General features: G+C 45.3%; 1 protein-coding gene across 2 annotated transcripts; it reads right to left on the bottom strand.

The window, feature by feature from the left end:
• Window positions 1-26,385: 26,385 nt before the first annotated feature.
• Window positions 26,386-70,212, bottom strand: RALB (RAS like proto-oncogene B). 2 transcript variants are annotated; one of them, XM_032412158.1, is made up of 6 exons: window positions 70,030-70,212; window positions 69,261-69,406; window positions 45,738-45,903; window positions 37,802-38,010; window positions 33,909-34,086; window positions 26,386-27,957 (listed from the first exon to the last, which is right to left on the bottom strand). In XM_032412158.1, exons 3-6 carry the CDS (start codon window positions 45,849-45,851, stop codon window positions 27,838-27,840), a joined length of 621 nt encoding a protein of 206 aa, XP_032268049.1. In that variant the 5' UTR covers window positions 45,852-45,903; window positions 69,261-69,406; window positions 70,030-70,212; the 3' UTR covers window positions 26,386-27,837. The 2 variants fall into 2 exon arrangements, with proteins under 2 accessions (XP_032268049.1, XP_032268047.1); XM_032412156.1 differs by lacking the exon at window positions 69,261-69,406.
• Between the last annotated feature and the right edge of the window lie 1,877 nt (window positions 70,213-72,089).

Raw genomic sequence — 72,089 nt, 5'->3', positions numbered from 1 at the left:
TGGTGCCAAAGCTGAGTGGAGCCCAGAGAACCACCTGCAGAGCCCTGCCCTTGTCCACCCGGCACACTGCCCCTGGGGTGACATTCCACCCCCACCCCCACCCCCGTCAGTGCCCCGCCCAGGCCTGGTTCGCGGGTCCCTCACGGGTCCTCTTAGCTGAACAAATGCATGGCTTGCCTCTTGCCCTCTGCCCAAGAAACCAAGCTCCGCGGGGGCTGGGTAGCCAGCTACATACCTGAAGCCCAGAGGCTCCCACAACAGTGTCAGAACACCCCCGGGCCTCAGGAGACCCTCAAATGGGGAGCCCATTACACACGGGTCCCCCAGCCCCCTCACAACCCTCGAGTGGCCCTGTGGCTGGCACCCTCAGGAATCCAAAGAAGGAAAGAGTTGTCAGGAGTTCCCATGACGACACCAACCTGACCAACTCATTTCCAGGTGATTTAACATGAGTCCCTTACTTCATTTTGTCCTCACATAAAAATGAAAAGCAAGACCCAAAAACCATGACAGAGGTCTGTGTTCAGACTTGTCCCTGATGTAACACTAACCACACCCACTACTCTAATATACCTGTTTATAAAATGTTTTTCAAAGGAGCTCATGTAAAAAAAGAAGTATTAAGGTATAATTTCTCCTCCGTGCTGCCGCCGAATGTTCCAGAGGCTACAGCTGAGGGCAACGACCAGGAGGGAGGCTTCTCCCCAACAAGCACCAGCCTGTCCCCACAGCTGTGGCTCCCTGCCTTCACAAAAATGGTGGTTGTCAATGGAGTGGCACCAACTTAGCTACAGGGGACACCAAACTTAGACGGTTTTTTAAGTCAGTAATTAACAAGGTGTAGATGACGTTGGGTACTTGGTCATGGCAAGTGAATTTCTCTCTCCTGCTGCCTGTATGGAGCCTTTTCCCCCTGAAACAAGTGGTTTCTAAAGCTTCTGTGCTTTCAGGGGCACCTGGGTGGCTCAGTCGTTAAGCATCTGCCTTTGGCTCAGGTCATGGTCTCAGGGTCCTGGGATCGAGCCCCGCATCGGGCTCCCTGCTCAGCGGGGAGCCTGCTTCTCCCTCTCCCACTCCCCCTGCTTGTGTTCCCTCTCTCGCTGTGTCTCTCTCTCTCAAATAAATAAATAAAATCTTAAGAAAAAGAAAGAAGAAAGAAAGAAAGAAAGAAAGAAGAGCTTCCGTGCTTTCATTTCGGCAAGGCTTCCTTTCCTTGCCCTTGTCCCTGGCCATCGGGATGCTCGGGCGTCTATTACTTTCAACAGGTCCTGAGTTTGGGTCCACAAGGAAGCATGTCTTCATAACCCAGGGTCTCTAAGATGTTGAGTTTAGCTGTGAAAGACATTTGGTCTGTGTGAAGAAAGGATGAAAGCCCAGCGAAGAGCAAACATTTCGCCTGAGCAATGGGCCCTCCACTTTCTGTCATCCATGGGTTTGGGTGTTCTTTTTTTTTTTATTTTTCAAGAGTTTTTCATAGAAATCCAAAGCTGGGAGGAACAAGGGGTGTTCCTGGCAGACAGGGCTGCGTCCTCTCCGCCCAGTAACACAGGGATTAATATCAATTATATCGTCAAGCCTCACCCACCCTCGGAAAGATGGGGAGGAGTAGGGCAGCCCAGGCATTCGGCACGAGGGGCCTGCCCAAGTTGGCATGGCCTGCCCGTGGGCTCCTCCCCGGCCTCAGTTTGCTCATCTGCATGCTGAGGGTCGAACTAGCCCTTGCGCCTGTACGAGACTGTTGGGAGGCCTGGATGGTGAGGCATGCCACACAGCCCACCAGCAGGAGCGGCAATAATCTACTGAAGAATCTGGGCTTCGGTGGTGTGATTGCCCAGCAGCAGAGGGCCATAGCCAGAGTGCACTCCAGTGGTTATCACTCTACAGGCCAGACCGGCCTTGACAGCTGGTCAGTGGAAGGCCCTCGGATAGGGATAGGACTTCCTGCAGAAGCTGGCTCTCTTCCTCGGGAGGCACCTGGATGATTTCTTACGTTTGTTATTTTATCTTTTCAGTGGACCTGGCCCCAGAGCGTAAGGCGTTCATTAAGCACTGGAAATGCATTAAAAATGAATGACCCACTGACCTCCCCCCACACTGGGGGCAGAGGGACGAGGGGGCCAGCATTGGCCTGCTAGTGTCACTTGAGGGCTCACCCTTCAGACCAGGCTAGCTGGGGCAAATTTGGTTTAGTTGCAGAAGATCTAAAAGCTGCGTGGGATTTCCCCCTTTCACGTCCTTGGTCTGGACACCGCTCTGGGCGACCATCCTTCCTCAGGCACCAGCACCCCACCACGGCCCCTGGCGGTGTCCCTGGCCCCAACAGCATTCCTGGAGATGTTCCTCCTGCCCATCAAGGCCCCCACAGGGGGCCTTGCAGCAGATGAAATGAGTTTCCAGTGGCCTAATTTTCTCCCAGGGAGTAAGACAAGTGTTGGAGGAAGAGTTTGCTGTTTGTAAGAAAGCTTAAAAATGAGGCATGACAAAAATGGCTTTAATGCCTTGAGATTCTTCATCAGATCAGCAAGGCCCTGGAGTAGAAACTGTAGCTGACCTGAGGACTGATAGAGTCATGGTGGCTTTCTGCATTCCGAGTGTCCACAGGCCCTGGACGCACAGACACACGCCCAGGCCGACTTTCCCCCAGCAGTCCCCAGGAGTGCTCCTAAGGAGCAGGGGAGCAGGGAGGTCACTGGACCCCTGCTGTGTGCCCCAAGGGTTTCATGTACCTCCCGTATTTAATCTTTACAGCAACCCTGTTAAAGTAGGTGTCATCACCATTTTACACGCAAAAACTGAGCCTCACAAAGATTAAGTAATTGCCAAAATCAACAGCAACTAGGTGGCAGGGCCAGGACAGGAATCCAGATCTGCCCAAGCCCAGGGCCCACGCTCTTCCCACTCTGGACGCTGCGTCGGAGAGCACCACACGCAGGCACGGCTCCCCACCCCAGCCAGCTGGCTCTGACTGCCAGGATCCAGGAATGAGAAATGGGGTGGACGGGTAAACATAGGAGGGTGCATTCGGAACCATCATGACGTAGACCTGTCATCCCTGGCAACCCCCGAAAATGGCAGGCTGGGGAGACAGGGGTGCAGTGAGGAGAGCTGGAGGTGAGGGAGAGGCGGGGGTAGCTATGGGGGGTGCAAGGCGGTAGCATCCAGCCGGGGTCTACCATTTGTGTGTTCAATGGGAGTTGCTGAGAGAAGCCCACCATCGGAGCAGGGGATTGTGGCGTCCTGAAGGAGGGTCGGGACCGGGGTGTCATCGTGTGGGAAGCTGGCGGCTGAAGCTAAGGGAGTCAAGAATACAGATTACAAAAGGCAAGATCACGGGGAAGGAGACGAGGCGCAGGCCAGAACCCCGGCAATACCTTTCCCTTCCATCCCCGCGTAGACACCAGGCAGGGGTGGAGAGGGATGAGCTGTCAGAGAACCAGCAAAGCACAGTGACAAAGGCCAGCCGGCTCAGGAGGGAGGGCCTGGCAAAAGGCACCACAGAGATGACAGTGGAGACACCGCAAATGTAGCCACCAAGGGGGCCTCGGAGCTGGTCACCAACCAGAGGCCGTGGGAGCAGAAGTCAGACTGCACAGCTGAGCGAGGAAGAGGAGGAGGAGGAGGGGAATGAAAGCGGGGGGCCAAGGGAAGAGGACTTCTCACAGATTCTGGCAGTGACGAGAAATAGGTGCACGAGGAACAAGATGGGGGGTGTGGTTAAAGGTAGGGACTATTTGAACAAAACCTCAGACAAGAAGGAATGGAGCCTGTGAGAGAGAAAGACTGGAGCACACAAGGAGGAGAAAGTACTCACAGGGCAAAGCAGAGGAGGGACTCTGGGTGGGGTCAGAATGGAGGGCACTTGGACGGACCAGGCTAGATACCAAAGCAAAAAGGCGCTTTATCCTCTAAGATGGGAGAGGAGGCACGGAAGGGAGCCGGGGATGCAGGAATGCCAAGGGGAAGGGGCTGACACTCACCCGGACGCCATGCAACCATCTGGAAAGCAAGAAACACGGGCGCCGGCCGAGAGCCAGGGAAAGCGGATTTCTCACTCACACGAAGCCCCATGCCCTGGGTGGGTGGGGGCGGCCCTCCGCACAGTCATTCAGCAGCCCGGAAGGGTGCCCCCTGGCGTGTGCCCCATCCTGCGGAGAGGAGCCAGCACATGGGGCGCTGTGTGGGAAGCTTCCCCGGCGGGCCTGGAAGCGGCCCACACCACTTCCGCCTACACTGCGCCAGTCAGGCCTAATCGCCCAGCCACACCCAACAGCAGCCTAGCCAAAGTCGTCTATCTGGGTGCCCGGGACGGGAAGGAAACAGGTTTTGATGGAAACATGGCTGTGTCTGCCATCGGGTGAGAAAGAGAACATTCCAGTGGTCTGGGTTCTTGAGTGGGAGCCGTAGGTGATGGGAAATGAACGGCCCTCACCCTTGGGCAAAACTCTGAAGATACGCAGTGTATCATCCTCCCTGGCCCATCCCACACTTCCAACATACGGACACAGAGCCTTTTCTATACATCTCTGCCGTAAGACGGCCTCCTGGCTCTTGCTGGTTGTCGACCGCCAGCCCCCCAAAGGTGTAGTATCTGCAGCCAGACATCTCTCAAGTGATTCCGAGGAACGAAGCGTTCACAATGGCACCTCAGAGAGTCCCTTTGGGCCCAGAGTTCCACAGCTGGGCATCACCCCCATTCTCGCCCCCTCAGACTGTCCCGTTCCAGCCAACACAGCCAGGAAAGATACAGGAGTCAAGAAGGCCTTCCAAAGATCAGTATAACTCAGGGAAATCTCAGTGTTTTCCCTTTGATTCTAACACTAGGAATTGGCTTTCTCCACAGGCACCTTAAGTACGCCCCCCCCCCCCCCCGCCCCGCATACCTTCTCTCCAACACAGCCAAAGATATTGTCCTCCATTTAGAAGGAAAACCACCACCTTCCCAGGCCTGCTCTGGGAAGCCTGCGAGGCTCCTACCCCATTCTGGGAAGCCAGAGGTGCTTACTTGCCCACAGGGGCAGCCGTGCAAGAGCTGTTAATAACCTGTTCCTTAAATCCACCAGCTTTGTGAGACACAGCTGTTGAAACGCATCGGCATGAAAGAAAGCAAAAGAAACACTGGACTGATGGAGCTAAACGGCCTAGGAGAGATGGATTCACGGACACGTGTTGAATGGATCTTGCAAAATCTGTAGCTATGGGAAGGGAGGAAGAAAACGATCAACACCCAGAGGCATCTGGAAATGAATGGGAGACTGTGTCTGGGTGTTGCTCAACGGCAAGCTGCCTTCCCAGGGGCCTTGCCAGGCTCCGCTGAAGGCTCATTTCATCCCCGCTGGAAGGAACACAGGGAGCTGGTTCAAGGTTGCAGTGTCCTTTGAGCAGCAAAGAGCCAGCGATGCCAGGGCATGAGAAGGTCATCTCTCCCATGCGAGAGGTGAGCCGACAAGCGTCTACCTGCACAAGGTGTGTTTACAGGAGCAGAGTGAGGTGTCTATTTGCCTCCAACACATGTGGTCAGAGAACAGAAGCGCATTCATTCCCGATCTGCCCCAAAGCCTAACCCTTCCCCCTGGACGGCGCTGACCTCCGTGGGTCTGTCAGAAGCGGGCCAACGATGTGGAACCCGGATGCCTCTTCTTCACTGTGATAGACACAAATGGCGGGAGGTGGTTCTGGTCCTGCCGACCTTGCCACAGCTGGTGACGTTCACTCAGCCCCCAGCGGGAGCTGGACACCACGCCAGGCCAAGCTCCTGTCCCCCAGGCGGCCACCTGCTGGAGGAGACAGGGCCAGCTGGCTGTGCGGTCACCATGTCTGTAACTCTAGGAGACTTACCTGTCTGTGGTTCGGTGTCCTTGTCTATCACTTGGAATCAGTGACTAGGGGCCCAGCGAGATGACAGTGCATGTGAAGTGCTTCAAGTGTCAGGGCTCCCGGGCATCCCCATGGTGGCTTTGGAGACCCAAACCAAGTCCCAGGCATTGCTCTTATCTGTCTGAACCCCGCTCCGTCCCTCCTGCCAACTCTAACCCACCCACACGCCCCGCTATGCCCTGTCACCAGCACGCAGACAAGAGGGGACGATTCCCCAGCTTCAAGGGGCACAAAGGGAGCGGCCATGAGAGGGCGGGGAGCCTCCCCACAGGGCTGGGCAGGGGCGGGAGGGGCCGCACAGCCAGGGGTCACACTCAAATTGGCTCCTGCCACTTGGGGAAACCAGTGCTCCCCCCTCCCCCACCCGTGTGCCCTGCCTACCTGCTGACATCCCGTCTCTGCACTTCCACGAGAAATAAAACTCAATCAGCCCTTGTTTGGCCAGTCCACACACCCCTCTCATTATATGTGAAAACAAAGTGTCCCATCTTTGCACTGATTTCTCAGCCTACTTTTAAGCACAATAAGAACAAGCTCCTCCAGGGCGGAGTGGAGGGCAGGTGCCAAGACTGGGGCTTGGCACCGAGCCCGCCCCTCTCTCAGGCCAGGGACATGGGCTGAAAGCTGGGGAGATAGCAGAGGAGAGACAATGGACCCAGGACCCAGATGCCATGGCCGCAGGGCCTCTGCCATCCGACCACCCCCTCAGGACCCCATGGTCCCCGCACCTCCAGCAAACCTGCTGAGCCCACAGCCTCCCCGCACCACCCACCCCAGGCGGGACGAGTCTCCCGTTCCCCTGTCCTGGTGAGGGAACCATCCACCCAGTCCCCCAAGTAGAAGCCTCCACACCCCCTTCTCCTCCCTCACCTCACGTCAGTCCCCCTCCAAGCCCCTCCAAGCCCCCACGAGACGTTCCTCCCCCCGCTCCAGCCACAATCCCCTAAACTGACAGCAGCTCCCCCTGCCCCTCCCGACAGGCCCAGCTCCCCAACCTTGGAGGTTAGGCCACCCCTCCCTCACCTCTTCCATTTTGTCCACTTTCTGCAGAATGTTCCAGAGAAGGCGTGGGGCAGAGGGGGCCAGGCCCGGCTCCACCACGTGACAGCTTCGTGAACTCAAGCAAATTGTCCCATCTCTCAGGGTCTCAGTTGCCCCATGTCTGAAATGGTGACAGTACAGCCAGTGTCATGAGGATTGAAGGGCGCGCGGGGCCTCCAGCACTGGAAAGTTCCCATCGCTCTCCCCTCACATCCCTGCGCTCACTCGGGTTCCCTTCTGTTAAGTCACACTGAGCAAGCAGGCGAGCCCGACAGGGACTCTGGTGGAGAATGAACTTGAGCTAACTAATGGTCGCCTTACACGGTGATAAGGCCACGGCGGGGCATTTGGGGTCTTGTTCCCTCTGGGGAAAAGAGAAGCGGCGTTGGGGTGAAGTATACGGCAGGCGAGGAGGAGCACGCTTTGGCTGAAGGCCGGCTCCGTGGAGCGCAGCGCCCACACCCCCACGGAAGGGCACCTGCTCATGCAACGGACCACGGCGAGGCTGGGCGCTGAAGCTAGCCCACTTTTCCTGCCAGGGACTCCGAGAATGATGCCACGTGGGTGATGCCCGGGACACAGACCACGCACCTACCTCCTGCTGCTGGAGAAGGGGCCACGGACTCTGCCCAGCCCTGGGCTGCAGGCTGGGGGGCTGTGCACACATGGGTGCTCGTCCATCTTTGAAGATCACCAACCGGAGGAGTGGCCTGCCCGGGCCTGCGCTTGAGGGAGCCTCAGTGCAAAGGCCAAGTGGCAGTGACCAGGGGTAAAGCCGTGTAAGCCAGGACCAGGGGGCAGTGGAGGCCACCCGACAGGGACACACTTGAGAGACGACAAGGAAACCCAGCGTGGGGGCGCCTGGGTGGCTCAGTCGTTAAGCATCTGCCTTCAGCTCAGGTCATGATCCCAGGGTCCTGGGATGGAGCCCCGCATAGGGCTCCCTGCTCAGTGGGGAGCCTGCTTCTCCCTCTCCCACTCCCCCTGCTTGTGTTCCCTCTCTCGCTGTGTCTCTCTCTGTCAAATAAACAAATAAAATCTTAAAAAAAAAAAAAAAAAAAAAAAAGAAGCCCAGCATGATTCGGGACTGGTCAGCAGGGCCAGGGCAGGGGAAGAGTGAGGATGCCCTCGCCGTCCATCCTGAGGGCCAGCCCTGATCCCACGGCTCTCAGGCCAGAGTCTGCTCTAAGCTAGCAGGAGAGAGGGAATGGGGGAGACAGACAGACAGACAGACAGGGAGTGAGGGCCCATTCCAGAAGCCGGGCTGGAGGACCGGAAGGAAAAGATTATGGTTCAAAAGAAATGACTTCACGATGGAGAAACGAGCTGTGTTACGACGTGTGCCTTTGCGGGGGGTATGGGGACAGACAGTGGGTACCAACGACGAGGGATACCAAGAAGTAAGAATTATCATGAAGCATGAGGAGCGAAGAGCGTTCAAGACAGAGCTGGAAAAGGCTTGAGGATAAGGAAAGGCGCAGACTCGGGTCAGTTGTTTAAGGACAGAAAAAGTTAGGAAAACACTGCCCTGGGTTATTTGCCTCCTACACAACCGAGGTATTCTCCAAGGTTAGTGAGGGCTGGCACGAAGCCCCAGGATCCTTCATTACGTTGGCCACACCAGCTTGCTCTGTTTTATTACCTTTACGTTGCCTCAGAAGAGCTCGCTCCATCTGGTCGTGGCTGTTAAAAATGTGCTTGGCTTTCTTCTTAAAAATAAAACCCCAATCAAGGGATGAAAGAAAGTGCTTTGGAGCCCGTCCAGGGAACCACTGCATATAGGTGGGGATAGAGGAGGGCCGGGGATGATTGAGGGGAGGAGGGCGGGGTGGGGGGGGGAGACCAAAGGCTGGGGCAGGCGATCCGGCTGACATAAACACCTCTATTAATGAATGGGGGAAGCCAAAGGATGTCTTTCAATGCTCAGACCCAGCGAGGATCTGTAATTTAGGGCGCACAGAAGGAGTGGTCGGGGAGCAAGGGAGAAGAGGTGTGAAAGTATAAGGCAAGAAGCGTACAGCTACTTTTAGCTAGGTAACAAGACAGCTATTAAAAGTCTGCTTTGAAATTTAAAACAGCATATGGTCACAGCGTTGCTGTGTGCAAGCGGGTTTCCTCTGCCTGCTAGCTGCTGAACTTCCCGAGGCCAGGCTGGGCGGGGGGGCCTGGAAGGTGGACCCACTGCCCAGCCGTCACGGTCAGGGGCGGCCACGCGTATCCTCAAGCAGGCACGCCCACGTGGCTCTACTATGGTACAAGGACAAAATGCACTTATTGCAAGATGGTTTCCCGTGACCTCCCACCCACTGAGCAGAAGGTACGAAAACAACCGTTGGGTCTAGCTCATAGGTCATGGTCAAGTGCCTGCACGCAGGGGTAATGTGTCCGCCGCCCCAGACCTCTGAGGTCAGCTTGTTTGGGCCAGGAGAAGCCATCCTTGAAGGAAAGGCCATCCTATGTCAGCACGGCCACCGGGGCACGCCGCAGCAGCTACCGAAGCAGGGCTGGGGTGTTTCTTAAACTCAAGGTCTGGGTGCCCTCTGGGGACAGGCGGGAGGGCACACATTCCTGCCCATCGGGCCCCCTTACAGCACTCCTGCCATTTCCCTGAGGAGGAAGACTCCGCTGAGGGGTGAGGGCTTCCCTTTCCATTCCAAATCCTTTCTCAGTCAACAAAACTCAGTGTGGGAAGAGTATTGCTATAAATTACAATACAAATTGATTAATGCCATAAAAATGTGACTGAAACCACCGGCCCTTGCAAACAGTGGGGCTTATGTTGTCTGCTCAGCTCTCTGAAGGAACATTGCCCTTAAGAGTTTGTGTATTGTTCACCCTTTTTCTTGGCACACACACAAAATCCAAAGCCTATAATAATGCAGGTCATTAAACCAAACAACTGCATTTGGACCTTTTTCAAGGGAGTGATTCAGGCAAGCGCTCTCCTCACGGAATCAGTTTACATTCGGGGTGTTATCAGATGCTACCCTCCACGGAAAAGCGGGCAAAGAGCAGCCCCGAGGTGTTTTCTTGGTAAAATGGACTTTTCTGTGGCCACTAGGCGGCGCTAACTGCTAACCAAAGCGGGCGGCTTGGGCCTTGGCGCGGCTCAGGACGCAGGGAAGGGTCCGTCTTCTGTGCACAAAAATACACACGGGAGGGAGAGGGCCCTCCTATGAGAAGCAGCCGAAAGTTTTATTCCGGAGGAAGACCCCCCGATGTGGTCGGAAAGGACTCCATCCCTCACTGTATTTGAGGAACCAAGGAGGGGATGTAGAGGAGCCCCTTCAGACCTGCCCCTGCCGGCTGGTCCCTGCGCTCTGGGAGTCTCAGGAAGCGTCCCAGCCCCGACTCTGCCACTAAAGTGCTGTCTGGCTCCCCCCGGGGTCACGGTGGCCATGATCCAAGTACCAAGAAACGCGGCTGACGACGGCCTGGCCCGCGAGTAGGGCTGCTGGGAGGACCCAACAACCCAACGATTGTGAAAGCACCCTGAAAAGATAAAACATGCCTCCAACATATACTATTATTTTGTTACTTACTATCAGAAAACAGACTGATAAGCTGAAAAGGGGGGCATAAGGCAGTGGCTGGTGCAAGACGTCTTGCAAACTTAGGTTATTTGATGCTTTTTAACATACCATCTCTTTGATCAAACTCGTTTTTTTTTTTTTTAATTTATTTATTTGACAGAGAGCGAGAGAGCACAAGCAGGGGGAGCGGGAGACGGAGAAGCAGCCTCCCCGGCGGGGCTCGATCCCAGGACCCTGGGATCATGACCTGAGCTGAAAGCAGACGCTTAACGACTGAGCCACCCAGGCGCCCCAGTCAAATTTATTTCTTAGGTAACCTTTAAAAAATGAATCATGGCGAGGGGCATACGTCTGTAGCGGCCAAGTCCACAAGGTAAGCAGCACTGAGAACACCCCACGGCCCAGGACCGGGGCAGGGTACACGGGCCAGGAGGCGGCGAGGTACTCCAGTGGGGCCATCGCAGAACAGCCGTGGGGCTTCTGTCCGCAGCTGTCGGCAGGAACGGCTAGCTGACCTCAAAACAGCCTCCAGTTTGGGAATCCCTGACTCCGTGTATGGCAAATCAATCACAAACCAGGAAAGCTGGTTGTTAAGTTCCACACAAACCATGGAAGTGTGAGGACTGAGAAGTTTATTAAAAGGAGCATATATATTTTTTTAAAGCAGTGGAATTTTAAAGGCATCAGATTACTGGACCTGGGCGGGAGCATTTAGCTCCAGGCTGTTCCGGAGCTAAGGTAAAGCCTGCAAGAGAAAGCATTTCTGGGCACATGGATAGCATTTGCCAAACTACAGATCTGATCTCTTGGATAGTAATGAAAGTGTTTTGTTTTAGCTTTTTTAATTAAAAAACAACAACAACAACAACAACAACAGTGCCTCCCATCTAAATAAATCGAGAAAGTGCTGGATTAAAAAAGAAATGTACTCATAAGGACTTGGAACCTCCAAAAGGTGGAAGCTAATGGGCGGTGCTTTGTGAACATATTTGGTTACAGAACCCTTCTTTGCTAAAAAGCCAGTTAGCCCTTGTGAGAACTAGTATTTCATGCAAGATTTCTTGAGGTCCAGCATCCCAAATGAATGCTGACTGGAAGTCAGGTTGGTACCAACTTCCTTCCCAGCACTTGTGTAAAAATACCCAGTACAGTTTGGTCAAAAGAGTAGCAACAAGTCAAAGACACGCAGGAGGAGAGAAAAGGGACACAGATGCTCAACTCAAAAAGTGTGCATTCGGGAACGCAAAGCCCCCAAATTTGCGATGATACATTTTAATGCTCTAGTTAGACTTCTGTGCTGGGTTTATGAAATTGTTTGGACCTCACTTTATGGACTAAGCTTCTGAGAAGTCATACAAACTGAAGCATTATAAACAAATAAGTCCAGGATACCAGAGAAGAAACTATTTAAAGTAGCTGCAGCAACACAATGAAGCTCTTTGTGGTGTGATTGCTGCCGGGGTTTGTTTGAGCGGCCAGCGCCTTCTCAGGCTCTGGTCCTTTGATCCTGACCACAAGCCTGGGAGAGGGGCAGTCCTCGGGTTCAGAGCCTTACAAACAGGCTGACTGCCTCCCCCAGTTTCCAGATGAGGAAATTGAAGAACAAAAAATGAAGGACTTTTTCCCTTTAAATTAGAGAGACAAAGTTCTCATATGCGACATGTTCATTATTCTTTTTTTTTAAGATTTTATTTATTTATTTAAGAGAGAGAGCATGAGCAGGGGGAGGGGCAAAGGAAGAAAGCAGACTTCCACAAAAGCAGGGAGCCTGATGCAGGGCTCAATCCCAGGACCCTGGGATCATGATCTGAGCCCAAGGCAGACGTTTAACCGACTGAGCCACCCAGGCATCCCAGAATGTTCACTATTCTTATCAAACTATTATTACCTATATGTGTCGAAACTGTAGCTTCAGAAAACGGAATGCTGGCTATTTAAGAGCAAGCTACTGAAAATGGATTTAATATAAGTGTTAAAACCAGTATAGAAAAGTCATTGAAGTGTGCTATTTCCAATTCTGAGGAGATGGAACATGAGAAAAGCTTAAAGAGCATCCAAAGAATGTCAATTTAAATCATGAAATGGGGGCTTCTGGTGGCTCAGTTGGTTAAGCGTCTGCCTTCAGCTCAGATCATGATCCCGGAGTCCTGGGATCGAGTCCCACATCGGGCTCCCTGCTCAGCGGGGAGTCTGCTTCTCCCTCTGCCCCTCCCCCTGCTCATACTCTCTCTCTCTCAAATAAAAAAAAAATCTTAAAAAAAAATATATAAAATAAATCATGAAACAAATGATCCAAAGTACCTACTTAACTAGAGGAAGTGAATATTATGAGTAGTTTACAGATTTCACTATTACGATTTTTGCTGCTATGTGAGCTAAGCGAGTTCCTGCCCTTCTCTGGGTCTCAGGCTACAGCTCTGATGCCGAAGTCTGCAATGTCAGTGAGGCTCTGGAGCAAGACCAGAGGCGGTTAGCATGTAGAAGATACCAGGCTCTAAGCTGGGTAAGCTTGCCCACTTCTGGCCACAGCAGGTGGGTGGAGAACTGGCCCAGAGGAAGCCCGGCTGGCCTGTGAGGTCTGCTCTGCACTGAGGGTGACTAGCCCACTGTGGTTGTGAAGCCTGAGGTGGCCCCCAGGATCCCCACCTCCTGCTGCTCACACCTGCCCTCAAGTGTGGACAGGTGCTGTGACTTTCTTCTACCCAACACAGTATGGCCACTGGGATGGGCTGTCACCCCTGTGATGACCTGACATTGTGATTCTAGGCTTGCTGGCCTTGAAGAAGCTAGCTGTCAGGTTTGTGAACTCCGATGGAGGGGGCCACATGGCAGGGAACCACAGGAGGCCCGAGGAACCGAGGGCAGCCCCTGGCCAACAGCCAACGAGGAAATGAAACTCACTTCTACAGCCTCAAGAAAACGAGTTCCGCCAACGACCTTCGGGAGATCAGAGGTGAAGTCTTCCGCTGTTGAGCCTCCAGATGAAAACGCAGCCCAGCTGGCCCCTGGACCACAGCCTGTGACATCCTGAGCAGAGGCCCCAGCTAAGCTGCACCCATGCCCTAACCCACAGGATTGGTGAGATCATAAATGAATGTTTTCCAAGCCACTCTGTGCAGCAACAGACAACTCATAGACCCACCCATCAAGGGTGTCCAGCATTAGAGGCTCAAGCTGAGCTACACAAAGAACCAGTCGGCGCTGACAGGACAGAGCTGATGCCGCAGATGTAGGCACAGAGTGGCTGAGTCACAGGGAAGGGATGCTGGCAGGGACTGGAGCACCGGGGTCCGTCACGACAGCCCGTTGCCCAGAGTGAGGACTCCAGTTCCACACAGGGCTGGCCCTCCACGCACACCCCTCCCTCTGACATCCTCCCATTTTTCCCCAAAACCTGCTCATCAACCTGTGGTTTGTGTCTCAGCTGGTGCCCCCGCAGCCTTGTGGTACCCCCACCAGTGGAAAGCCGGAAGTCATCGTGAATTCCGCTCTCGGCCCCCCAACCCATCCCCAAGTCGTTCTGATTTTACCTCTGAGAATTATCTCAACTCCAAACCCTTCTCTGTTTCTCCTTGGCCACTCCCCTGTTCACACTCTCAACTTCAAATATCTCAACCAGTCAACAGCAAGAGGCTAATCGACCTCACTTTCTCCACTGTTATACTCCTTAGAAAATAAAAAGGCTCATTTTATTTACATTGAAGCCCTACCATCACCCACTTTAGCACCCACCTGGCCCAGGACTTTGCACAAATAGCTACTGGACAAATACCTGTCGCATAACGGACTCTCCCTAGCCTACCCCCAAGCTTGCTGGGCTCACGCCCTCCTTCCAGGGAGGAGAGTCCACAATCACCCCCATCCACATGGACCGGTGGGCTGTACCTCCTAGAGGACATCTGGAAGCCTCTGGATACAAACAAGTGTGTCTGGGAGCATTTGGAGTACACCAGACAGAGGCAGAAGAATGACCCCTAGTGGTCCTCTCTGGCTTTGTTAATCTGTGAAGCACTGGGACACAGGAGAATGTGTTCAGTGGGGAAAGATGTCTGCATTTAAAGACTCTACCATTTAGAAAGAGCACTGAATGACATATGAGGATTCTGACGATCACAACAGAATATATAGCCACAGAACTGCATAGTGAGTATTAATAAACCTCTTTATTATTGTTAAATAGTCCCTGTTACATCTAATGTAGCAGGGACTAGAACACATTTCATCAATGTTTTAAAGTCTATGAAATTTTCAATTTAAAAAATGCCTTTAAGGGGCTCAGTCGGTTAATCGTCTGCCTTCGGCTCAGGTCATGATCCCAGGGTCCTGGGATCGAGCCCCGCTTCAGGCTCCCTGCTTCACGGGGAGTCTGCTTCTCCCTCTGCCTCTGCCCCTCCTCCCACTTGTGTGCTCTTTCTCTCACGCTCTCTCAAATAAATAAACAAAATCTTTAAAAGAAATAAAAATAAAAAATGCTTTAAGAAGCTCTGATGAACATTCCAAACAATGTATACAGACAGCGGGTATATCACAGTATATATTTCTTAAAAAACATGTTTTTAAATGACTCTTATCTTTTAAAAATAAAGTCCTTCTTAAGAATCACTATTATTTTGCAATAAGAGAATTTGAAAGACATGTCTGTTCAAACCAGGGCTCCAGCTCTACAAAACTCATCCAGCAGGTCTGCATATACCAGCATATGCCCTCTCTAGATACACATTTTTAACTTCCTCCATTGTGCCATCTTCCCCATGGCCATTTGTTACAGTGGAAGTTCAGAATTGACCAACCGGGTCTTATAATGTTTGTTTTCTTTCCACCAGAATTTTCTCCCTGATTTAGCACAGAAAGAAAGTCCATAGCCATCTTGCGTGGTAACAGTAACATGTAAGTCTGTCTTCTTCTTGTGTTTGCAGAACTGTGTGCTTATAAACCCAAGGCCTCCGAAATAGGCTGAAATATTCTCTTCCCCAAGACCTAGACACTCACGTTCAGGTGCTCACATGCGTGGGGCCACCCTGACCTAGCTGTTCCGCTGCACGCTCAGCCCGCAATTAAACCCCAGAGCCACCAAACGTAAAACCTCAGGGAAGGTGCTCTGAGCCTTCTGCAGAGCAAACCCTCCCTCCCTCTGGATTGGGTACTTACGAAGTCTACACCATCAGTGTGGAAAGCAACAAGGCCTGCCCAGCTCCAGGAAGAACTCTCGTAAGTGTCAGGCTTACATGCTAGGTGAGTTTCACCTACTCAGCAGGGCCTCCTTGCACACCTTTTAGTGCAGGCCCTCCGCTGGTTACTCTTACAGTTAGCCACGGACATTACACACGTAATGTTCAAGAAAGGACTTGAAGGAAATGTCAGTGTTTAAAATGGCTTTCGAGTCTCTCACCTCTTTGATATTTGTTTCTTCATCCCACAAGATAGAAAGATTTCTAGAAAATTCTTTATAAAAAGCAGCCAGGTGATGGAAGCCATGGCTCTCTGTCATAATTTTCCTCAATTTCCTATGAGACAACCTGTGGCATTGGTGTCCCCTTCCAAAGACAAAGGCTGGTGGCGCTGCTCTGTGGAAGGCGCGGAGCCGGGTGCCACAAGGAAGCCAGGGGAGACCCTAGCCCTGCCAGAGAGGGTGGTCGGTGGGAAAGAGGAGCACAGACAGTGAAGGCAGGGGGCAAGGAGGATCCGGCAGGATGCTAAGGAAAGGGAGACGATATCCAGAGCAGGGGCACATGAGAGGCCTTGTGAGGTGAGCACACGGGAGGCTGTGAAGGGGTCAGGGGTGCTGCATCCAGTCTGAGGGGAGGAGCACGTTTCCAGGGTGGCGGGCCTGCAAGGATGGCTAGAACTTTATGAGCTGTGAGGAGAGAGAAGATTCCAGGCAGGATGGGTTGCATGATAAAAGGCATAGCGTGATGGGGGGAAGCACTTTGCAAAGTATTGACCTTCACAAATCCCCTGACAAGGCCACTGCAACCACCTCTGTTTTACAGATGCGCCCCAGTCACAAAACTGACATGGGCAGAGCCAAAATTCAAATGGAGGGACACCTGGGTGGCTCAGTCGGTTAAGCGTCTGCCTTCAGCTCAGGTCATGATCCCAGGGTCCTGGGATCGAGCCCCGCATCGGGCTCCCTGCTCAGCGGAGAGCCTGCTTCTCCCTCTGCCTCTGCCCCTCCCCCCAGGTTGTGCACGCTCTCTCTCTCTCTCTCTCTCTCTCATGCTCTCTTTCAAATAAATAAATAAAATCTTAAAAAGAATTTTTTTAATAAAATTAAATTAAAAAATTCAAATGGAGGCCTGTCTGGCTCCAGGGTGGGGGCAATGTCCCTGACACTAAGCGTGAGACATGCTCAGCAAGAAAGAGTGCCCCACTGCAAGGGTGCAGGGTGAGCGGGTGTCAGAGGGCAAGGAGGCAGGAGGCCCCGGGGGCTTTGACAGGAGCAGCTCCAGAATCCCTCCAGAGAAGAGGTTTGCACTTCCGGGAGGGGGGCTGTAGACCAGCTGCCGATCACAGCGCTCCGCGTCCGGAGCACTGGGGCACCACCATGCCTACTTTGGTTGTGAGCTTAGTTGAGGCAGTCCCGTTGATTGCCTTGAATGCTGCCAAATCATTCATACTTCTGTAGATGGTGGGGCAGGGCAAAGTCTGGGGGTGCTTGAGGCCAGCTGCTAAGGCGGGGTGCACCCCGTGGACGGAAGTGGGGAGAGACCTGAGTGGGAAGACCATGTGACCGCCAGACCAGGCCACTGATGACTGGTTATCCCCAAAGCACATGCAGTTAGGGGAAAGAAATGGAAGAGAAGAAGGGGAGAGTTAAACAGTTGAAAACTTCAACTCTTCGGAGGCCCCTGGGGAGGAGGAAGGAGGGCCAGCAAACATTGCTAAGAAGAACAGGGCAGAAAGGGATGGGAAGGCTAGCTCAACACAGAAGCTGTGGTCGGGGGCGTCAGGGCAGACAGCAGATACCTACTTCCAGCATGGCAGGAAGCTCCCACAAGGCAGCCTGACAAACAAGTCCGCCTTCAGACCCGGGCTTGCAGACGTATATCCTTGCCAGACTTTCCAAGGCAACAGCTCTAGCTCTTACTTCGCTTTGCCTCTTGGTAGTGGTCCTTAAGAGAGCCACCGCTTAATAAAGAAACTTTAATTAAGGGGCGCCTGGGTGGCTCAGTCGTTAGGCGTCTGCCTTCGGCTCAGGTCATGATCCCGGGGTCCTGGGATCGAGCCCCGCATCGGGCTCCCTGCTCCGCGGGAAGCCTGTTTCTCCCTCTCCCACTCCCCCTGCTTGTGTTCCCTCTCTCTCTGTGTCTCTCTCTGTCAAATAAATAATCAAAATCTTTAAAAAAAAAAAAAAAAGAAACTTTAATTAAGTGCTTCATCGTGGCGACATGACTTTTTATTTGCGCTATTTAACTCAGTTTAGCCAACACTCAAGAAGTGGGGCCGAAAACAGTAGGAGGCCCGGAGACTGAGTTGAAGAGCCCAGGGTCTGTGTGCTCCCAGGGCTCGCTGTGCCTTCCGAAGAGCACGCAGAAAAGCAGCAAGTACCTGTGTGAGTGGCTGATAAGGAACATCCAGCAAAGACAGCAAAAAATGGATCCCTTGGCATGTTCTGGGACTCGTGGGCAGTTGGGAGGCATGCAGGGGAGAAAGACAGGGGACGACAGGGGGAGTCTGAAGGAAGCCAGCATGCTGGGTCCAGGCTGTATCCTGCAGCTTCAGGACATGTGGGGTGAAGTGATGATAAGATCTGGACTTTAGAAAGATAATATATTGTTTGTATAGTATTCTTCAATAAACCTGAATTTAAAAAAAAAAAAAAAAAGGAATGGACAAGAGTGAAGGCAGTAAAGGAATAAGACCCAGAACAGCCCAAGGCGCAGGGAGAACCAGGAGAAAGTGCAGACAGGAAAGCATGAGCAAAAATTGAAAAACGCCTCTGATTTTGCAGGAAATCAGGAATTCCTAGTTTTGATAGGAAGTCATTGGTGACTTTGCCCCAGACAGCCTGGAGAAATGGAGGTGAAAATAGGGCATTGGTTCACGTTCCTGGAACATGAGGCTCCCTCTCCTGGGCATGTGGTAAATAATAAATTTTACCATTGAAGACGAAAAGAAAAAAAATGGGTAACATTTTCCTACACCTACACAAGTCAAGCATCTCTGCGGAAAACAAAACAAAACCTATCCACACACCAAACGCAATTTATCTCCAGTAAAGAGCACAATCCGTAGGGCGCCTGGGTGGCTCAGTCGGTTAATCATCTGCCTTCGGCTCAGGTCATGGTCCCAGGGTCCTGGGATCGAGCCCCACATCGGGCTCCCCGCTCAGCAGGAAGCCTGCTTCTCCCTCTCCCACTCCCCCTGCTTGTGTTCCCTCTCTCGCGGTCTCTCTCTGTCAAATAAATAAAATATTAAAAAAAAAAAATAACGACACCATACATTGGTTTTCACCGGGTCAATCAGATTTTAGGAAAGCTTTTCCAGTTGTACCTACTGAAAACACACAGGGATTATTTGGTGACTTAGCCCTTTAGAAGTTAATCAGGTTACCCTTTTGATTGCTATGGCACACTCACCTTGAGATGCATCCGGTTTAACTACTCGAAATAATTAAGCTTGTTTTATTATTTTTTTTAAGATTTTATTTATTCATCTGAGAGAGAGCACACAAGAGAGCACAAGCAGGGGGTAGGGAGAGGGAGAAGCAGACTCCCCAATGAGCAGGGAGCCCGACGCGGGACTCCATCCCAGGACCCCGGGACCATGACCTGAGCCGAAGGTAGTCGCTCGCTTACCCGACTGAGCCACCCAGGCGTCCCCTTAAGCTTGTTGACAGGGTGATGGGCATTAAGGAGGGCACGTGTTGTGATGTGCGCTGGGTGTGATACGTAACTAATGAATCATGGAACGCTACATCAAAAACGAATGATGGACTATACAGTGGCCACCTGAACATAATAAAAAAATAATTCATTCTCTCTCTCTCAAATAAATAAAATCTTTAAAAAAAAAAAAAAAAAAAAGGGCGCCTGGGTGGCTCAGTTGGTTAAGCGACTGCCTTCGGCTCAGGTCATGATCCTGGAGTCCCAGGATCGAGTCCCGCATCGGGCTCTCTGCTCAGCAGGGAGTCTGCTTCTCCCTCTGGCCCTCCCCCCTCTCGTGCTCTCTCTCTCTTTCATTCTCTCTCTCTCAAATAAATAAAATCTTTAAAAAAATAAAAAAATAAAAAAATAAAAAAATAAAATACAAAGTTGACAGAAGCCAACTTTCCTAAGGATTTTGGAACTCCAAAATCATTCAGGTGCCTGGCCCTTCTTCCATGCATCAGGAGAAGATGTTCCAGTGAGAGAGTGAGGGACGGGACGCTGCACAAAAGCAGCTCTGCCCTCACAGCAGCTGGGGCTTCATTGTCGCTCAGGCCTGACCACGCAGACGCTTTTTAGCCTAGGTGGGGGCTTCTCCTCAGCTTGGCCATGCTGCCGAGTTCCTCAGACACCAGCGAAGGCTACGCACAACCGCAGTGAGCACACATGGGAATCCGGCTAGCGGTACTTCGGACACTACTACAGGTATAACAGAATATCGAGCTTGGTGGCACGCGTGAGTGGGTAGAAATGAATAGTTAGCTACACCACGTCAGAACACGCGCTAGCACTTAGATTAGACAAAGACAGGAGGAGGGCAAGTGGGATCAGAGGAAGTATCTTTCTCCATAGAGAAGATTCACCATAAACCCAAGGACCCAAATTAGTTTTAAACTTTTTACATTCTTGGGGGCGCCTGGGTGGCTCAGTCAGTTAAGCGTCTGCCTTCGGCTCAGGTCCTGATCCCAGAGTCCTCGGATCGAGCCCTGAATCCGGTTCCCTGCTCAGCGGAGAGTCTGCTTCTCCCTCTGCCCCTCCCCCTGCTTGTGCTCTCTCTCTCTCTCTCAAAAAAATAAAATCTTCAAGAAAAATTTTTTACATTCTTTCCAGAATCCTCAAAAAGTGAAACTTCTGTAGTAACTCGTAAAAAAGAAGTCGGGAAGTCGGTATCAGCAATACGCATTTTTAAAAGCAGCATTACCTGGGAGCAAGAGAGCACACTGACTATAAATTGGCAAACAGGATACACCTAAGCCTGATAACAAAACAGATTTACAGGATCACTAATAGCACGGGTAAGTTCACTCAGATTTCTTGACCCGATTAACATAAGAGAACAAAGTCAACCACATTTTTAAAAAGATTGGACAAACAAGAAATCACTACTTCATCTAGCAGTTTTATCTGTTCACACCTAAGAGATAAAAGACAGAAAGTATGAACAGTATCAGGACAGGCTTAGGGAAAATCCATGATTCCCTCACTTTAAAGTTGATGGCTTCCTTGGTGTGTTCCTGATCTTAAGGGAAAGGCTCTCAGCTTTTCCCCATTGAGGATGATATTCGCTGTGGGTTTTTCATAGATGGATTTTATAAACTTGAGGAATGTTCCCTCTATCCCTATACTCTGAAGAGTTTTAATCAGGAAAGGATGCTGTATTTTGTCAAATGCTTTTTCTGCATCAATTGAGAGGACCATATGGTTCTTCTCTCTCCTCTTATTAATGTGTTCTATCACATTGATTTATTTGCGAATGTTGAACCACCCTTGCATCCCGGGGATAAATCCCACTTGGTCGCGGTGGATGATCCTTTTAATCTATTGTTGGATCCTATTAGCTAGGATTTTGTTGAGAATTTTGGAAACCATATTCATCAGGTCAGAAATTCTCCTTTTTGATGGGGTCTTTGCCTGGTTTGGGGATTAAAGTAATGCTGGCCTCATAGAATGAGTCTGGAAGCTTTCCTTCTGGTTCTATTTTTTGAAACAACTTCAGAATAGGTATTATTTCTTCTTTGAATGTTTGGTAGAATTCCCTAGGGAATCCATCAGGACCTGGACTCTTGTTTTTTGGGAGGCTTTCAATCACTGCTTCAATCTCGTTACTGGTTATTGGCCTATTCATGTTGTCAATTTCTTCTTGTTTCAGTCTTGGCAATTTATAGGTTTCCAGGAAGGCATCCATTTCTTCTATATGCCATTCTCCATTAATTTATTGGCATATAGTTGTTGATAATAATTTCTAATAATTGTTTCTATTTCCTTGGTGTTAGTCGTGATCTCTCCCCTTTCATTCATAATTTTATTAATTTGGGTCCTTTCTCTTTTCTTTTGGATAAGTCTGGCCAGTGGTTTATTGATCTTATTCTTTCAAAGAACCAGCTTAAAGTTGATGGCAAAAAAGTAAATAAATATAAGATAAAAATAAAACAAAATAAAGTTGCTGGCAGAAGACGACCGGCCAGACCCAGGTCTGACCCCAAATGATGAAGTCTACCCTGTAGAACAGGGATTGCTACAGACAGCCTCGTTGAAGATGAGCCCTACAGAAGCTCAGATCAATGGTTTCACTCTACCCCTTGTTCAACGCTGATCTACAAAAAAAGGAAATAGTAAATACTTGTGAAAATGAAAACAGGTCAAAATGGAAGAGTGAGCTCAAATGTCAGTCCCTCCTGTTTCCTGACACCTGCCTTCAAGTCCTAGTCAAGAAAGACTCCAATGGCCAAGAGAATGAGAGAGGGCCACGAGTCGATGCAGAAGTTTGACAGAGTTATGGAAGCTGCACTCCAGAAGGGCATTGATAGATGGAAAATAAGAAAAGAAGGGGCTGTGGAGAGGAGGGGTTGACTGCCCAGCTGGAGCCCCGAATATGCAGACTGAGAAGCAGGCGTATGGAGCATGGCTGGGAGCAGCGAGGTTAGTCAGAGGTGTGCTGGGAAGCGGTCCACCCCACTCCCGCAGGCAACATGGCCTCTGTCACCAGGGCTCTGCTCTCCAAAGAGAAAGAGTGTCTGGGGAGAAGCAAGGAAGGCCAGCCTGGCAGCTGGCCCCCCAGAGTACGCTTCCCTGGTGGAGATGTTAGGGGTCTGCAGCACCGTGACTGGTTTTCCACATTCACCCCAAACTCAAGCCTGCTGCTTCACAAGCCCCGCTCACGTATCCTGAGCACCTGGCCCATCTCTGTAGTCCCTCATCAGGGCTGGACGACCAGGTCACTGGATGCTGGAGGAAAATTGCAGCTTCAAGAAAATAAAGAAACCACAGAGAGAAAAACCAGATAAAAATTAAACAAAGGTAACTCTGGGAATAGAACTTTCCAAAGATCTAATATCCTCAGAAAGTCATACTAGAGGGGCGCCTGGGTGGCTCAGTCAGTTGAGCATCTGTCTCTCGGTTTCAGCTCAGGGTGTGATCTCGGGGTTGTGAAACCAGGCCCCATCCAGTGTGGAGCCTGCTTAAGACCCTTTCTCTCTCTCTCTCTCCCCCTCTTGAATAAAGAAATAAAATAAATATATATATATTAATTAATTAATTAAAAAGTCATGCTATTGCATCCATGAGGCCAAGAACAGTTGCTATGAAAAAGGAACAATTAGAGACAAAGAAAGCTTTTGTTCACACACACAAATACATAAATAATAAGTTAGGAAAGAAAAGCTGATTGCACTAGTGTAAGCTTCAGGAGGGCAAAGGATTTCATGTTTGCTCACTGCTGAATCTTGAGAACCTCCAACAGAGCTTGGCAAATCACAGGTGATGAAAAGAGAGGGAGAGAGAGGGAGGGAGGAAAACAGAGGGAGGGAGGGCGGCTCTGGGAGAAAATAAACCTGGAACATACAGGAAGAGATGGTGCAGATATGCATCTAGGTGGTCCAAAAGCAGAGAACGGGAGTTCTGGAAAGACAGCACAGAAAAGAGAGGGGCGCCTGGGTGGCTCAGTTAGTTAAGTGTCTGCCTTTGTCTTGGGTCCTGATCCCAGGGTCCTGGGTTCAAGTCCCACATCGGGCTCCCTGTTCAGCAGGGAGCATGCTTCTCCCTCTGCCCTTCACCCCGCTCGTGCTCTCTTCCTCTCTCCCTCTCTCTCAAATAAAATCTTAAAAAAAAAAAAAAGGAAGCACAGAAAACAGAAAAGAAGGATTATTCAAAGAAATTTCAGAAATGCATTTCTAGAGCTGAAGAGAGGTGAGTGTTCACTGAACGATGCTACTGAGCGCCATGCAGGATGAACAGGAAAGACCCACGTTCAGCTCCATCACTGTGCCATTTGGACACTACAGATAAAGAGAGGATCCTCTACGATTCCAGAGGAGGAGGAGGGAAGCAGAGCACCCATTACAAAGGGATGACAAGCAGGATAAGACCAATTTTAACAGCAACCATAGGTTCTCAAAGACAATGAAGCAAAGCCTCCAAGTTCCAAGGGAAAATTATTTTGAACTTAGAATTCCATGCCAAGCCAAACTAGCAATTAAAAAAAGGGCAAAGGTAACAAGACTTTCATATGTAGTGAGAGACTCTGAAACCTTACCTCTAATGCACCCTTTCTGAAAATGTACTCCCGCAAAATGAGGTTAAAAACTGATAAAGGAAACTATGGGAGACTCAGGAACCTGGAATTGACCCAAGTGTCGATGAAAACCAACCTCCATGCAGCAGTTGTGTAGAAGACCTAGAAAGTCATGAGTCCACATTAGATTGGGCAATCCGCATGCTCTACATGGAAGGTCTTCCGAAGAACAATGGAAGCAGATCCCAAGCAACAAAAGAAAGTGGCATTAGGGGAGAGAATATATCATTATCCTCTCCACCAGGAAAAAGCAAACTTAAGGAAAAATGGGAGGAAGTTGGGGGGACATTGCAGAGGAAACCATCCAAAGGCAAAGCGAGCTAAAATGTGGAGTGACTCAGGCAACTGATGGGGGAGACCACATGACTGGACACTAGGGCCGCTCTCCTCTGTGTGGCATCACCAGAGCTATGTAGCCTGAAGGACAGGCAATCACCACGTGGTGCTTGGCCCAGCGATGAGTCATATTTACGTAAGTCACCATAATCAAATTGTTGTTGACTGGTATTCAACTTTTAAAATTAATCTACAGGTAAAGCATGGAAGCTTGAGTTATGGTCACAGAGTGGAATGTTCAAGTCATCAACCTTGATAATATAAAAGCAAAAGGTGTCACAGAGAAGGAAGAGGTAGGAGAGGGTCAAGAGATAAAGGGCAGGTGTGTTAATATCCTCACCTTTCAGAGTGGGGAGCCAAGAAATGCTGTCAAGAGTTACGTGAATAATAAACAAGATGTTTTAATAGTTTTAAAAGGTGTAACTGTCACCAAGAGAGGAATTAAAAGAATCCTATTACTGTCAAAAATGGGGTAGGGGTAAGGGACACAAGGGGCCACACCCTCATCTACCACAGGGAATGGCTGAGGTCGAAAATCAAGAAATCATGGCGTTAAGAACAGTATTGAGAAACTCAGGAGTACCTACTGAATGATCTGAGAATAGAAATGGTTGAATCTGACTTTTGGGGAACAGGGCTGGGACTAAAGAGCTTCCATTACAAACACTTCTAGAACATTAGAATTTTAAAGCACATGCAGTTACAATTTTGATTAAATAATTTTAACGTATTTTTAAAATAGAAATATCCAAGTCACGTTTACTACTGCAACATTAACCATATATATGTATATTTTCCCCACTGTTAATATTTACCCACTGTTAAGCTTCTATTGTACTGAAAGCTTCTAGACCAACAGAGGTGCATTCTGTATTTCAACTGCCATTTAAGTTTATATATTGTAATTCACCTCATCTAAAACATGCACAGCTTTTCCCACACTTTTATGTCACTGGAGTCAGGATGGGTTCACTTAATTGGCAGGTTTTTTCTTAGTGGTATATAAATTATGGTGACATCTTACAATTAACGGTGTCTTGGATTTGATGAAACAGGATACTTGTAGCAAATTATACGTCTAGGTATTTTTCCCCTACGTCACGTTATGAAACCATAAACTGCTACATCTTTTTCTACTACTTGGCTCCTCCCTCATTCTACTCCAGCCATATGATCTTTGGGGTCTTTTCCTCAACACTGTCGGGCCTTTGCACCGGCTGTTCCCCAGCCTGGGAAGCTCCCCGCACCCACCCAAGCAGCTGGGCATATGGCTGCTCCTTCAGGGCATGCACTCTCAGCTTAAATGTCACTCCCCCGAGAAGCCTGTTGACCACACAATCGAAATCAGCTCTACTGCCCAGAAATGCTTCCTATCGTATTACCCAGTTTTATTTTCATCAAAACACTTACCCCGATTATTTTCATTTATTTGTCTCCTACATCACTGGAGCATAAGCTCTAGGAGAACAAAGCTCTTGCCTACCTTGTTCAACATCACATCCCAGCACCTAGAACCGAGCCTGACACCAAATAGGTGCTCAAATATTTCTAGAATGAACACTTTAGGAAAATAATGATAGGCTCTTGGACACAGTAGATGATCATTTAGCAAGTAACCGTGTTTCAAATGTATAAATAACATTGCGTCCTTATTTTTCTATGTAAAACCACCTCATATGTATAAATTATTTTGTTAGGAAGATGCATTTCTGATTGCTATCCAGTTAAATATAATTTTAGAGATATACTAATAGTACATGCCAAGAATAATTTCCAGCGCATGAAGCAATTCATACTATCTTTAATATATTTGTACATCTTCCAAATCTACCTACTATTGACCGCAACTGGTATCAAACTGTATTGAAAAGAAAAAGGTTGTTTCAAAAACTTCGAGAGTGTGATTAACTTCAAGATTTTAAACTTTACGAAGAAAGAGTAGTCCTCTCTCCCAAAGGAAAGATGGTGAAGTTAAAATTACTGTTTATACTTAAATTTTATCTTCCACAGCCCAGTTCAAAGAATTGAAATAAAGTTCGTCTGATATAGTAGAACATCTAACAAGATCAATAATGAGTAAGTTACTGTCAGTTTCTCTAATACTTGCATTTTACATGTACAACAAGAGAGGAAAATAAAAAGGCTGAAACCTTGAAAAAGTGTATTTGTCTGATTTTTTTTTTTATTAAAAAAGACCACGATTCTTTAGGAGGTGATACAAGATTGCTTTCCAGCCAGATCATAATTTCCACAATTTCTGTAGTAACTATAAATTTGAAAGGTTCCCACTCTCCCCACCCCAATTCACTTTTGGCACCTATATGTGAAATGTCACTTCCGAAAAATGGGGGAAAATGTGAACACTGGGTTTAAATCACAGTACTGCTTTCCTGAGGAAAATTTTCTGGTTGCTAAATTGAGAATATCGATAAAAGAAAGCTTAACAATATCTCATCAATAAAAGCCTTTTTCTAACCAACTCTATGACTGTCTCAGAAGAAAATTATATTAGAAGTAGCAGCCAATTCTCAGAGGTAAAAGGGCAATGGCTTATCTTATCCTTTCCCGCTTCTCCTAATTTTAAATTTAGAATTACAGAGCAATTCTATGAGAGGTAGCAGACTGTCTGGCACAGGCTCTGGCTTCATGATTTGAGAATACAATTTCAACTCATCACATTCTTCAGAAGAACTCATTATACTGAAAAGAATTAAAAGAAGAGGCTCTCTTGACTTCTACATGCAGAGAGGTTGGCCAGAAGGATAGATATTGGTTACCAGCAGAGGAGGAAGGACCTAACCATGTCTGGAAATTAGGAGAGGATGTATCCAAAGTTATATTCTTAATCTGATTAGAAAAGTGTGTCATTTATAAAGTATACTACTCTTGAGTCTTCACTTAATCTGCTAAAAGAAGCTTCTACACAAAAATCAGGATGCTACAGGAAAGAAATAGCCAACACAGGCTATAATTGGCTAATATTTAAATATGAAGAATTCAACTTTCATTGTTCATATCTGTGAAGGGTTTATGAGCTTGTTACTGACCTATTCAGCCCAATTCATATTTATTTTTATTTTTTTTGCTGTGCTTCAGATCCACAGGGTATTGCCAAGAAACTTATCCCAAAAAATCTCTGAATTTTTATTAGAGCTTAATGGATTTTTTTGAGTACTTCTGTTAAGCTGATAAGAGAGAGAGTCTTATCCTACCCCCTCCCCAAAACCTAATAAAATAAGACATTTTTATTTCAAAACGAAAGATAGTGATGTTATAAAACTAGGGAGAGAAATAAGATGCTATGACAGTACATTTCTTTTTAATTAACACTTATTTCTTACCTATACACTACATATGTGATTAAACTTTTGGGAGGGAGAAGGGGAGGAAGAAGGAAACTCCAAAACTTCCTGACAAAGTAGCTGTTCCAATGCATGGACAAGGGCTTATTTCTTCTGCCAGTCACTGATTCACAAACATTTTCCCCATTTAAAGAAGTATGCGTGAATGAGATTGGGGAGAGCAGGGAACACACCAAGGAGTCGACTATACTCTTCTCTTAATGAGCCCGCCCTATGTCCTTAGCGGCGATTAACTTCATCCGCTATCTTGGCTTTCACAGTAAGCAACATCTTTCTTTAAAACTTTTCTTGTTCTTGCTGCTTTTCTTGCCGTTCTTGTCTTTGTTCTCTGACATCTTTTTGGCTCTGATTTCTCTCATTAGGTCAAAGAACACCTGGGGCGGGGAGGAAGGAGTGTAAAGAATAGAGAGGAAAAAGCCATTTAATGATTTCATGAAGCAATTCCACTAAGCAGGCTATCTAGTTACATTTTAAAGCATAAAGCAAACTTATTTTTATCAACCCTGTGCCAAAATTTGCATCAGACTTTCTAGCATTTCCAACCACCAGGCAAGGTTAAGAATAGGAGTGCCTGCTACTGGGTACTTTCTCAGATACTACTATGTAATCCTTATCATGACCTTAAAAAGGTAGGAACGTCATTATGCCCGACAGCTTCCCCAGCAGAACTAGCAGACTTGGAACACGGTGGGGTGGGGAGATGGGGGATAAAGGATAAACAAACTCAGGCTCCTGCACCAGGAAACTAGGGAAACGGGGAGGAGAGATGTGCTGTCCCACACCCTCCCAGGCCCATGCCCCTGCCCTCATTCTCAGGAATAGCCACTGTTCGTTCCTTGTGATGTTTGCTGAAAGGAACTTTATCAAGAACTGATATAAGGCTTGTCCTTTGAATGCCAGTGTGTTATTCAGATACAAATTATCATTTGCCACAATAGTTTGGGTTTTGCCCTCTGCTACCAGCAATTGTGCCAAAGTGCCAATGATACCCAAGCAGACAAAATATGCCTCCTACAAAGAAACATTTCAGATTCCTCAGAGGGAATGACGTGAGACCGAGTGTGGGCTTTAATTTTTGGATGTTCACACAAAACTACAAGCTCCTTCTATTTTCATAGACATATCTTCTTGGTGAAAAGTAAGACCAAGCTTTCTGAGTGGGGGGACTCCCTGTGCATCTACCACCAGCTCTGGGCACAGAAAAAGACCTTCTTCCCCACTAAGTGACCTAAGCACCCCACCTACAAGAGCAGCAGTGAACAGCTTCAGATGTTATAGCTTTTCCTTTTTGTTCTAACAGCAAAGGCAGGAGGCGAATGGAATGTGTCCAGTTTAAAATGATGACGAAGTTGTCCATGGGCTGATCTTATCAACAACCTCCCGTCCTTTCGTGTAAATTGTTTACAAGTGAATACAATGCTGCCAGTCATAAGTTTCTGCTGGGTCCTGTTTGGCAGGTCAAGCTGGTCCAGTGGAGGAAGGGGAGATGCAAGGTGCCCTGCAACAGCCCCAACCACTACCATACTATCAAAAAACTACATATCCATGGTTCCATGCCAAGAAAGCCTTCCTGATTTTTTTTTAAATAAAATACATGTCTGGATTTCCTGTGTGTTCCTACATCTAGGAAACAATTTGATAGAAAGAAAGAGATCTGGAATAGCACAGGAATCAACATAAGAGCTGAGAAATAATATGAAGGAAAAATAGCTAACAAGTGAACATACTTCACATCACAGACAGATTTATATTGTAGATGCTGCCAAAGTGCTTCTAAAGTGAACCCTTTCTGAGGAGAAATAACGACTGACACCAGAGAATACAAAGAATTATAAGAGAATATTAAAAAACGATATGCCACCAAATTAGACAACCTGGGAGAAATGAATAAATTCCTAGAAACATACAATATTCCAAAACAGAATCAGGAAGAAAAAGAAAATTTGAACAGACTGATTACTAGTAACAAAATTGAACTGGTAATCCAAAAGCTCCCAACAAACAAAGTCAAGGACCAGATGGCTTCACAGGTGAATTGCACCAAACATTAAAGAAGAGTTAATACTTACTCTTCTCAAACTATTCCCCCAAAAAGAAGAAAATGAAGGAAAACTTCCAAATTCATTCTATGAGGCCAACATTACCCTAATACCAAAACCAAACAAAGACACCACAAAAAAAGAAAACTACAGGAGCACCTAGATGGCTCAGTCAGTTAAGCGTCCAACTCTTGATTTAGGCTCAAGTCATCATCTCAGGGTTGTGACATCGAGCCCACATCAGGCTCCATGGCACTGGGCTCCATCAGGCTCTGTGCTCAGTGGGGAGCTTGAGATGCTCTCTCTCTCCCTCTGCCCCTCTCCCCATGCTCTCTCTCTCTCAAATTAATAAATAAATCTTAAAAAGAAAACTACATACCAATATCTCTGAAAAACAGGTGCAAAAATACTCAACAAAAATATCAGCAAACTGAATTCAACAATACATTAAAGAATCATTCACCACGATCAAGTGGGATTTATTCCAGAGATGTACGAGTGGTTCAATATTTGCAAATCAATCACTGTGATACATCCCACATAAAAAAGAGAAAGGATAAAAACCACATGATCATCTCAAAAGACCCAGAAAAAGTATGTGACAAAATACAACATCTGTTCATGATAAAAACTCCCAACAAGGTGGATTTAGAGGGAACATACCTCAACATAATAAAGGCCATATCTGAAAAACCCACAGCTAACATCATACTCAATGGTGAAAAACTGAGAGCTTTTCCTTTATGATCAGGAACAAGAATGTCCACTCTTACCACTTTTATTCACAATAGTACTGGAAATCCTAGCCACAGCAATCAGACAAGAAAAAGAAATAAAAGGCATACAAATTTAAAAAGAAGTAAAACTGTCACTATTTGCAGAGGACATGATACTATATATAGAAAACCCTAAAGATACCACAAAAAAAAAAAAAAAGGATCTGTCTCCTCAGGCAAGGGAAACAAAAGCAAAAATAAATGGGACTACACCAAAAGAAAAAGCTTCTGCACAGGGAAGGAAACCATCAACAAAAGAAAAAGACAACCACTGAATGGGAGAAGGTATTTGTAAATCATATATTCGATAAGGGGTACGCACACACACACACACACACACCTACTAGAATGGATAAATCAGTAAAGTTATAGGATACAAAATTAATACACAGAAATCTGTTGTGTTTCTATAAACTAAAATTGAAGTAGCAGAAAGAAGAATTAAGGAAACAATCCCATTTACAGTTATACCAAAAAGAATACCTGAGAATAAATTTTACCAAAGAGGAAAAAGACCTATACTCTGAAAACTATAAGACATTGATAAAAGAAATTGAAGATGACACAAAGAGAGTGGTATTTCATGCTCATAGACTAGAAGAATTAATATTATTAAAATGTCCATACTTCCCAAAGCAATCTACAGATTCAGTACAATCCCTATCAAAATACCAATAGTATTTTTCACAGAACTAGAACAAATAATCATAAAATCTGTATGGAACCATGAAAGACTTTGAATAGCCAAATCAATCTTGAGAAAGAAGAATAAAGCTGGAGGTATCACAATCCCAGATTTCAAGATATACTTCCAAAGCTTTAGTAATCCAAACAGTATGGTCCTGGCTCAAAAACAGACCCATAGATCAATGGAACAGGATAGAGGGCACAGAACTGAACCCATGGTTATATGGTCAATTAATCTAAGACAAAGGAGGCAAGAATATATAACAGGGAAAAAACAGTCTTTTCAATAAATGGTGTTGGGAAAACTGGACAGCCACATGCAAAAGAATGAAACTGGACCACTTTCTTATACCATACAGAAAAATAAACTTGAAATAGACTAAAGACCTAAATTTGAGACCTGAAACCATAAAACTCATAAAAGAAAGAACATAGGCACAAGCACCAGGTGTTGTATGGAAGTGCTCAGTCACTATACTGTACACCTGAAACTAATATTACACGTATGTTAACTATACTGGAATTTAAACAAAAACTTGAGGGGAAAAAAAAAGGAAAACATAGGAAGTAATTTCTTGGACATCAGCCTTAGCAACATATTTATGGATCTGTCTCCTCAGGCAAGGGAAACAAAAGCAAAAATAAATGGGACTACACCAAAAGAAAAAGCTTCTGCACAGGGAAGGAAACCATCAACAAAAGAAAAAGACAACCACTGAATGGGAGAAGGTATTTGTAAATCATATATTCGATAAGGGGTTAATGTCCAAACTATATAAAGAACTTCTACAACTCAACACCTAAAAACTAAATAATCTCATTAAAAATCCACAAAGGACCCAAATAAACATTTTTCCAAAGAAGACGTATAGACAACCAACAGGCACATGAAAAGACACATCACTCAGCCTCAGGAAAATGCAGATCAAAACCACAATGAGAGATCACCTCTCACACCTGTCAGGCTGGTAACAAAAAGACAAGAAAATAAGTGTTGGTGAGGATGTGGAGAAAAGGGAACACTTGTGCACTGTGGGTGGAAGTGTAAAATGGTGTAGCCACTGTGGAAAACAGTATGGAGTTCCCTTAAAAAATTAAAAATAGAACTACTGTATGATCCAGTAACTACTGGGTATTTATCCAAAGAAAATGAAACCACTAATTCAAAAAGACATGTGCACCCGATGTTTATAGCAACATGATTTACAATAGCCAAATTATGGAAGCAACACAGGTGTCCATCTACAGATGAATGGATAAGGAAGATGTGGTACACACACACACACACACACACACACACACACACACACACACACACAATGGAATATTACCCAGCCATGAGAAAAGAATGGGATCTTGCCATTTGTAACAACATGGATGGACCTAGAGGGTACTATGCTAAGTGAAATAAGACAGAAAAAGACAAATACCATATGATTTCACTTACATGTGGGATCTAAAAAACAAAAGAAAGAAACAAAAACAGACTCATAAATACAGAGAACAAACTGGTGGTTGCTGAAGGGGAGGAGGGTGGCAGGATGGGTGAATTAGGTGATGGGGATTATGAGGTACAAACTGTCAGTTATGAAATAAATAAGTCACAGTAATGAAAAGTACAGCATAGGGAATATAGTCAATACTATTGTCATAACACTGTATGGTGACAGATGGTGACCACACTTATCGTAGTAAGCACTGAGTAATATATAGAATTGTTAAATCAATTTGTTGTACACCTGAAATGAATATAACATTGTATGTCAATTATTCTTGAATAGATTTTTTTTTTAAATAAAGTTGAGTCCTTTCTAATACTAACATTCTAAATACCAATGTTCTTCTAGCATCACTTCAAGTTAAAGTAAGCTTGATTACAAATCTGTCCCTCTTCAGGTAAGAAGGAGAATTATTTCCCCCTAAGAAAGAGCAACATATGAAGCACTTTGGGGAATTCAGATGCTGTTGCTGCATAAGACAAAGCAGATACAGCCGCTGCTGGGCTGCCAAAGTGAAATGAGTTTAGATGTTACAGGAACATGGATCATGAAGTAAGAGCTAACAAACAAGGTGAAGGTAGAAGGAAAAGCCACATCTCTAAGTCTGTCTACTTGAACTGTGTGGCAACCACTCTGAACCTTAATTCTTAAAAACAAAAAACAAACCCCAAAACCTAACAATAGCAATCACTGGTAGGTGGATTTTCAAAAATTGTCAACGTTCATCATTGTCAAGGTCACCCTTTCGCTGGCTTCAGAGATCTGAATGAGAAAGTACGCAGTGGATGTATAAGAGAAGAGAGATCCCTGGAGAGTTGATTCTTGAGAACAAATACTATTTAGAGGCTAAGTTATATAAAGACAGAACACCTTGGTTCTGCCAGTGGCCAGCAAGGTGAAAAGAATCTAACCAATCAATGACAGCAAAATCAAGATATGCTGTGTGTCTTTGGGGTCCCTTCTGAGAACCTGCAAAAGAACTTGCTCCTGAAAAACAAGAGGCCATAGCAGATGAGAGCACAGGGAAGCTACTTATGTCCATCCTACCCACACGGTCTGCACAAAGCCAGCGCCTCATCTTGCCATATTTCCAAGGGCCATGCCAACATTAAGCATACCCAACAAAGGCTCATGACAAAGTGAGAGGACTCTAGGTTGTTTGAACTCCAGGGTCAAACCCTCCCAGGGTTTCTCACTACACTGGCTGAGACATCTGGAAAAATCAGTCCTCCCGTACTTTCCATAAACGGTTCCCTCAAAACCAAACAGACGAGATGTCTACGTTCTGCTGTTTCTAAGAAACCCGCGCAGAGCGCACACCTACCTTGTCCACGTTGGCCCGGGTTTTAGCCGATGTCTCCACATACTGCACACCCCACTCCTCTGCTTTACTCCTAGCCTCTTCAATGGGCACCTGCCTCCGCTCCTCTAGGTCAGACTTGTTTCCCACGACAAGCAATGGAATTTTATCTTCTTCAGCCTTAACACGGAGGATCTGTTCCCTAAGGCATAGCATCAAAACAAACAAAACCAAACAACACAGCTAAGAAAGCTAGAATAAGAACTCAAATACACTGATGCTTCTAAAATGAAAGGCTGTCCTAGGGCAGAAAGACTTGTTACACTCAGGGCATGTTCCAAGGACACACTCCCTAGATTCAAAGCCTGGTTCTCAGTTGCCTATATCAGAAAGATGTGGGGTGCTCATCACAAACACAGATTTCTGGGCCCAACAGGAGTCCCACAGAAGTGATGTCTAAATAGGAGCCCAGGATTCTGCATTTCAACAGGGTCCCCAATTTATGCTTAGGCACCAAAACTTTTTAACAAAAAGAACAACTTGGGAACCTCTGGGATAAAAACAAGTTAAGAGAAGTATCTTCATACATAAAGTGCTTAATAATTCCCCTGCAAAAATGGTATGATTTCTTTGTGAGAATAACAGCTATGAAATCAGTGTTTCTCATAACGAAGGCGGTGGTCTATTAGATCATGAAAGCAGTTTAATGAGTCACAACCAGTAATTACTGTCCTCAATGAAACAGAATATTATAGAATAGAACAGAAACATCAGAAGGAATCTTGAGTATTACATAAAGTGTAGTTTTGTGAAACTTTTGTTTAATTATATCTAGATCTGTGTATGTACCTGCTTCCCCACAGTTTGCATTTAGATACAGTAAATGTTACAGCCAACAGAATGGGGTCAGCTATGTTAAGGAGTAATCATATTTTAGTGCATATTATTTTTCTACTACAAAGTACAAAAAAAAAGGAAGGAAGGAAGGAAGGAAATAATCCACATTAAATTTCACCTTTACTAAAACTATCAGCTACCTAAAATTATTAATCAAAAACCAAGTATTACAAAAATTAAATATTCCACTTCCATTATTTTGGTCCAATAAAGACATTTCTACTTCTATATTCTAAAATATTCCAGAAAGAGACACCTTCAAAAGTGCATTTTGTGGAGATCTGCATTGATTTTTATATGATATAGGATAACATTTCATAATAATAAAAATATTTTAAAAATTTTCCATTAGAGTCAATATAAGTATCAGATAGCAAATATTTTAAGAAAAACAAAAAAGAAGAAAAGTAGATGCTTAAAAATTGCTTTTAAGTAGCTTTGCTATAGGCTACACTTCTTTTTTTTTTTTAAGATTTTATTTATTTATTTGCTAGAGAGAGAGCAAGAGCACAAGCAGGGGGAGTGGCAGGCAGAGGGAGAAGCAAGCTCCCCGCTGAGCAAGGAACCTGATGCAGGACTCAATCCCAGGACCCTGGGATCATGACCTGAGCCGAAGGCAGCCGCTTAACCAACAGAGGTCAAAGAACATTTAGAAGTTATATGATCAATACAACTATGAATGAGAAAAACTGATAGCTCTCTGGCTCATTAGTCATGCAGAGGTTTGTAAAATTACCTCATTAATAAATATATTAAATCAAAACTGGGAGTACCAAGTCTGGTCTCTTATTACAAACCTATTTTTCTAGCTTATTGAATATTGTCCAGGGAAAGTTTTAAGGAAGATAAAGCATATGAACGTTTTATGTTGGGACCTTCCCATAAATACAGCAATGCTACGTTTGAAAACTGTTAAGAGGCATAACGTGAGTTTAACCACAAAGGCTCAGATACTCTACTCCATTCTTCTGTTTCCAATGCCATAAGAAACCTGGACAGCCCTGTGACTTTTATCTGAATGTCCAGAGTCCAAGTCAGAAGAACTCACTTGCCCTTTCTTTTTCTCTTAGGTAGTCACCTGTCCTTTTTCTTCTAAGGATCCCTGTTCTCACATAATGCCCGAAACCCATCTCCCAAGATGAGATGAGACCCTGCTCCAAATCTCTGGAAACACACGAATGTTATCTGTGTGTGTGTGGTGGCGTGGGGAGACAGGACGTCTGTTCTCTGGACAGGACTCTTCCACTGCTCACCATTTCCTTTCTCAGTGAGTCATGGGGTGATGGGACATAAAAAGGCTCAGGACATGCAGGAAAATGAGGAAGTGTGTGCATCTGTCCTGTTTTATCCTCAAGGACAGATAAAAACAGGATTATGTAGCTGCAAACACAATTATGAATACCGGGGCTATTCCCACATAGAGAAAACTTCTAGGTGTGTTGGGAAAGTCTGAAAATTAATAGGACCGCTCATAAGAGTCCTGGTCATTTAACTGATCACAACACCCACACTATAGTACCAGAGAATTTAGATGTTCTACCTTTGAAGACTTAACACTATGCAGCACAGCAACGGAGAGCTACTCTGTTTACCTTCCACTCACTCTGCTGGTTTAGCTGGGATCACCCCTTGAGGGTTCCCTGGCTCACTGATGCCTCCTCCCAAATCTTGGAGGGATATTTAGTTTCCTCAATTTTTATTTTTGGTTGATCCCTCGATTTCTGACCATAACTTGCTAAAGAATGAAAAAAAATACTGGTTTTTTTCCCCCTTTTTAGTTCCTTGTTAGACTCTAGATCTGGTTCTTAAAATCAAAAGTCATCTGGACAGACATGTTTATAAGGAGAGTAGATGAAAAAAAATACAATTGTGCAAGAGAAACGAAAAGCATATGGGGTAAAGAGAAAGAAGCCCTTCCCATTAGAATCCTCTAAGGATGATGCCTAACAGCTCACTATTTCTTGATAAAAAAATGAACCTCAGGTATCTTTAACTACTGCGTTTAAAATGAATTATAGCAGTTAATATTTTACACACTACGTAAGCACCACACGCACACCCTGTGAGAAAGCCTGGGGACATCATATGGTGCAGGTGGCCATGGCGTCGGCCCTGAAGAATTTACAGCCTAAAGCATCATTTCATTTCATTTCATCAACTAACAAGTGCATTTTCAGATAGAGAAACAGAATCTCCAGTGCTGAGTAAATTTGCCCAGGGTCACAAAACTGCTAAGGGGCAGGGCAAGGATTCAAACCCAGATCTGTCAGATTCTAAAGCTGGGCTCTTTCCACTCGCCTAGGCTAAACAGTCCTTAAAGTGGCAGCAAATGGTCACTCGGACCCACATCTTTCACTCTCCTGACAATGTTTCATCAACCTCAAAATAGATCAAAATTATTACCTTTCTGGCAAAATTATAAAAAAGTTAAAAATAGTTGGGGCACGTGGGTGGCTCAGTTGGTTAAGCGTCTGACTCTTGATTTCAGCTCAGATCATGGTCTCAGGGCCCTGAGATCAAGCCCCACCTTGGTCTGTGCTCAGAGGGGAGTCTGCTTGAGATTCTCTCTCCCTCTCCCCCTGCTCATGCTCTTGCTAGCTTGCTCGCTCTGTCTCACTTGCTTTCTCTCTCAAATACATAAATAAAATCTTAAAAAAAAAAAAAAAAGATAAAAATAGTGAACTCATCAATCACTGTCCCTTAGGATTTATACAAAAACAAAATTACAGGTTCTTGAGAATACGGAATGGCTTCGTCCTCTCTAGGGACAACAGATTCTTCAGATAATTTATATTCAGGAATTATAAAAACAGGGAAACCCAAAGCGACTATAACAAATGGTGGACTATAATGTGCCAAGATTCAAAAAGCCGCAGAAAATTCTTTAGTGGAATTCTTCCTAATAACAAGCTCAACCCTCTACTACTGTGCTCAGCCCAAAAGTCCTGCCAAGCCAAACCCGTGAGAAAGAAAGGCAAAAAGCCTCCCGGAGTCCGGAGGCTATTTCACTTGAAACATACCTGAATTCGGCAGTTGCTGTAAATGATTCGTGTTCTGTGATTGAGAACACGAGGAGGAAACCTTCCCCGCTGCGGAAGTAGTTGTCTCGAATGGCTGCATAATCCTCTTGTCCAGCCGTGTCCAGAATATCTATCTGGACTTCTTCTCCATCAAGAACCACTTTCTTTCTGTAACTGTCAGCTTTGGTAGGTTCATAGTCTTCTACAAACTGAGGAAATAAACAGCATTATCAGTAATGAACAAAGTTTTAAGGGAAAGAAAATCTGCCCAAAAAAATACATTTCAATATATGGACACTTTGCCTACAATCAACTATTTACTGAGTGCCTAGCATTATCACACTATGTACAAAGCACTATGAAATAAAAATAACTCCTCATATAACACTTCTGTTCTTTATTGTTCTCAGCTCTACCACTTTTTATTTTGTTTTTAAACAAGAGCAGAAATTCCCATTTTGTAGATGAGGAGTCCAAGTACAGGGCAGAAAGAACACTGGCAATATTATTCTCAGTATAAAATTATAATACAAACATGGGCAAGGGTGAGAAACAGAAGCTCTTATACATAATCAACAGAAGTATAAAACTCATCTGAAAAGTAATTAGCAAGATGGACTAAGAGGATTAAATATACACATAATGAAATATAGAAATAAACCCATCAAGCACCAGAAGAAAACATGGGTGAAATCCTTTTATTACCTTGAAGTAGGGAAGGCCTTTTTAACTATGACTCAAAATCCAGAAGCCATGTAAGAAAAAATTGATAAATTAGACTACATAAAAAATTTTAAAAACTTCCGTATGGCACAACACACTATAAAAAAAGACAAATGACAAACAGGGGAAAGTATTTGAACCCACATCACAAAGAGCTATATTTAAACAGTTCCTAGAAACAGGGAGGAAAAAAGATCAACAACCCAATGGGGAAAATGTGGCAACAGACATAAACAATTCACAGAAAAATAAATACATATGACGTTAAACATAAGAAAAGATGTTCATCCGCACTTAATATAGAGAATGGAAGTTGTTAACTACATGGAGATAGCATTTTTCACCTACCAGACTGGCAAAACCCCACCCCCGGATAACACACTCTGGGGAAAAGGCCCTTTGTACATGGCTGGTGGGAGGAGAATAGTGCAGTCTTTACAGGGATGAATACGGCAAGATCTAACAACACTGGAGAAGCATTCATCCTGGGTCCCAGCCACCCTGCTTCCAGGAATCTAATCTACAACAACATACAAGGTGATCCCTGTGGCACTGTGTGTGACAGCAAATGATTAAGGTGCCCACTGATGGAATACTATGCAGCTATAAAAAATGACAAAGAGAACTATGTACAGATACATAAAGATCTCCAGATTATAACAGTCTACCTTTTGCACAAGTAAAGTATATGAGAATAAAGGGAGAATAAAGAAATGTGTGTGTGTGTCTGTGTGTGTGTGTATCTTAATAGGTATGTATATGCATATGTATGTGTGTAGGTATTTGCCAAAAAGATACCCTGAAAGGACAAATAAAACAAAACAAATATAAAAGCTGTGAAACAGAAAAACTGTTAGTGCTAAAAAAAAAAAAAATGAATTAGTGCTGGTTTAGGCGGATATCCACATGCAGAAGAATGAAGTTAGACCTGTATTTCACATCACATACAAAAATTAACTCAAAATGGATCAAGACTGAAAAGTAAGAGCTAAAACCCATAAACTCTAAGAAGAAAACATAGGTGTAAATCTTTATGACCTTGGATTTGGCAATTTGTTCTTAGATAAGACATCAAAAGCACAACTAGGCTTCATCAAGATTTAAAACTTTCATGCTTCAAAGGACACCATCAAGAAAGTGAAAAGATAACCCATAAAATGAGAGAAAATAATTATAAATCATATATCTAATAAGGGACTTGTATTCCAAATATATAAACACTCTTAAAACTCAACAATAAAAAGACAAATAACCCAATTTAAAAATACACAAAGGACCTGAATAAACATTTCTCCAAAGAAGATACACAAATGGCCAATAAGCATATCAAACAAGGCCAAACATCTTTAGTCATTGAGGAAATGCAAATCCGAACCACAATGTGATACCACTTCAATGGCAATGACAATGACAAGTGTCGGCAAGGATAGGGAGAAATTGAAACCTTCATACATTGCTTATAGGATTATAAAATGGTGCAGATGCTATGGAAAACAGTTTTGCAGTTCCCAAAAAGTTATACATACAGTTACCATAAGACCAGCAAGTTTCGTGCCTCAATATATTTATGCAAGAGAACTTAAGACATAGGTCTACACAAAAATTTATACACAAATGATCATAGTGACATTATTCAAAATAGCCAAAGAAGTAGAAACAATCCAAATGTCCATCAATTGATGAATGGATAAACAAAACCTAGCATATCCAGACAATGGAATATTATTCCATGATAAAAAAGAACGAAGTACTGGGGCACCTGGGTGGTTCCGTCAGTTAAGTGTCCAACCCTTGATTTCGGCTCAGGTGATGATCTCAGCATCATGAGATGGAGCCTCACACTGGGCTCCGTGCTGGGTGTGGAGCCTGCTTAAGATTCTCTCTCTCCCTCTCCCCCTCCCCCCACTCGAGCACATGCGTGAGCGTGTGCTAATAAATAAGAATAAAAAAAAAAAAAAAGAAAGGGTGCCTGGGTGGCTCAATCGGTTAAACATCTGCCTTCAACTCAGATCATGATCTCAGGGTCCTGGGATCGAGCTCCACATCGGGCTCCCTGCTCAGTGGGGAGTCTACTTCTCCCTCTCCCTGTCCTGTCATGCCCCCCCTCATGCTCATTCACTCTCTCTGTCACAAATAAATAAAAATCTTAAAAAAAAAAAAAAAGGAACAAAGTACTGATACAAGTTACAACATGGTGAGCTTTCAAGACATTATGCTAAGTTAAAGAAGCCAGATATAAAGACCATATATTATATGATTCAATTTATATGAAATGTCTAGATGGGCAAATCCATAAGAACAGAAAGTGGTTATCAAGGACCAGGAGTGGAAGCAAGGGAGGCAGCAATGGAGAAAGAAAGACTACTAATATGTAGGGTGTTTTCTTTTCTTTTTTTTTTTTTTTTTTTTTGAGAAAATTGTTCTAAAATTATATAATGGTGATGGTTGCATGTCTGTGTGAATATATTAAAAAGTCATTGAATTGACTTCTGAATTCACACTTGAAAAGGATGAATATCATGGTATGTGAATTATATCTTAATAATCTGCAATTTAAATTTTTTAAAATTTAGAAATTGAACTGAGATTATCAATTTGAACTTACGGGCCCTTTGAAGAATACCCTTAAAAAGAGCCTCATGCTGGGGTGCCTGGGTGGCTCAGTCAGTTAAGCATCCAACTCTTGATTTGGGCTCAGGTCATGATCTCAGGGTTGTGATGGAGGTCTGTGTGGGGTTCTGCCCTCAGCAGGGAGTCTGCTTCTCTCTCTCTCTCTCTCCCCCCAGCCCCGCCCCTCTCCCCACTCCCACACACCCTCTCCCTCTTTAAAATAAATTAAAAAAAAAAAAAAAAGAGCCTCATGCTGCCGATTAAAAGCTACTGGTTCTTCAAATGATTTTAAATTTCAAAACAAAAAAGGAAAAAATGTTTAATGTTAGGTTCTTACATTTGTACTAATAGTTATCTTAAAATATACAATATGTGAAAATTGACCTATGCTTCACACAGTGTCCTTTTAACTCCTTTCCAAAGAGACAAATTCATGACCCCCAAAACCCCCACTACCCAGTGCAAATCTCTGAATAACACCATAAAGCATCTCAGTTGCTCATTTCTGAGCTTTCAAGGTTAAAACCAGCAGTAGTTCCAGGGACTCCCTGGACGCAGGAAGTCAGAATGTCCTGATATGACTGCATACCTCTGTGCCAGTGAAAAGTGTGCAGATTATTAGAACGCAGATTACTATCTTGATGTTTCCTTTTTTCCACTAGAAACAGGAAATCCCTAAAGTCTTGGTATCTGTTAAGACGATCCAGGCTCCTGACCTTGCAGGGATGTGTGTGATTCGGTTTCAGATGCCCAAGACACACAAAACTAAGACGAACTTCACGGAGACCCCTTCTTGAGGAGCATGTCTAAGCTGCCTTAGCCAGCCGCTGAGCCAGCTGCTAACAGTCTAAAGAGTATGAGGTCAAAGATAAAATGGTTAAGATCTCCCTCCAATTTTTCTCAGAGTCAGGACTTAGGCAAAAATAAACACTTCTGGGACCATTGCTCCTCACATAATCCAAGTTTCATAGCAATTTTGCCATATAAGCTAATTTTTTTTTAAGATTTTATTTATTTGACAGAGAGGAAACATGAGCAGGGGGAGAGGGAGAAGCAGGCTTCCCGCCAAGCAGGGGGCCCGATGTGGGACTCAATCCCAGGACCCCGGGATCATGACCTGAGCCGAAGGCAGACGCTTAACGACTGAGCCACCCAGGTGCCCCTAAGCTAATTTTTTTTAACTTGGGGTAAAGCACTGGCTCAGACTCAGTTTCCTCTTCTGTGAAATCAGGCTTGACTAGCTGATGTCTCAGGCAGGAGTCACCACACTTGGCCATATGTCGGAAGCGCCAGGAGAGCTTCATAAAAAGAAAGATTCCCGTCTTCAACTCTAGAAACGTCATCCGGAAGGTGTTTTTTACAAAGGTCCGCCAGGAGATTGTGCGATCATCTAAATTTGGGAATCACTGCTAAGGTTTCTTCAAGCTCCATAATTATGATCGTGGAGCTCTACTGTCCAATACAGTAGCCACTAGCCACGTGTCATGGAGCTCAGCAGCCACACGTGTGGACAGGATAGATACAGAACATTTTCACCAAGGCAGAAGGTTCTATTAGCCAGCACTGTTTTTAGAAAATCAATTAAGGACTTTTCCAAATATACATCGCTTCATCTCTATGCTTTCCTTGCTCTGATTTTATGTTACCATTTCTTCAACAACTGCTGTGCCCCAGTCCTCAAATATGTTAGCACATGAAAAAATAGACTAAGATCAAGCCCAGCTTTCCCTAGTTTCTCTGAAGATACTGGGAAAAAGGGACAAATTCTTCTGCGTGCATCTTTTCCCCTCCCTCTTACCATACACACACACAAACATACGTAATAAAAATGCAAATCCCAATTAGACTCTCCACTTTCGTCTCGTACAGCATCAGCAGCCCTGCTATTGACAAGACTATCTGCACTGGATAATTCTTTGCCGTGGGATCTCTCCTGTGTGCTGCAGGATGCTTAGCACCATCCCTGGCCTCTACCCACTAGGTGCTAGGAGCACCTGTCCTCTAGTTGGGACACCCAAAAATATCTCCAGACATTGTCAATGATTCCCTGGGGGAACAAAAATCCCCTTCTTCATCTTGATTAACAAGCTACTCCTCTAATCCTGTCTCCATCTTAACTCTGCTCCTCACCCTCTCCTCTTCCCAGACTCCACAGAAGAAAAATAAGGAATTTTTAGTAAGCAAAACATGTTATCAAACAAAAACAAGACTTCCAAAGCCATCTTCAAGACTTGCCTCTCCTCTTTTATGCAAAATGTTTTGAGTAAATCTAGCAGGTTCCACTAGATTTCCCCACTTTGGCCCCTAGAACAAGATAAAGAGAAGCAAACATCAAAGACAAAGGTTTTTCATTGTAAGATATATGGAGGGAATGACCCAGGAGGAAATCAAGGTTTTGGTCTGAAGCTTATTCATCCTTTTTAAGGAAAGAATATAAAATTACACATTTAATACTGGATACAAAAGTGAATATCTAGAGTGAGAAAAGAAATCATAATGCATTATAAATTTTTTTTTAACAGACTACTATGGCAAATACACCCGACCCTCAGTGAGTCATGCCCTAGTATGATGCTCTCCCCTCAAATACAGAGGAATCTGTGACTGGCTGCTAACCAACAGAATATCAGCCCATGATTACATTTCCTTATGTAAAAATCTGTCTTAGCGAACCAGAGAGACATTCCTACTGGCCCTGAAGAAGCAGCTGCCATCGTATGAACTACCTATGGAAAGGGCCTGGTAGCAAGGACCTATGGGCCTCCATCCCACATCTGCAAGAAACTGCCAGCACCCAGAGCTTGGAAGAGGACCCAAGCCACAGCTGAGCTCACAGCCAGAGCCGACACTGCTGCAGCCTTGTGCGACCCCGAACAGAGCACCAAGCTAAGCCATGCCAGATCCCTAGAAACTGTAGATAACAAACGTGTTTTGTTTCAGCCTGCTAAATTTGTAAGAATTTGTTACATGGCAATAGAAAACCAATACAAGGGGCGCCTGGGTGGCTCAGTCAGTTAAGGATCTGCCTTCGGCTCAGGTCATGATCTCAGGGTCTGGGATCGAGCCCCGTGTCAGGCTCCCTGCTCAGCGGGAAGTCTGTTTCTCCCTCTCCCTCTGCCTGCCGCTCCCTGTGCTTGTGCTCTCTCTGTCAAATAAATGAAATCTTTAAAAAAAAAAAAAAAAGAAAAAGAAAGAAAAACAATACAAATACCATTTATATCACAAAATCTAACAAAATAACATATTTTTATTAATTAACTGCCTGGCATCCCTCTAGCATACCTTCCTACTGGTTTGTTTGCCATATACTCTGATTATCTCCCCACTCATGCCGATGATTCTGTAATACTTCCTATAGCGAATAAAAAACAATTTAGTCTTGTCCTCTAGCATAATCAGTCCAAATTTCTCTTTTCTTGGAAGTTTAGAAGGGTTTTTTTCAGCTTCACAATGACTTGACATTACTAGTCACAAAAGCTGTAAGACTATTGTCAGATTTAGGAAACCTCTATTGAACTTCCCTGTAAGAAGCTGTAAGATCTGGAAGAACTTTCCAGACCCTATTTCTAGCTCCATATGTCTCGACCCTTGTTTCTCCTCTGCGGCTCACGCATTTTCAGAGCCAGGTACCACAGGACACCAGCCACACCAGGATACACCCCTGGCCCTGTACCCCATGTCACAGTGCCAGGCGAGCCAGCGGAGTAGGCAGTGGGCATACTCCTGGAAGCCGTGCCGACAGTGGGACGGCTGGTAACAACCACACGCCAAAGTGACTCCAAACCACATAAATATATTCCACTAATTCCCAGCTAACCATATCCCTAATTCCATTTCCCTCAGCTGGATCCCAAAAATGGCCATCACCACTCCAATACCATCCAACATTAGAGGAAGTTGGACAGAGGGCAAGTCTAGGGAAAACAGATAACAATCTTAATCAACTGTGGTTATAGGTCTCTTGCTTTCGCAAATTTTGTAAAGCACACACCCGTGTAAGCAGAACGCAAGCTCTGGTCAGAACGCCCTGCCTGTAGTACCAGCCGACGGCCACCAAGCAGGGACGTTTGTTGCCATGCGAATCAAAACTGTGTTGTCACACTGGATTCGGCACCAGCTCTATTAACCACATTAAGTGATATCAATTTGAGGCAAGGATGGTGTGAGCTTCCCTTTGCTGCACAGGACAACTAGAGAGAACCGGATGTCTATCACTTGAGGAAAGACTGTCCTATGACAACTTAGCTCTCCCTTTCAATATCTCCCCAAACTGACTGTTACAAAGCTAAGTATCTGACCTGTTCTTTAGAAACAGCCTCCTCCCTTGCTTGTGTCAAAAAGAAAGCTCAAAGCATGATGGAAATCAAGGAAGCAGGGACCCCCTCACAGCCCTAACCACAGTTGAAATTACTTACCAACAATCAGCCACCCAGGTCTTATGCTGGTTAGACCCCCCAGAAAACTATTCAGAAACCATGTTAACACAAATTTGCCCCATGATCCTCCATGTTTGTGAGGCAATGAGCACATGGACACAGCTGGAGAAGAGACATTATTACAGCAGACTCGACGATGAAAGCCGTCTGTGCCTGGCGTGTCTTACCTCATCATACATGAACTGAAGCGTCAGGGCCGACTTGCCAACCCCTCCACTGCCAACCATGATCACCTTGTGAAGGGCCAAGGAGCTCTGGCTCTTACTCTTATTTGTGGCCATCCTGCTGGTTTTCTGCGGTTGCAACACACGAACAGAAGACCTAGTTGAAGAGCTGCCAATGAACAAGACAAAGACTTAGAAGCATTTTGATTTCTACCCAACTAAAAATCAAATGAAATCCACATGCACCAGAAAAGCCTAACCCAGAAATTCCGACAGAGAAATAAATCTTCGAGGTTCCACGCAGAGATAAAACAACCCCTCCAACAACCCCACATGTCATGTACCACAGCAGAGCCAGAGAGAAAGCAGGACAGAAAGAGGGAAAAAATAGGTATGCAATCCAACGCCTGTATTGCTGGTTGGGTGGGGGAAGACAACCTGCCACTAGAAATCAATATATCCTCAATATGAAATCAATATATGATTTCATATTGATATATGATATATGAAATCAATATATCCTCAAAAGTGCTTCACTGAGGTGGAGTGACCACAGAGCTCCGAGTCCCACTTTCCACCCCTACTCCAAGTCATCTGGTACCCCAGAGAACAGCAGCACTCAGGGACCTCAGCCTCCACCTCTTTATTCTACTCCTCACCTCCCCTTGTACCTCTACCTTCAGCACACACACTCACACAGCCCCCCACACAGGCCATGGAGGTGCTCGGGAAGGGGATGAGTAAATGCAGTTTTTATAATAAGTACCCCTTCGTGGCACATGACAGAGTTAAAAGAAGAACTAAACTATTTTCTCCAAGTGTATTTAAAGTGGTGAACTAAAGTGAGTTAAAATTTCCTATAATAACAATTGATTAGTCAAAATCAGTTTAACATCAGATGTGAGATAAAGGGGCAAGAATCCCTGGAATTAGTGGGAAGACAAAATTTTCCAAATAAGTAAATTTAACAGATACCTGGAACTTATTTTAACCCCAGTGCCAATTTTTATTTTAACTAATGTGTATGGAAAAGCCTATTTCACATATACCACAGGGTAAGGAAAAGGGCGTGGGGCTGGGCATCTCATGGTTCATGAGCCTGGATCTGCCATCTGTGAGCTGTGAGACAGAACTATTTGATTTCTCCAAGCCAGTTTTTTATCTGCAAAAACCAACCATCCCTACCTTGCAGGATTCTCCTGAGGATTAAATGAGACAACATATGTGAACGACCTAAGCACAGTACCTAGCACCCAGTAGAAACTAAATAAAGGCTGGTTTCCTTCCTAGCAAATTCTAACTTTTTAAAATTTTAAATTTTTTTCTAATTACAATATGACAGGCTCCTATTTCCATTACTGCTGACCAGGTAACTTGAAAACACCACCACTACAACAATAAATTAATATACATAGCACACACATAAATCATCCAGGCAAAATAAAACAACATTGCTTTAGATCAGTGGCTTCCATCCTTGGCTGCACAATGGAAATCACCTGGGAGCTTTAAAAACATCCTGATGCGTGGGTGCCACCCCAGAGCCTCTGACGGAATTGGCCTGGCATGCAGCCTGGGCATGGGGACTTCTAAAAGCTTTCCAGGTGATTATAGTGGACATCCAAGGTTGAAAAGTTCTCTTACATGCACAGCTGAGCTCAAAAGAAAGTAAGAAATCCCCATGTAGGGCAAAAACAATCAGGGCAGTAAGAGCTGCTATTCCTGGAGTCCTGAATAGCCACTGTTCTTGGTAACTTCAGATTTAACAAACACATAGGGCTAGGAGATCAGCTGCCCAGACCAAGTGGGAGTTAGAACTGAGACCTCTTTTCAATTGAGAACTGAGAAGCCAAGGCCCTTGGGGGAACACACCTACAGGTAAAAAATGGACTAGAAAAATATTTGTTGACCAACAGGGGACAATGACAAGGAATTTTGTTTGACTGAGCCCCAGCTGCATGGAAGTGTACCCAGAAAATCTGTGACCACAGCATTTCTCCAAAGCCAAGAAATTAACATAAAAAGCAGTCCCAGGCTGGTCATGGTGCTGGAGCACAAGGCAGAGTGATAAACAAAACCTCTCTGGGAAGACAACATGCAGTAAAACAGAGCAGGATAGTCATAGCTAAAACCCACAGATAGGAGCCCACAATTCCAACCTATGACACACCTAAGAAAATCACCATACACAGGAGTCCACATCCATAACAAGTAGGACTTTTCAGACAACTATTATAAAAAGTATAATTTGAGCATTTTTAAAAAAGCCAAAATCAAAATGTTAGAAAAATGACATATCAAAAGACCAGGAGTTGAACAAGAACCCCTCTGAATGTCTAAAATATTTTTTTAAGTATTTAAAACAAAAAGTTATAAAACTATAGAAAAGGGAGGAGTGCCTGGGTGGCTCAGTCATTAAGCATATGCCTTCGGCTCAGGTAATGATCCCAGGGTCCTGGGACTGAGCCCCGTATCGGGCTCTCTGCTCAGTGGGAAGCCTGCTTCTCCCTCTCCTGCTCCCCCTGCTTGTGTTCCCTCTCTCGCTGTGTCTCTGTCAAATAAATAAATAAAATCTTAAAAAAAAAAAAAAAAAACTATAGAAAGGGGGAAAAAAACCTATCATTTTTTCCTCTACCTATCTTTGGCTCATTGCCTGGGGCCCTGCAGATTTAACTGACAAAAAAACAGATTAACAGAGAAAAACAAACAGGAGCTTATTCCTGTGCATCTCACATACACACACAACTCAGTGATGAGTAACTCAAAGGGGCGGTTAGAACTTTGGCTTACATAGCATCTTAACAAAATAATAAATTTCATAGAGAAGTGACAAGATCAAAAAACAAAGAACTTTGCACTTATAGGGGCAACAAATCGTGGGAAGGCAAATACTATATAGGGGAAACTGATGGATGCTAAGAGCTGGTGAGTATGGTGTGTTATGCAGGTTCCCCCAGTGCCTTCTCTAGGCTGGTAAGTTTAGAGCTCTAAAGTGATTCAGAATAGCCCTGCCCTTCCTGGTAGAGAGGGGGAGGCACAGAATTTTATTTTGGTCTTACTTTTCAACTGCCTTCAGCTCAAAATAATCCTATGTCAAAGCGGCATATTTTGGGATAGCATACTCTGAACCCTTTCAATGTTCAATAGAAAATTTAGGAAATAGGGGCTTCTGGCTGGCTCAGGGGAGAATGCGACTCTTGATCTCGGGGCTATGAGTTCAATCCCCATGTTAGGTGCAGAGATTATTTAAAAATAAAATCTTTGAAAAAAAATAAATTTAGGAAATATCTAAACTATCTTTAAAAGAGAAAAAAATCACTTACATTTCTGCCACCCAGAGATATTCACTATTAACAGATTTCCTGCCAGTATTCTAATCTATATATATCTATATTTAAAACCTATTTGAGATCATATTTGTGAAGTTTGGCATGTTATCTCTCACGTATTATATCCATCTGTCTTCTTAGAGCAGACTGAACATAATTAAATCTTTCCTTGATGATTTAAGGACCATCCTCAGCATGAGATCAGTTATGTGAGCAGCCTTGGGCTGCTGTGAGTAGAATCGGATGTCTGCTCATTCTGCCCCCTTCCACGGGACCTCAGCTTACTTACTTCCCTATGCCAGGCCTTCTTCCCACTGCTCTTATTCTAATTATGTGCTTTTTAATAAGTGTTCTAAGCAATTAACTAGATAATTAAGCACATTTGAATTGTGACTAAAATAGAATAAATGGGATAAGGCATGGGCCTCCCCAAAAGGCTTCACTTTAGGAAAGTGAAACAGCTTTTGGCCTAATTTCTGGTCCACAAGTGTTTCCCAGAGAGCTCAGGTTGGTGCATGAGGTTGGAACCTCCAGACCATCCATCACACAATTTCTCTGAAGCAACCTTGCTTCTATGAATTATTACAATTGTATGAAAATGGAGAAATAATCTTCCAGGTTGGGATGGGGGAGGCTTTCAAACCCATGTAGACATCTATCTAATTCTGAGCTGTTATCTTCCAAAAACAAAGTCAATTTCTCTACAAGAAACCATAATAAATGAACTGAAGACTATTCAGCAGGTTTAAAGATATCTGCCAAAGTATCTGTGCTCAAAGCTCAAAAACTGAAATAACAACGGTGGATATTTCCAACCCACATAACCGCTTTGGTCAACTTGACCTGATGAAGGGAAAGACAGGAGAAAGGCAAAGGGCCAGCCAAGTGCCCATCACCAAACCAATCCTGGAAACTGGAAATGCTGACCTCCATGCTCCTGACACTGGAAATAAAAAAACCCTAATTGTTTAAGCCACTGTTAGTCTACTTATTGTTGTTGTTTTTTGTTCTTACTTGTACCGAAAGTGTTCCAGAAACCTTCCTGGTTTTTGACTCAAGAAATTCCAAGTCTAGTGATTCGGACAGATTAGTAAACAATCACAGTGCAGGAAAAAAAATTCTGTGGCAGAAGAATGATGCAAGGGGTGCTCTGGGAACACAGAGGAGAGACATCTAAATCAGACTAGAAGGTCAGGGAAATTCTCCTAAAGGGAGCAACATAGGAACTGGGATTTGAAAGAGCCTACTCAATAAAGAGAGGAAAAGAAATAACAGGAAGAAAACAAATCAGCACGGTTTAGGATGTGCGTGTTGATGATTTAATGTTTGTAACTGATATGCCTAGCCAATAAATGTGTTCTTAAAAAATAATACAAGTATCCTTTTTTCCCAACATTTTGTTATGAAAAGTTTCGACCTTTCAGCAAAGTTGAACGAACTGCACAGCGAGTCCATATACCTGCCACCTGGATTTTCCAATGAGCGTTTTTTTCCATTTGCTTTACCACAAAACCCCGCCATCTGGCATCCCTCTCCCTACCCATCAGTCCATCTTATTTTTTGATGAATTTCCATGTAAGCTATAGACATCAGTACACTTCATCCCTGACTTTGGCGGAGACATCATTTTTTTACAAAGCAATCATATCCCCCCGCCCCCCACTGCCTTCACTAACAATTTCAGAACTCTCTCTAAGGGGTTAGCAATCCTCCTAAATCACTTCAACAAACTATTTGGGTTCATGGCCAACACATGAAGCCACAATGCAGACCTTTCATGAGGGGAATTCAGGCCCATAACACCAAGTCGTGGCATGGCGCTCTCTCTCGGTCAGAAGTCTTTTACAGGGGACTTGAGAAACACACCAGTGAACACCCTTTAGTAGGTCTCTACTTACTAACAAGAAACTTCATTTTTGTCCAAAAAACATTTAGGTACTACTTCGTGCCAAGCCATGGGCCTCTGCCCTTAGAAAATGTAATCCCCTAAGGTGAGACATAAAACTAAAGCATCTTAATATAATTTCCCCCACGCAATGATGAAGATGTACAAGGTATGATGGAAAGAATAATGAACCCTGGGGAAAGAGAATCAGGAAAGGCTTCAGAATTGAAAGAATTCACTCAACAGATGGGGGTGAGAGAGGGGAGCTTTCCACGCATAATTGAGAACACACAGTAAGGAACAAAAGCATGAAACATCATAGCGGGTACCAGGTATGTGGTGGGGAAGTGACTGGGTGAGGAGTCTCCAAAGAGAGACATGTTCATCTACAAATGGGCCTAAGATGCCATCTTAAGAAACCTCCCCTGGAGGAAATGAGAAGCCATTGCAAGGTGTGTCCTTCACCCAGTCAGTGTGTAAGGCATTGGATCAATAAGAATAAGCACACACATTCCCATAGAGAAAAATGAGCCACTCCAAACTAAAAAAGCTTCATTCAGATGGTTAGGCAGGGAGGAAAGGGTTGGGAAATGCTTTTTCTATGTCATGTTCTCTGATACATTAATATGAAATAGGACTCTCTACCACTCAGCATTAATTCAAAGACCAGAACCCATTCACTTGCAAGGTAAAGTTTTTATAGCAAATAACAATATATAAACCACACAAATGCATGTTAGGAGGAAGGAGTGATTTCTAGTGAACCTTAGTCCCATAGGCTAATATAATCATTAGTCTTTTGTTAAACTGAGGCTAGCAGAAAATGAGTTGGTAGGTAGAGTCAAAATGCCACCTTGTCTGTATCACAGGGTTGTCAAGAAAATCAAATGAGGGGGCCCTGGGTGGCTCTATCGTTAAGCATTTGCCTTCGGCTCAGGTCATGATCCCCGGGTCCTGGGACTGAGCCCTGCATCGGGCTCCCTGCTCGGCAGAGAGCCTGCTTCTCCCTCTCCCACTCCCCCTGCTTGTGTTCCCTCTCTCACTGTCTCTCTCTCTGTCAAATAAATAAAATCTTTAAAAAAAAAAGGAAAATCAAATGAGAATTTGAAAATGCAGAGGAAAACTTACTCCTCCAGTCGCCCTCATAAAATGCAAGTGTCCCAGGTAATATGGCCCACAAAAGCACATGGGAAACTCTCAAACACTGTAGACAGGCAAAGAATTGCACTCGATACTTTTTTTCCAGATAATATAACTTGAAGGCAACCTAGATATATACTTCAGTCTCTCAAAAAATTATCCATGTTTTTTTATTTAAATTCAATTAGCCAACATATAGTACATTTGATATAATGTTCAATGATTCATCAGTTGCCTATAACACCCAATGCTCATCACATCACGTGCCCTCTTTAATGCCCATCACCCAGTTACCCCATCCCCATCCCCCTCCCTTTCCACAACCCTCAGTTTGTTTCCTCGGAGTCAAGAGTCTCTCATGGTTTGTCTCATGTCTTTAATCCATTAAATAACAATCAAGAAAGAGAACAATCCTAAATCTGGGACAATTTAAGCACCAAAGTAATCAAGGACAGTAATAAAAACAGACCATTGAAAAATTAGGAATTCGTGAATCCATACCTAGGATAAGTATTAAGTAAACAAGGGAAGAGGCAGGGCTCTTGCTTCCAGCAGAACGTCAAAGGCAGACTGATAAATGTAGAGGGTGTTGAGTTGGAATTCAACATTTTGTAACTATCATAGTAAAGACTGGTTCACGCAAGAATCATTAATAGAAATCTAAAGGGGAGATCTGGATGAGGAACAGGATATTTGCATGGTCTTAAAGTGTCTCCATACATTACTTATGAATCAGAATCTGCATTTAAACAAGCAGCACTGTTTACGTGTCAAGGCAAATCCCAAATTATTCATACCACTTCCTGTTACAATCCAAATTCGGAACAATCTGATCTAAATTAGGGTCATGAAGCACCCTCCCAAAAAACACCAGCGCTTTCAAATATGAAGTAACACAGGAAACAGATGGACTGCAGGGATTGTAATGAAAAAGTAAAACGCGATTACACTGTCTACTCAGTAGACGTCATTTTCACTATATTGAAAATCGACATGGAATCATATTTTTTAGCATCTAACATCAAATTATTCAATAGTTGTAACCAAATAATCAAGCTGAGGGACCGTACACAAGTGCACCGGTGTGTGGTGACAGCACCTCGCTTCCTGCGTTGAAGCCCAATATCACTGTCATTCTAATGACACACAAACTTGTGGTTATCGGAACAGTCTCACAGGCACACCTGGGAGGGGGAGATACTGGTTTATTCCTATGTATGTTGCCAGGATCTAGAACTCTAACCTCCAGTGGATTAGAGACCTAGAACTGCCTAGAGGATAAAGAAAGGAATGAATGAATAATGAGGGAAGAGTTTTAAGAAATGAAAACAAGGATACATTTTAAACGATTTTCCATGACACGTACTATGCCACACTTCTCATCAATGTTCCATGAAGGAAATAGTGTCTTGAGTGTTCTATTGTGAACATTGATTCTAGAAGATACATCATTAAAGTAGCAGCCCTCCCCAGAGGTTCTTTTTATGGCTTAATAATAAATGCTGTGAGCTACAAAAGTAATAGTAATTTAAAAATAAATCTGCACACACACAGACACACCCTCAGGAGCCAAGATAAAGACACTGGTCAAAGACGGACAATTAAAGATCAGTAAAGAAGTAAAGATAGTAACTGCAATGGATTGAAATAGATCAAATTTGTTCACAATACTTTGCACCTTATTGGTCACCTTTGGAGGACTAGGAAAACAACTCATTATTTTGAAAATTGGTAAATACAGGGAAAGAATTAAAAAACGCATCATGCTTCTCCTATACACGGTACTATTGGATGACTAAATACAGCCGGTTCTTGAACAACATGGGGGCGTTGGGGCACCGACCCTCCCGCACAATCGAAACTCTACGTATAACTTTTGACTCCCCAAAAACTTTACTACCAATAGCTTACTATTGACTACAGCCTTACCAATAACATGAACACTCAAGTAACACATATTTCATATGTTATATGTATTCCATACTATATTCTTAAAGCTAGAGAAAATGTTAAGAAAACCATAAGGAAGAGAAAATACATTTACAGCACTGTACTGTATTTATGGAGAAAAATCCGCATATAAGTGGACCTGCGCAGTTCAGACCCGTGTTGTTGAAGGGTCAACTGTAACAGATGAAGCAACGCTTCCCTTCACAAAATCTTCTAACAAATCAAGGAATGACAGAACTTGGGCTATCACCATTTTGCAATTCCTCACGGATTAAGAAAATCTAGGCTCTAAGCATCAAAGGCTGCTAACATTACCAAAAAAAAAAAAGAATGACAACTTGACATTACGAGCACCTTGAAAAAGACAACCATCAATGATGTAGTCTTGTGAAGAAAGCATCTATACCTAACTGCTGACTTATGGGAAACACAGGAGACAGGAACATGGTGAGCATCACCACAGAGACACACCATCAGCAACATAAAAACTGGAGGAAGCTCTATGGAATAAGCCACCCAGTTTCTTCAACAAATAAATTGCAAGAAGAGAGACAGAGAGGGAACCTAGAAATTACAAGAACTAAGAGACATAAAGTGAGCAAAACATACGGACTTCAGTTTGGATCCTAAACACATAAGAAAACTGGGGAATCTGAATGTTGACTGGATTTGATAATATTAAGGAAATATTATTTTGAAACATTTCAAGTAACTTAATGTAACCTCATTACAAATAAAGTGAAATGACATAAGGAATTTGCTTCAGTTATCAAGGGGGAAGGGAGCTGGGATACAGATGAAATAAGACTGGCCATGAATTGATAATTATCAAAGCTGACTGATGGGTATAAGGTAGCGGGTTACACTGTTCTCTGCACTTTCATACATGTTTGAAAATGTCCACACTGTAAAATCTATAAAAAACAACGACAGAAATTTAGGTGCCTGGGTCCCACTCCCATAGAGATTCTAATTTAGGGGCATGGTGCTCTGACACTTAGCTTTCTTAGGCTCTCCAGATGACTCCAATTCATGCCCAGCTTTGAAAACCATTCCGCTGGACCTGAAACTCTTTGAGAACAGATTCTGTATCTTTTTTAACCACTGTTTCACTCATGACCTACCACAGAAAACACACTTAAATATTAATTGAGTTCACTAACTAAGGTCGGAGCCATTTTCTCACCTTAATTCTGTAAGTAGAACACACATCAGGATGGCACCATGAACCTACCTTCAAATGAAATTCTTATTTTCTATTAGTCAACAGTCTTACAATGAACACTCTCCTATCACCTTTGTTTTTGCAAGGGCCATGCTACATTGCCATCTTAAGAAAACTGATACACTTTTCACAATCCGATTCAAAAATTTTTGTGAGTTTTCAAAAAAAAAATTTTCATGTGAGTTTTCTAGTATCTGGGTGGTGATGACAAAATATAATCAATCTAATGTCATCCCTAGAGGCATTTAGTTTTCAGTCAGTCCACAAGTGAATATTTTCCTCTTCCTATTTCCTTCCTAAATACAGGCCCTTTTTCACACTACAGTCTATTGATCTCCTGTTCTTCAAATTCAAGTACAATAATTTCCATAAATTCACTCTATGGTTTTAAAGTCTTCAGAAATAGGTGAGCCCTGGGTAAATTAGAAAGAATTTTTTTAAAAGATTGTCTGTCTTGGGAAAGCATAGAATTTTACCAAAGATAGGACAAAATAATGAAGACTTAAAATGATAGACTCACTTCAAATAATGAAATACATTTAAAGAAACAAAGTGATTCTGATTTGGGGCACCTGGGTGGCTCAGTAGTTGTTAAGCATCTGCCTTCGGCTCAGGTCATGATCCCAGGGTCCTGGGATCGAGCCCCGCATCGGGCTCCCTGCTCAGCAGGAAGCCTGCTTCTCCCTCTCCCACTGTCCCTGCTTGTGTTCCCTCTCTCGCTGTGTCTCTCCCTGTCAAATAAATAAATAAAATCTTTTAAAAAAAAAAAGTGATTCTGATTTGAAAATGTGTTCTTAGATTTTCACAAGTTAGAACAGAACAGAAACTCTAGAAACCAGGAAATATTTTTTTAAATACTTCACCAAATTCTACCAATATCTAAATTTTAATTTTTATTAAATCAGGTTTGGAAGATTGTTGGTACATCTGTTGCAACTTTTTGCAATCCTAGCTTGAATCATCCATAAAAACAAACAGATAAGCCAGGTTACATCCTAAGTTCCAGCTGAAATGCTTAGTTTTGATGGGCACAGTCACAGGACTGAATTATGACAAAGGCTTCCATGAAGTCTTCCAGCTCTCCTCCAAGATAAAAAAGCAGAGGACTACTTAAAGTATGTTAAGTATATTAAGAATAACGGGCCCTTTTGGCAAACGTACATCAGTAAAAATGAGTTTAAAAAGATTTCACTAAATAGCACACAACTTTATCCAAATACATAACTTAAGATATTTACTGTCTGCCTAGCATCTCTTTTCTAGAAACTGCTCCCCTCCATCATCCACATGGTTATTACAGGACCGGAGAGAGGGGTGAGGAAGATAAGACATGCCAGGTTAGTAGGTGGCCCCATCCCCTGGGACAAACCGACTGATCCCAAGGAGGGCGCCGGCCCCGAGCTAGGGAATGGGTACAAAACTGAGCAGCTAGGCCCATGACAGCTACAGCTGGGACCAGGAGCCCCCAGCAGAAGTAAGAGAGCAGCAGCCCTCCGGTGGCCCTTTGGACAATGCATTGGCTTTCCCAGAAGAAGCACCTGTTGATTGCTGAGATTTAGGAATGTCAAACTTGTGATTCTTTAAGAAATGCCAGAAATTTGGAATTTTATGTGCAATCTCCCTTTTTAAATGTTAATAATTAAATCAGTTTTTAAAAGCACTGTGAGCAAACAAAGAATGTCTACAGGCCACTCGTTTTTGCAAACTGGCAGCTATGTGTTTTGGCCAAGCAGCAATAGCCGATCTACAGCAAGAAGGAGAGACAAAGCCAGCACATGCGGAGGAAACACAGGGATCATCTTGGCAGCATTCAGGGGGCTGGTTCCAGAAGCTCCGGAGTCCCAGCCGCATCCTTGGCCCCTTCCTGGGCTTGCTTTTTCATCTTTCCGCTGAGTCAGTGACATGTACTGGTGTCCACCCAATAAATTCCCCTTTGTGGTGTGAGCTCATGTACCTTACGTTACTATCACTTCCAACCAAGAGAGTCCCAACTGACTATACGTAATGGCTTTGAAATACACATACAATTCAAGTCCAAGGAATCGGACCCAGGCAGGGCCAGAGGGAAAATATAATGACACAAAAATACTTCATTCTGCATGAATAAAGCATGAGCTCTACGAACAGCAACTCCCGCTGCAGGTGCTTCCAGGGAATTCAAATATTCTGCCCCCTTACAGGATTAGGACTCTTGTCCACAATGAAAGAAACCCCAACTGAAAGGAGCTTAAGCAAAACAATGATTTATTGGCTCACGTAACCGCGTGTCCGAGAATAAAGCCTGCTCCAGGGGCTCAGATGGAGTCTCCAGAACCCACTTGCTCTTCCCCCATCCCTAGGCTCCACCTCTCCCACTTCTCCGCCTACTACTCTGCCCGCCTCACCCCCTCCCAACCCGGAGCCTTTTCACGGTTGACAACCGGATTCCTTCTCCTATAACTTTCAACTTAAATGTCACTTCCTCGGAGAGGCCTCCCAGGACCCCCACACCTCAGGTAGACCCTCTCATCCTCCACGTCGGCCCCTTGGCTTCTTTCACTGCACTGATCATAACTTGCAATTCCTTTCATTTTCTGCTTATTGGCTTTTCCCTTATTTCTTCCATTATTAAGGATCCATGAGGCGGGGCTCCAGGTCTGCCCTTTGCCCTCTTACACTCTTGTACGGTAGGAATATTTCCCTTTTATCACATAAACCGTGCTGCAGCCTAAAGAACATAAAGTTGACCCAAACTATGGTCATCATAAAATCTAGAATGCTGTGTAAACTTAACACCTGGATTCAGCCATATCTTATTTCCATTACTTATGGCCAAAAACCTAAAAAGTTTAAGCCATCATTTCCTTGTTTCACAAGCCAAGCTGGGCAAATGGATGACATGAATTTCTATTTTTTAAGCTTTCTGGATTTATCACTAATGACTTTGACTCTCTTAAGGTTGTCATTTAAATATGTATTTGAACTTATTATGGGGTTGTCATTATTAATTATAACACAGGCCCTTAAAACAGAGACTTCCAGATCATCAAGCAAAGAAAGTTTATTTATTAAACAAGTTTCAGAGTAAACAAAAAATTGTCGTCTTGGGGTCTGGTATTTCAATACAATAGGCCAACTCCCCACGGTTATACCAAGGACACTATAAAAATGAGAGCAACCTAGTACTCATAAGAATCCCATCATTTCACCCACTGATGTAAATAAGGATTTCTGAGAGGATTTTTGAACCTTTGTTACTCAATTGGCAGTGCCTTTTCGGACTGACCATCTCTCCTAGGACTTTACATTCTGAGAAAGGGGCACAGGCCCTTACAGGGACGAGCACAACGTGATGGGCTAAGCGACCGGAGTAACATGCGACGTGGCTCAGAGCCCCTCAGCTCCAGGTACTGCTGGTCACCTGGTAAAGAATGTGTATCGGTTAGTGAACAATCTCTCCACAGACAAACTCACTAGGGCTGCTGCTGAACCTCTGCTAAATCTTTCTATTAAATGAAGACACTCAGTCTTGACTTCTCGATTTGGTAAACTTGTGTTTTCTTACTGCTTTGCATTGACTAGGGCCCTCCAGCAGTGAGAGTCCCGGGAAGACACAACTTAAGTCATCAGAGTTCTCCGCGTTTCTCTTTCTGTGTGCTCAGCCTTGCCGACCCGTACTTACTTAAAGAAGGAAACTCAATTTTCCCTCCCCTTGTACAACTGCTATTGTCATTAGCACCAGTGGATAGAATATTTTTATACTGTCGTACACATATGACTCAGTTTCCATGTCTATAAAAATAAGGAAGTTGAATTCAATGATCTAAGTTCCTTTCCAGTCTTTTGCTGGTTTTTTCTGAAACTAAATCTGCAAAACAACTTCAATTAGTGCTCCCGGGTGCCTAAGGAAATTTGTTTTAGGTCTTTCTGCTCCTAATGAATATCTCTTTGTATGTTCTCCCGCCAAAACACACACACACCTAAATGAACAAAAGTTAAATTAACTAAAACAAAAACCAGAAGGCTCTGACGTCACTCACCATAAGCACTCTGCTTCTAGTTTGTACCCTTATGCACATGTCATTCCCTCTGCCAGGACCGCCGTCCTTCCTCCTGTTCAAGGATCGCCCGTAATTTAACAGTCTAAATACTTCCACCGCCACTTTCCTAGATCTCCCCCAGCGTGGCTGACCCTCTCAGAAGTGGGGCCCCGTGCCTGCCGATAAGGCTACTGTTGCATGGAGATAAACCGGTCATTTCCTCTTAGGTGAGGTCTGTCTCTCCCATCACACGGAGGGCTGCCCATTCAACTTTGTGTGCTCAGCGTGCCTGGTACTTAGGAGACGCTCAGTACTTGGAAAAAGTAACCAAGTTCTCCATCTGGGTTGAGAGATCTGGTCTTAAGAGGATATTTGGTAACTGGTAAACTTTGAAAAGTTAATTCATTTCTATGATGACTTTCCTGAACTACAAAGCAACTGAACTACAGTGGGAGGTAATTTGCAAGCTCTGATTTTTTTTTTTTAAGTATACAGTTGTTTCTGAAATAAAGCCCTCTCCCACTATACCCTCAGCCCCAATGGAATCTGGGAATTTCACTGGCCTTGGAGAGGTCTACCAATGTATACAGACTCCAGTTCCTCCCACCTGCAAAGGCAGCCTCAGAGACATTAGGACCACTTTATCTCAGGCGCCTGGGTGCCTCAGTCAGTTAAGCATCTGCCCACGGCTCAGGTCATGATCCCAGGGTCCTGGGATCAAGTCCCGCATCGGGCTCCCTGCTCAGCAGGGAGTCAGCTTCTCCCTTTGCCCCTCCCCACCCCCCGCTCGTGCTCGCGCTCTCTCTCTCTCTCTCAAAAATAAATAAATAAATCTTTTTAAAAAAATAGAACCACTTTATCTCTCAGTAGCTGAAGGTCAAATTTGGAACTAGCACACACGTCCTTGTTCTGAATTACTTATCCAAATACAATCCAGTTTAGAGATGTACTACTATTATTTCCACTTCTACAGCATCTACTAGCATATAGCACACACTCAGAGCTTGGAGAACTCGCAAGGTCACTTAAGTAGTCTACGGCAGGGCTAGCACACCAGCAGCCTGGCTTCTGAGCCATGACACTGGGCTGCTCATTAGTGGACTGGGGTGGGGCGGGGAAGACCTTCAAACACGGTGTGATATACTGGAATTTTTATCAACGACATAGAACTATGGATCAGAAAGTTCGTTAAAGAGAGAAAGGCACAGGCAACTAGGGGAGAAGTTCCAGGAGGAAAGAGACCACAAAAAGCCGTTCTCATATAGCCCAAAGAACCGAAAGCAGAGACTTGAACCGATTTGTCCACCCATGTTCACAGCAGCACTGTTCACAACAGTCAAAAGTGAAAGCAACCCAAGTGTCCACTGATGAATGAATGGAAAACAAAACGTGGTCTATCTGTACAATGGAATATTATTCAGTCTGAAAAGGGAATGAAATTCTGACAGAAGCTACAACATGGATGAACCTTGCGGACATGAGGCTAAGTGCGATAGGCCAGACACAAAAGGACAAAAACGATACGATTTCACTTATATGAGGCACCTAGAAGCGTTGATTCATAGAGATGGAAAGCTGAATAGTGGTTGCCAGGGGCCAGGGAGGAGAGGATAAGAGTTTGTGTTTAATGAGCACAGAGCTGCAAAATGGGGATGATTGAAAATGTTTTGGAGATGGATGGTGGTGGTGATTGCCCAACACGGGGAATGTACTTAATTCACACTTAAAAATCACTAAAATGACAGAGAGGCACCTGGCTGGCTCAGTCAGTAGAGCATGCAATGACTCTTGATCTCAGGGTCATGAGTTCAAGCCCCACATTGGGTGTAGAGCTTTCTTTTCAAAAAATCGCTAAAATGACAAATCTTATGCTATGTATATTTTACCACAATTTTTTTCAGTAGTTCTACACCAATGACAGCGTGGGACGGGAGAAAAAAACAGTCAGCTTGAAGTCTGGAGTCTGCCATTGGGCAGCTAATGCCCTTAGTTCCCTTAGTGAAGTTGCTTTTCTCAGCCTCAGTCTCCTCTGTAAAATGCACAGGGCGTGTGTATCCTCAGGGTTATTATGGAGACTAAATGAGAAAACACCTATCGTATATAATACCTGGCTCTGAGTAAGCACTTACCTGGTTTTTGGACATCATTCTGGTATTCTAGAAAGTCCTGAGAAAGAAGTTGGTCTAGCAGCCAAACCTACTCGAAGGCAGGATGAGTTGCCAGTCCTTAAAGAAGGACAAGAATAGGCCAGGGAGATTCCTTTGCCGAGACTCAGTCCTCTGAGAACTGAGGTGACACCAGTCCAGAACACCACACTAGGAAGGAAGAGGCCTGGCCTCTGGACCTCGCTCAGCCGCTCACTCACTGTATCACTAGACTAGTCACTTCACCCTCCTCGGCCTCAGTATTCGCCCTGTCTATCTTTCAGGGTAACCGGGAAGGAACAAATGGGAAAATTCGTACTAAAGGCTTCAGGGCCTCAGAAGCATTTTCAATATGGAAACAAGAGTAGGAGTATTATCATCAGAGGCCCTTCAGACCCTCTCTCTTCTCTATCACCCAAAAGACGATGTCACTCACCTTCAGAAGCACTGCCAGTGGGCATCTCCGGACCTACCCTAAATCTCCTCCAGCAGCTCCGGAAATTTCTCTCACAGAAAAAGTCCTTTATTCTCTTCCCTGCTAGGTCGTGTATGAAGGGTTAGGGAGCCTAAGGAAGCTGCCAGCCAGCCAGCCATGACTGGGGAGCTACAGTGCCAGAAGAGGGTCTGCCTTCTCCACGGGGGGCAGCATACTGCTGAACATCCAGTCCCCCCCGCAGAAGTGCAGACGATCCCCCCCCCCACTTCCCTCATTACTAGGATTCCCTTCCCCACAGGACTGCAGCCATCCTCTGAAATGACTCATTCCCCACCCACCCACCCCACCCATGCCCAGAATACCAGCCAACTCTTCAAGACCCTCCACCTCTTCCAAGAACGTTCTTCTACCTTTTAGCTTTCCCTGAGACTTGGGTGTGCCCTGGGGACACCTATCTTAAGCAGATTCTATCTTCCTCTCCAGCCATGTGCCTCAGGGCCAGGAAGAAAGTGTCTTTCCTCCCTTCCACTGTCACTTCTAGTAGAGGACTTCCTCCAAAAGATAATCTCCTTCCTCTTGCATCTTCAAGGCGTAGGCAATCCGCTTTCCCCCACCTGGCTGCCCTCGTGTCATCTTGACCTCGTCACTTCCCTCATCTACTGCTGGTATTGCTTCCGGTTTACAGACTTCCTTTCTACCCCATCTCCCGTCATCCTCCTCAGTGACCCCTGTGTTCATACGGACGACTGTCAGAGAGCTCGGCCTCCCCCAAGTCCTTGGCCTCTTCTCTGAAAACCATTTCCTTCATTCTCCGTCACACTGTTGTGCTCAGGCCCTGCACTTCATCACCATCAGAAACAGCTGTCTCCTCCCAGTCTCCAGCCTCAGGCTCCTTCCTTCTAGCTCCTCCTTCCTTCTAGCTCACTTGCTTAAGTACCCACTACGTTCCGCTACCACAGTGTCCTGCCTGCTGGGCAAGCCCTGGCCTCTAGCACTCTCTCTGGGCGTTAACTCCCTCCGGGCCCCACCTCCCTCCTTCAGCAGCTTAGATCTCACAGTATGAAAGCCCTCTTGCTGATATAGTCCCGCCCTGGCCTCTTCCACTCCCTTCCAGCCCCAGCACCTGGCAAGCCAACTCCCCTGGAGAGGGAAAAGATTCTTGCAGCCAGCCTTAGGAAGCTTCACATTAAATGCATTTATGATCCCAAACCAGGAATGGGCAATTCACTCAACACTGCCTAGAAATTTTACTGGGGTTCCCCTCCACACCTTCCCTATGCTCACTCTGCACAGATGACCTCACCTCATTTTTCCCAAACACAAGCCATCAGGGACAAACTTCATTGCCCCTCCACCAAATCTACAAACCTACCAGCATCCATGCCCACCTCCTCCTGTCTCCTGCTATATGGATAGCACACTCCTGCTCTTAGCAAAGACCAAGCACTCCACACAGGCTCTGGACTCCATGCGCCACTACCTCCCTGCCCAGGAACGTCACTCCTACCATTATCCCCTTTTTCCTGCATCATTAATCAGTCTTTACCTCCGTAGGGGATCATCCCCGACAGCACAGACACTCTCTACTTAATCTTCATGCCAAACACACACACCCCTTTGATGGCCATACGTCCCTCTAGTTAGTGACACAATTTCCCCGTAGCCCTGGTTATCTATACCAATGCTTCTCAAACTTTAGTTGCCTGGGAATCTCGCTGAAGTGTGTGTGTATTCTGATTCAGCAAGAGTCAGGACTGCCAACCAACTCCCAGATGACTGTCGGTAGGGGGCCCAAGGACCCCACTCTGCATAACAAGGCCCCGTGTCTCCCTCCCTTATGACGTCATTCACAAAATCCCTTCTAGTGTGGCTCCCTCCCCCCAGCAAAACTTCCTGAAATTGGGCTGGTCAGAATCACCAATAAACTCCCCGTTGCACACTCCAGTAAAAACTGTTCTCTTTCTCCTCTCCCAGGCCCTCTCTGCTTGTAGCAACTGTGAGAGAACACTGCCTAGAAAGGGGAAGGCCCGTAGGAGGCCAGTTCGAACACCACTCTTGGCATCTCCCTCCGGATATGGCCCGGCCCGGCCTCGAGGGCTCCCCGCTCTCCCACCGGCTCACTGCTTCTCTGGCAGCTTGCTGGCAGCTTCCCCAGCCGGCTCTTCCTCCTCTTCCCGGCCTCCTCAGAGCTGGGTCTTACACCCTCCCCACCCCTACACTTTCCTTCAGTGGCCTCATCCATTCCGGCTGCTCTACAAGCAACTCCCAAACCTTTAAGCCGCAGCCCAGAGCATTCTCCTGCCCTCCAGACTCCTGACCCTCTGCCTAATTGCCACCTCTCCCCCTGTGGGTGTCCTGCGCGCATCTCAAACTTAACCTTCCCAAAACAGAATTCTTGATTCTTCCTGCCCCGCTTCAAATCTGCCCCTTCTCCGCTATCCCCCACCTAGCAGTCACTCAAGTAACTAGTTGTATCCAAGTTATTACTAAAGCCAAAAACCTGGGAGTTATCTTTGATTCCCCCGTGCCTCTCCCCCAGCTCAGTTCGTGGCCAATTCTACTGGTTCCCTCTCCGAAACCCGCTTCTTCCATCTCTGCCATACCCTAGGCCCGGGCACCAACCACTGAAGGGCCACGACTTCCTAAAGGACGTGTCACGGCCACTTTAGCCCCTCTTCAACCTATTCCCCACACAGCCCCCCGTACGTAAAGCCCTTTAATGGCGCACCATGAATAAAATCCAAACCCGCTAGTCACCATGGCCTACAAGACCTTTCTTCCGCTAGCCAGCTTTGCCTTCTTTCAGTTCCATGAATATGCCCAGTGCCTTCCCACCTAGGATCCCTTTCACATGCTCTCCTCTCCTCTTGTATTGCTTTTAGGAAGGCCTGAAGCAAGAGGAAGCAAGCGACACACAGTCAAGTAACTGAAGACCCTTGTGGACGCCTGGCGCAGAGAGAAAGACACAGAGTCCGCCGTGACATGGAACTACACGGGAAAGGAAAGGGCCAGATCATTTAAGACCCTGTAGGCCCAGCAGTTTAGGGATTTTAGACTTTCTACTGAGGGCACTGGAAAGCCACTGAAGTGCTTCAAGCAAACTGGTGACACCATTAGACCTGCCTGTTGAAAAGCTCACTCTAGCGAGAGTGCGGAGAAACAGAAGGGCCAAGAGCAGATGTGGGAGATACAGCAGGCCAGGCCAGAGACAATGCAGGGGCTGGAGGTTGAATCAATCACCAACGGCAATGATTTCATCAATCATGTCTAGGTAATAAAGCCCCCATAAAAGCCCAAAGGGAGGTTCGGAGAGCTTCCAGGTTGGGGAACCAGACAGGATACTTCCGCATGCCACCATGGTGGGCCCCCGACTCCATGAGGACAGAAGCTCCTTTGTTCAAGACCTTACCCCATGTATCTCTTCATTTGGCTATTGATTCATATCCTTTAATATCCCTTGTAATAAAGCAGTAATCTAATGAGTAAACGGGTTTCCCGAGTTCTGTGAGGCGCTCTAGCACGTTAATCAAACCCAAGCAGGGGGTTATGAACACCTCTGATTTATAGTGAGTCAATCAGAAGCACAGGTAACAATCTGGGCTTGCGACTGGCATCTGAAGTGGAGTGTGGTCTTGTGGGACCAGGCCCTTAATCTGTGGAACTGATGCTGTCTCCAAGTAAACAGTGTCAGAATTGAGTCAAAATGTAGACACCCAGCTGGTGTCAGAATTGTGCGGTGGTGCTGAAAAAACCACACACACACCCTGCCTTGGAAGTGGGTACAGAACCCCTTTAGACGTGAAAAAAATGGCAGCACTTAATGAATGAACACATATAATTTTAGATTTTAAAAAGGCTTAACATGCAAGTATGAGTAGAGGTACCACCTTCACTAAATCCACTACTAAGAAGAGGATGAGCTAATCCACACTCTATAACTGTCTACCCATCCTTTCCTGTTTTTCCCCACAGAGTGGGGTGGAAGGAAGGAGTGGGATGATAGGAGAGGCAGGATGAAAGAAAAGAAAGATACTAGCTCACAAACGAGGGCAGCGAATGGGGGAAAAGGCCAAAAATGGGAAGAAAGGAAACACAAGTTGTGCTGAGTGTCCAATCCACCCAGTGACGACTCTAGGCTGAGCTGGGATGAACAAAAGCCACTCTCACCAGCCTTCGCTTTCTGAAGTTACATTTTAACATGATTTATGAACTCTCTTGTTCTAAATACACCTCATTCCAAGGATATTTGTTAAATGAAACTACTACAATCACAGAAATTTCAGAGATGGAAGGGAACTCAGAGGTCATTTAATCAGGCTTCAGGCTCAGAATGCCTCTTCTCTCCACCTGTAGACACTTCAGGAAGATTTCATCTAGAAGGTAAAAGAATAAAGTCCTTCTATCCAAGTGGATAATTAAAAGATATTAGGTTTTCAAAAGAGAAATGAAAAAGTGCTGGCCCAATAAATAGTGTCCAAAGATTTAAAATAATGGGGGGGGGGGGGGGGGGGGGGGCTTAGGTTCTCCAAGATTTTTTTTTTTAGCTACTTTGCCAGTGAGTTTTATTTTTAAAAATACACAGATGATTAATGACTAATTTTAAGCTGTTCATCAAGGAACTCGTTTTGGCAATCATTGTTTAACAATTTTTTTACGGTTAAAAAAACCTCAGCTGTTTCATTTGCTTTAGGGATCAGCAAGATTTAAATTTCTAATTTCCAAAGCTACTGCATATTTGGCTAATTAATTCTAGCATCTGACAATGAAGAACCAGAAGAAAGAACATAAAGTTAAAAGTCTAATATTAAAAGTTTCTAAAATGGTAAAAACTCCAGCTGCATTTTATTCTCCTGGAGTACATACTTTAGTAAGCATATAAAACAAAGATTTTTCTCAATAATGTCTGGTCTAAACCTTCAAAAGGAAATTTGGTAGCCTCGGACAATGTCAAGGGTCCTCAAGCTCCCTCGTGCAGTCCCCTCCCACATTGTACCACGTTTGGCCTGTGTGCCAGTAGAAGGGATGGTATGTCACCTCCAAAATTAGATACAAAGATATCACACTTTCCATCCTGATTGTCTGCTTTCTGTCTCTCCCTCTCTCAGATCACTTGCTCTGGGGAGAAACTTAGCTACCATGTTGTGAAGCGTCCTATGGAGAGAGGCCCACTCGGTGGGGTACTGAAGCTTCCAGCCAGCAGCCATGTGAGTGAGCCACCCTGGAAGCAGATTCTCCAACCCCAGTCCAGCCTTCAGATGACAACAACCTCAGAAGAGACCCTGAGCCAGAAGCACCCACCAAGCTGCTCCCAGATTCCTGAACTCCAGAAACTGTTGAAGCTGTTACGTTTCGGGTAATACAGTACGCAGCAGAAAATTCATTCAAGACAGTCAAACTACGAAGTGGCCAGCTACACAGGACCAAACTACTATACTTCCTTCAACTCATGCCATATACTAAGTAAAATTACATAGTGTGACATGTTTTCATTTGGATCAGACCTCACTTGAAATTTTCTGTCCATTCCCAATCTGGTGGGCCTAGAGTATACTATAGCTAAGTTGCCCACAAAGCCCTGGCAAAAGCAACAATGACAATGTATTAGCAAGTATTGATTAACAGCACCACTTCCTGCATTTAGATTTCAATTTTTTTCAAAAAGCACAAACTCCCTGAAGATTCACTGACACCCATCACAGAGAACACTCTCTGTTGGAGTGTTCACAGAGAACACTCTGTTATTGTTATAAGCAGTTCCTTTTCTTAAGAGCAACATAAACTTGAAATACCTTCCCTCTTTGACTTCCCACTTCCACATTCTTTTCATCTTTCTTCCCACTCTCGCCTACTGGTCTCTCCTTTTTGAAACCTTTAAGAATACGTGGACATACATGCCCATATTTGTATTTCTAAGTAATCAAAAGAACTGAGGAGCTAAAAGAGCCAGTTCATGGCCAAATCTCCAAGGCCAGCTACATATCTGATATTGGTTAGATCAGTGGGTCCGTGCCAAGTGGATAGCTGATGCTCAATAAATGTTAATTTCCCTCCTCTTCCCTACCCACCTCCCCCGTGATTAGGAAAGAGTCCCATTTTCTCTGGTACTCTGGTCTCTCTGATTCAGACTTCTCAACAACACATACTCACTTGAAGAAAAAAAAAAATCTCAAGCATCTTGCATATCTAACAGCAGGGGCTGTTTGTTTAGAAGTAATCGGAGCCAATGAAAAGTGGGACTCTTGCCTATCATCTTGAGACAAGTTACACTGGGAACATTAGAAGAGTTCACCAAGATCTCTTCCAACACTGTTGTTATACTGTCTCCAAATTTAACTTTCAGAAAAGGTCTCCACTGATGTTTCTAACTCCATAAATTCCATGAGTGGAGAGGAATTTAGTAACTGAATGCCAAGAGGCATAGTGGGATCGGGTGATGTGGCACAACGGATTACCTCAACTCTCTGGTTTACAAATTTCCAGAGTCTCAAACCATCTCCAGCCAAGGCAAGAACCTTCAAGAATTCAAAACTTTTCTACTTCTTCCACCTTCCACCAACACCCGTTTAGATCCCATTTGACATTTGAATTCTTGTCTTCCTACCTATGTGTCTCGGTCCCATATTCACAAAGTCCTGGGAAAGTTTGTACCACTAGGGAAATCTTGCTGAGATTTCAGATCCCCACTGTTTCCCATGGGAAATACCATGAAAAGAAAAGGAAGGAAAGACTCAGACATGGTCAGAAGAAAGCAGATGAGGGGACAGGACTAAAACCACACACAAGGAATGTGTATCCTTGGCCTTATTCCTACCCCTACCTCCATCCCACCCCCACTACCACAAAGAACACCTTCAACATTCCTAATTTCATGTTCTCCTAACAGGCAGGGAAAACAATTGCCACCTTCTCACTGCTGCGTGCTCTCCAGCTCAGGTGAAAAGTCATGCTCAAGATCCCACCCCTAATAAAGTTTCAAAACCAGTATCAAACCTAGGTCTTCACACCCTGACCTCCTTTTCTTCCCAATATTCAATGCCACCTCCACAGTCACTCCATTTCTGAGAACTTCCATGTTCTAATTCTATTGCTCCAGGTTTAAGGAACATTGCCTTCACCTGTTTGGGCCTTTGACAACCAACCTCGCTGCTCAGCTGTAGAATGTGGGCCATTTACACATCTAAAAGATACGCTATAGTCTTTGACAATCAGTGCCCACTATCCATCCCCAAAACTTAAAAAGAAATGAGGTTAGAAAGCTAGGCCATCGCATAAAGTTCCCTCGTCTACAAAGGTTGAAATCACCTCACAGGGAACCTAAATGAACAATCAGCCAAGTCTCTTCCAGGGGCAATTCTAAAGCAGTCCACCAGCCACACTTCTTCTCCCCAGAAGACTCACCTGGTAACAATATCAAAGCTCCAACGTTTCCAATATTCATCTGTAAATTAGCACAGAAAGGACACTGCTCAAACAAGCAGTCTGGGCACAGCTATCTCTGCCACTGGCAGTTCTGAACCAACCACGACCTGGATAACCTCACAGACCTACAAGAGGGCAAGAAAAGAGGAGTGGAAGCCTGGTCCAGCCAAACAGATCAAGTCGGTGGCGCTTCCTATTAGAAGCCACATTCGGTGTCAGCCTCTATCAGAAAGGAACTAAAGGGGGCGGGGGGGGGGGGGCAAAGAAACAACTTGAGGCTCACTTGCAAGACAGGACCAAAAACAGACCAACCAACTTTTGGAACACGGCCCCGGTTCAGCCCAAGTTCTTAAGGTACTAACAAGTTTTTGCAACACTGTTACAGCTCTTACCCTGCCCACAGCGGCAACTAAAGAACTGAGGAAGTGGACCATCCTCCGGCTGGAGGCCCGAAAGGGCAGGAAGTGGAAGGAGAGGCCATTTGTGGGAAAAGGGAAGGAGCGGCGAAAAGGGAGAGGCTGGGGCGCCGCCCCCATTTCCTCAGCCCCGGGCCGGTCTCGGAGGCTTTCTCCGGGGGACCGGCCGGGGCCGAATGAGGCCGGCAACCCCGCGTCGCCCTCCGCCCTCCACAGCCTGCACGCAGAGCGCGGGGACAGGCGGCCACCGAGAGTGGGGCGGCGCACCCCACCTCCCCAGCCCGCGCCCCACCCCGCCCAGAGATGGCCTGTCGGGGCGCTGGCACCCTCACCTGGGACCCGTCCCGCGCCGCCTCGGCCGTCCGCACCGGTCCCGCTGCTCTTAAACCTGCCCCGCCCTCTCCTTCGCCTCCTCCCGGGGCCGGACCCCAGCAGTCCCCTGCCGATTTGTCATTGAGCAGCCCTGGCTCGCTTCCCCACCCCCGAGCGCGCCCCCGGCGTCGCCTAGGCAACCCCGCCTCCCGAGAGAGGGCGCTTTCCTTCCGCTCCAGCCCTCCCCCTGGAGGCCACGCCCCCTGAGAGCCTTTTAGCCAATCCAAAGTGGGGCTGGGAGGCTGGGAGGAGGCTCTGCCAGTGAGAAGCCGCCGTAGGCGGGAGGGGCGGGCTCCGCACGGCTGCCCCGCCCACCTCCACTTCCTCCTCCTTCCCCCCGGCCGGACTGGCTGCGCGTGACCGCTGCTGCAGTGGAGGATTCGAGCTGGTCCGGGGACTCTGGGCGTGGGCGGGTGGACGGCGCTCCAGTCGTGGATTTAGGTCAGAGCGAGGCCGAACTAGAGGAAAGCAAAAGGGAGGGGCAGACCGATATAGAAAAACCCAAAATTATGATGCGGCGCGGGCGTGTCTCAGGGTCCAGGAGGCTGTCGGACGCCGGCCGGGGGCACCTGAGGCAGCGGGACTTCCGCCTGCCGCCACGACTCGCTTGGCTAAATGGTATCCCATTAGCAGTAACGGAATTACTTGACCAGTGCCTAGCAATAACTCGATCCAGATCACATACAAGGGGGAGAATCCTAACCCCAGGTTCCTTGAGGCAGGAAGTGCAGTAGGCAAGCTCACGGACGGGTTTTTCTCCCACAACCTGTTACCCCCCCCCCCCCCCCCCCCCCCCCCCCCCCCCCCCCCCGTCATTGTCCTCCAAATCCAGGGAATTTGTCATTTTCTATCCACATAGGATTTCACCTCGGGTTGATTTTCCTAACTCTCCGCCCCTCCCTAGAGCTGAATCCTCTCCAACCCCCCTTAACAGGATTTGTGGCCGCCCTGACCCTCACACAAACCACATGGCCCGACACACTGTATCACAATTGTCTAAATGCCTGCCTCTATAATCTCTAGGGATGGAAACTCTCTTGTTCAAACTGATATCCACAGCAGCTAGCTAATTCTTCCCTTGTTAATAATTATACATTAGGATACATGTGTATTATATGAGACGCTTTGTGCCTTGATTAGATTGCTGTGTAAAAGCAACTAACAGATCCAGGCCCTCCACCAATAGCTGTATCAAAAAGCACAGAAGTTTTACCTTAGTCTTCAGTAGCAGGCTTAACAAAAAAAAACATGTAACTGGAAGAGTATCCTAGTGTTAGACTACCTTAAATTTTCTGTTTTATCTTTCTCATACATATTAAAGACTTATTGCATGCTAAGTATATGGCAGAAATGCTGCTAGGTACTGTAAGGGATAAGGGAAACAGGTGTCTCAAAAAGGAAGTTCTCTAGTATTTATAACCTAGAAGGGGAATCAGACCCAAACCTCTTCTTACGGAGTAATGATTAAGTGCACAGGTTTGGAATGAAGAAGCATAGAGTCAAAGGAGGACTCTACCATATAACTAGCAGTTACTTTAGGAAGTTCCTTAACCTCCGTGGGCCTCAGTATCCCCAGCTGCCCAATAGGAGCAGTATGCCCACTAGGAACTTGGGAGTGCTACGATCTTGGTGAGTGCTTAACAAATGTTAGCTTTAAGGGTGATTGCCACCAGAGGCCACGAAGTATCCTCAACCCAGGGACAGCATTTCCTCCCAAGGTCCATGATACCGGGGAGCGGGTGACACCACCATTGTGCAGCCAATGCTGTGTGCAGCCTGGTGGAAAGGAGCTGCTGGAGTGATGCCATTTGATCCAGTGGAAGTTTAGACAGGTGAGCTGCCTGCAGCATCCTGCCCAAGTGAAATGAGTAGTTCCGGGAACAAGATCGGGGTCATGGGCAGATCAGGATTCTCCCATCCCTACACCCGCAGCAATCACAGGAGATTTTCTCACCTTTCCTGGGGTGTATAACGGCCATTCCTTTGTATTAGTAACAGCATGTGATGCAAGATGATCTGC

Source organism: Phoca vitulina, unplaced genomic scaffold, assembly GCF_004348235.1.
Source record: "Phoca vitulina isolate PV1807 unplaced genomic scaffold, GSC_HSeal_1.0 scaffold1, whole genome shotgun sequence".
NCBI lineage: Eukaryota > Metazoa > Chordata > Mammalia > Carnivora > Phocidae > Phoca > Phoca vitulina.
The sequence above is the reverse complement of the archived record's forward strand: the minus strand, read 5'-3'. Positions and strand labels throughout refer to the sequence as shown.

Excerpts from the sequence above, each read along its gene's own strand:
- RALB (XM_032412158.1), bottom strand. The coding sequence starts at position 45,851 with ATGGCCACAAATAAGAGTAAGAGCCAGAGCTCCTTGGCCCTTCACAAG. Across the intron at positions 34,087-37,801 it reads ACAGCAACTGCCGAATTCAG|GGAACAGATCCTCCGTGTTA; the intron begins GTATGTTTCAAG and ends GCTATGCCTTAG. Across the intron at positions 27,958-33,908 it reads CCCGGGCCAACGTGGACAAG|GTGTTCTTTGACCTAATGAG; the intron begins GTAGGTGTGCGC and ends TCCCCGCCCCAG.